The sequence below is a fragment of the Benincasa hispida genome, chromosome 11 (genome assembly GCF_027475165.1).
Source record: "Benincasa hispida cultivar pf3 chromosome 11, pf3_genome.v1.1, whole genome shotgun sequence".
Classification (NCBI taxonomy): domain Eukaryota; kingdom Viridiplantae; phylum Streptophyta; class Magnoliopsida; order Cucurbitales; family Cucurbitaceae; genus Benincasa; species Benincasa hispida.
In genome coordinates, this window is record NC_143488.1 from 76,067,039 (window position 1) to 76,139,127 (window position 72,089).

The 72,089-nt window shown below is 35.8% G+C and overlaps 4 protein-coding genes and 1 long non-coding RNA gene across 5 annotated transcripts; 1 reads left to right on the top strand and 4 right to left on the bottom strand.

Moving 5' to 3' along the window:
• Positions 1–25,398: 25,398 nt before the first annotated feature.
• On the bottom strand, positions 25,399–27,997 carry LOC120089681 (uncharacterized). The gene is made up of 3 exons (XR_005485304.2): positions 27,522–27,997; positions 25,943–26,044; positions 25,399–25,842 (listed from the first exon to the last, which is right to left on the bottom strand). It is a non-coding gene; the product is annotated as an uncharacterized LOC120089681 (long non-coding RNA).
• Positions 27,998–31,577: 3,580 nt separating this feature from the next.
• On the bottom strand, positions 31,578–32,521 carry LOC120090019 (transmembrane/coiled-coil protein (Protein of unknown function DUF106, transmembrane)). The gene has a single exon (XM_039047498.2). It carries the CDS (start codon positions 32,403–32,405, stop codon positions 31,830–31,832), a length of 576 nt encoding a protein of 191 aa, XP_038903426.1. The 5' UTR covers positions 32,406–32,521; the 3' UTR covers positions 31,578–31,829.
• Positions 32,522–56,156: 23,635 nt separating this feature from the next.
• Positions 56,157–58,741, top strand: LOC120091662 (DNA-directed RNA polymerase subunit beta). Its single transcript, XM_039049763.2, has 3 exons — positions 56,157–56,357; positions 57,138–57,910; positions 58,377–58,741. Exons 2-3 carry the CDS (start codon positions 57,292–57,294, stop codon positions 58,580–58,582), a joined length of 825 nt encoding a protein of 274 aa, XP_038905691.1. The 5' UTR covers positions 56,157–56,357; positions 57,138–57,291; the 3' UTR covers positions 58,583–58,741.
• Positions 58,643–62,866, bottom strand: LOC120091661 (Protein kinase superfamily protein). The gene is made up of 8 exons (XM_039049762.2): positions 62,605–62,866; positions 62,274–62,394; positions 61,790–62,046; positions 61,570–61,696; positions 61,220–61,493; positions 60,579–60,711; positions 60,411–60,497; positions 58,643–59,064 (listed from the first exon to the last, which is right to left on the bottom strand). Exons 2-8 carry the CDS (start codon positions 62,359–62,361, stop codon positions 58,930–58,932), a joined length of 1,101 nt encoding a protein of 366 aa, XP_038905690.1. The 5' UTR covers positions 62,362–62,394; positions 62,605–62,866; the 3' UTR covers positions 58,643–58,929.
• A 2,084-nt stretch (positions 62,867–64,950) lies between these two features.
• On the bottom strand, positions 64,951–68,442 carry LOC120089902 (DNA-3-methyladenine glycosylase (MAG)). Its single transcript, XM_039047337.2, has 6 exons — positions 68,007–68,442; positions 67,594–67,665; positions 66,858–66,981; positions 65,642–65,712; positions 65,332–65,389; positions 64,951–65,256 (listed from the first exon to the last, which is right to left on the bottom strand). Exons 1-6 carry the CDS (start codon positions 68,373–68,375, stop codon positions 65,093–65,095), a joined length of 858 nt encoding a protein of 285 aa, XP_038903265.1. The 5' UTR covers positions 68,376–68,442; the 3' UTR covers positions 64,951–65,092.
• Positions 68,443–72,089: the final 3,647 nt, after the last annotated feature.

A 72,089-nucleotide genomic window follows, 5' to 3' on the forward strand; every position in this document is an offset into this window, starting at 1 on the left:
TATTATATTTGAGCAACAATTTGTTGATGATGGTATTAACAAAGTGGGAGCCTTCGTCACATATTATGGCACGTGAGGTGCCAAAATGAGTGAAAATATTTTTCCGCAAGAATTTGGAGACTGTCGCCGTATTGCTTGCAACACACGATACCACTTCAACCCATCTGGAAACATAATTGATGGCCAACAGGATGTATTTATGACCATTTGATGGTGGAAATGGCCCCATAAAGTCTATGCCTTATACATCGAATAGCTCCAATTCTAAGATAATATTCATTGGCATCGCATTCTTCCATGAAATGTTGCCTGTGCGTTGGCACCTATCACATTTCATCACATAGTCTCTCGCGTCCTTGAATAAAGTTGGCCAAAAATATCCACTTTGTAACACCTTTGCTGCTGTGCGTTGGCCTCCAAAATGTCCACCATACGGTAAGTCATGGCATTGGGATAGTATGCGCTGGTGAGCAGTCTCTGGTATACATAGGCGCACAATCTGGTCTGACCTCCTCTTGTAAAGATTTGGCTCGTCCGAATAATAGGATTTACATTCGTGTATAAGCCACCTCTTTTGGTGGGCTGAGTAATTCTCCGAAAATTGTTCACAGACCAGATAATTGACCACGTCTGCATACCATGGTAACTTATCTGGGAAGGTTGCGTTCACCTTCGACTGGTTGCGGTCGACTTCCGGATTTTTTAATCTTGATAGGTGGTCTGCAACCTGGTTCTCTGTCCTCTTGCGATCAATGATTTCCATGTTGAATTCTTGTAGAAGGAGAACCCATCAAATTAACCTCAGCTTTGCATCTTTCTTTGTCATTAAATATTTGATAGCCGAGTGGTCGGTGTGAAGATCAATTTGGATCCCAGCAAATAAGCTCTAAATTTCTCCAGCACAAAGATCACCGCAAGAAGTTCTTTTTCAGTGGTAGTGTAATTTGTTTGGGCAGGGTTCAAGGTTCTACTTGCATATGCGATGAGGTATAACACTATTTTCTTTTGCGCTAATGTCGCCCCCATTGCATAACTGCTAGCGTCGCGCATTAACTTAAATGGCTTTGTCCAGTTCGGTGCGATCACCACTGTGTAGTTATCAATGCGTTCTTTAGTATCTTGAATGCTTTGAGGCATTGTTCATCAAAGTCAAATGTTTTCTCGGCCTTCAGCAACGCACTCAATGGTCGAACAATCTTTAAAAAGTCCTTTATAAAATGTCGATAAAATCCTAATCCTGCATGCCCCAGGAAGCTCCTGATAGCCTTCACATTTGCTAGAGGTGGGAGCTTTTCAATGGCCTCAATCTTCACCTTATCCACCTCCAGCCCTTCCTTGGAGACTTTGTGCCTGAGCACAATACCTTCATTCACTATGAAGTGGCACTTCTCCCAGTTCAGCACAAGATTTGTCTCTTCACATCTTCTCAGTATATTTTCTAAATTGTTTAGACAGACTTCATATGTTTGCCCGTACACCGAGAAGTCGTCCATAAAGATTTCCACTAAATCTTCAAGATATTCAGAGAAGATGGCCATTATACACCTCTGGAACGTGCTCGGCGCATTGCATAATCCGAATAGCATGCGGTGAAAAGCAAACGTTTCGTAGGGGCAGGTGAATGTGGTTTTCTCTTGGTCTTTAGGAGCAATCATGATTTGGTTGTAGCTCGCATACCGTCCAAAAAGCAAAAGTAATCATTTCTTGTTAGGCGGTCTAGCATCTGGTCAATAAAAGGCAAGGGGAAATGATCCTTCTTTGTCGTTGCATTAAGTTTGCGGTAGTCTTTGTAGATCCGCCAGCCAATGATGGTCCTCATTGGTATCATTCATTATTTGCATTTGGGACTACCGTCATCCCTCCCTTCTTGAGTACACATTACACGGGGTTGACCCACGTGCTGTCGGCGATTGGATAAATATTGCCTGCGTCCAACCATTTGATTATCTCCTTTTTCACAACCTATTTCATCGCAGGGTTTAGTCTGCGTTGAGGTTCAATCGACCCTTTTTTGTTTTCCTCGAGATGTATCCTGTGCATGCAATATGCAGGGCTGATTCATCTTATGTCTGCAGTGTCCATCCTCTTGCTTTTATATACTTCTTCAGGATGCTTAGCAGCGCATGCTCTTATTCTTCTTGAAGCACAGAGGAAATTATTACTGGTATAGTTTCATTTTGCCCCAAGAAAACATACTTCAGGTGGCTTGGCAAGGTTTTTAATTCCACAGTGGGTGGTTGTTCTAAGGAGGGTTGTTGTGCTTTTCTCTCTTCATTCATCGTCAATTTTTCTTTTTTGGTTGTCGTTTCCCTAATCGCATTGCAGGTTGTTATGGATGTGGTCACATCCTCTCTTTCATTTTCATCTTCGGACTCTTCTTCTTCGTTATAACTGGGTTCATTATCGGAATCTGTTAGGTCTTCTTCTTCCGGGTATTTCATGGCTTTAATAATGTCAAACCTGAGCTTCTTTCCGTTCACATTCAGCGTGATCTCTCCCTTGTACACATCAATCTGAGTGCGACCAGTGGATAAAAATGGTCGTCCCAAAATGATGGGTACATCCTTGTCCGCTTTATAATTGAGGATGATGAAGTTTGCCGGTAAGATAAATTTGTCAATCGAGACTAGGACATCCTTCACCTTCCCTTCTAGATGAACAAGGGACCTATCCGCCAGCTGGAGAGTCACCATCGTAGGTGCTAGCTGCCCCACATTCAACTGTTTAAAAATTGAAAGAGGCATTAAGTTGATATTGGCCTCGAGATCGCAAAGCGCTTGACCTATATATATCCCTCCAATTGAGCAGGGTATTGTGAAACTTCTGAGGTTGCGCATTTTCGGTGGAATAATGGTGTTTGACTTTTGTGTTAACGCCACCGTTGTGACTTCCCTGTGCTCCTCTTCTTTGTCACCATGTCCTTCAGAAACTTCGCATATTTTGGCATTTGTTCAATCGCTTTAGTGAAAGGGATGTTGATATATAACTGTTTCAGCATGTCCATAAAGCGATGATACTACACTTCATCATTTTTCTTATTCTTAAGTCTCTGAGAAAAGGGTGGCAGCTGTACTTTCACGTTCCCTATTCTATAGGCTTAAAAGTGGACGCAACTTTCGGTTCCATCATCTCATTATGTTCTCTTCTTCTGTCTGTGGAGATATGCGAGCAGGGGTGTCCTATACAAAGAGTTTGTATAAGACCAGACCACGAGATGTTCTCTTTATATAACAACATTGATAATTGAGACTTACATCTCACTAAAACATTCATAGGTGAATTAACCTTAATCCTGAGTGTTTTAGGAACTCCTACCTTTTAGAGCGGTCCTTTGATTAGTATGGGTGAGAGTAGCCAGATTGCTAACTCAAAAAGCCTACCTTTTTGGGGATTTTTCTAATTGAGGAGCTAGGAACTCAGTTACACAAGACAGAATTCACTCCTTCCCAGAAGTAAGGGTAAGTAGATAGATTACTCCCTTAAGGGTTGATTCCGGGTCTTAAACGTAGTGGCCATATCCTATCTTTGGAAGAGAGGACCTAGTCATAGTAGGACTATGACTTATTGTTCATTAGAGGAATTAGTGGTACTTAAGGCGTTAGATGTAACTATAGGGGCAAAATGGTAAATTGGCCCAACTGTACTTACAAGCGATCTGTGAAGGGTTATCGCATTGTTGATTGGTTGATATGGACGCAAAAATATATCTATAGTGAGAATAGTGCAGCTTTTGGTCTTTAGTGGAGTGCTCGCAGTTAACGATGCAGGAACTCTTATCAAAGAGTACCTATGAGCGAAAGCAAGATCGTTCGAAATTTATTGTGACAAAAATACAAGCATTCACAAACGTACACAGTAGTTATCTCTTTCAGAACAAATTACGACATGCTTTTAACAATGAAATACAAAGCAACGAGAGACATACATTTGAAGAACTCTTCTTCTGTCTTTCTCTCACTCTTACTTGGAATAACACCTCTCGTTGTCACTGTGATCGCCAAGTCAATCGTCTACCCAAATCTCTCATTGTTGCTCAACACCGAACGATATTTTACACGAACAAGCAGCAACTTGGACACCACCACTCAGTGACCTTGGTATTCTCGGAGTGAGAATCCAAGAGGTGTGGGCTCTGTTGGATTTGGTAGACGGAAGAAGGAAAGAACGATCGTATTCAACGACCAAGAAAGTGGGAGAGGTTTGTGTCTATCATATAGACTGGTGCTTGATCGTTTAGAAAAGGTGCATGATTGTTTAGACGATTTTTTAATGAATCTTGCTCAGGCGCATGATCGCGTAGTAAAAGTTATACGATCGTTTAGGTAGATGCGCGTGTACACGACCGTTTAGGAAATACTTTGAGCTGTTATGTAAGCTCTTATTAGCTAAATGATAGGTAATGTACAATTATGAAGCGATATTCGATTCCTTTCCAAAATGAAAACATTTTCATTTTATCCTTCAGTTATGAAAACTGAATGCAACCTCCCACTTTCATGCACGGTTATGGAGAAAACCACCAACAATTATCTCATAATTGTTTTAATTAAAAATAAATATAATAACTAACTTATCATATTATATTTATAACCTATAGTTTTAATATCACATCATATGAAACATTTAAACCATAGTCATTTTCTCATCTACTAGATAAAATCATATTTATATCCTTTTCCTCCAATTAATGTATCTCATACATCATGTTAATTATATCATATATAATTGACCAGTTTAATCATATCATATACAGTCAAACACCCTCTTCTCAATTTGAACACTTTAAACTGACCCAAAAATTGATTCTCAACTTTAATCCATTGAGCAACCAAGGGGACCTTATGGACTCGTAGCTTGAAGCTCCAACGGTACATGAATAGCTGACTAAACTTTTTAGTCACGAGATCCATCATCCGTTAACTATCGAGCACTCCACTAAAGATCGACAACTACACTCTTCTCACCGGAGATATATTTCTGTGTCCATCGGATATAACCAATCAACAGTACGATAACCCTTCACAGATGCTCGTAAGTACAGCTGGGCCAATTTACCCTTTTTCCCTTGTAGTTACATCTAATTCCTTAAGTACCATTGATCCCTCTAATGAACAATACATCATAGTCCTACTATGAGTGGACATCTCTCGATCCATGAGAAGGTGTGTGGCACCACATCATTCAAGCCCTGGAATCAGCTCTTAAGGGAGCAATCTATCTACTTACCCCTACTTCGGGGAAGAAGTGAATTCCATCTTGTGTAGTTGAGTTCTTAGCTTCCCAATCAGACGAATCCCCTAAGTGGTAGGTTTGAGTCAGCGATCTGGCCACTCGCACCCGTGCAAATCAAAAGACCGCCCTCAAAGGCAAGAGTTCCCAACTCACTCAGGATTGAGGTCATGTTACCTATGGTCATCATAGTGAAGTGAAGTCTCTGTCATGAACTGCGTTATATAACGAGACTATAACACTTCGTGGTCTGGTCTTATGAAAAATCCTTTGTATAGGACACCCCCACTCGCATGTCTCCACATGAATAATCAGGATCAGACCATCTGTAACAAGGCACAACACTTGTAACTATTCTACAAAGCAGGTCGAATCCGCATCGTTACCAGTATAAGGCTTTCCTCTTATATTCATATACTATAGACCATTTTGGTTATCACTTAAGACATGATCCACCTTTATATCTCCACATACATGTTTAAGTTACAATGAAAACCAGGGATCTGAGTTTATTGGTTTGTGGTGAAGCAAATAAAACATCTCATGTTTCATAGACAACAGATGTTTACAAACTACAGGACCCAACGAAAGTTTAGGGCATCAACCCCAACAATCTTTCACTTGTCCTAAGGCGAGTGGGTGTACATTACAACAAGTACAAAACAATAAACTAGGGCACTAAGAACCAGTATAAAAATCTCCCACTTGCCCTAGTCCAGCCGCAGGAGGTCCCGTAGACCCATGCTCTAAAGGTGACTCTAAGAAGCTGTAGCCATGAGAGCCTTCATAAACGGGTCAGCAATGTTGTGCTCCAAAGCGAGCCTTCATAGTCCAGCCGTGGGCGGTCTCGATGCACTATCTCGCGGATGATATGATACTTCCGCTCTATATGTTTGTCGCGCTTGTGACTTTTGAGCTCTGAAAACTGATAGAAATACAAGTTATTATAAGCCTTTTATTTAGAATTATGAGGGCTAACAAGTAGAATATGCGGTGATTATCTAAGAATTCATGTAAAAAGTGAGCTTGTGTCGATCAGCATCGAAAATCTCGACTAACCCAATATTATGCATTATTCTGCATCAAAATGTCTATCTTTGTAGCTATCGCAAGAATTGATCGCATGCGGTGAATCCCACCATCGCAAAAGGCGATCACATACGTTCATCACATAGATGTTGCGGCTATAGAGTAATAACCATAATAGAGTGATGAACGCAAGGGTGGTGGAATGCGATGGAACTTCGGAAACCAAGCATGAACACATACCTTGGGAGTATCAAAAGATAATGTTCACATTTCACCTACCATGCCGTTAGTAGCAGAGAATCAGAGCAGGTCCATCACACCGTTAGTAGAAGAAATTCAGAGCAGGACCATTAACGCTGTCGGCGATTGAGCTCTGTAAATAGAGCCTTAGAACCCAACTTCAAATCATCCGAGCTTCTGCCTTAAGGAAGATCCTTGTGATCACAGATGGGAGCGTGAAAAGACATTCTTTGAGAGTTCTTCATTCCTTCAACCATTCCAAGTGACGACCGGAGCTTTGTCGGAGATAGATCTCGAGAGAGACTACTCCATCGCCCTTCCATGGCACTACCGGCAGCCTTGACACACATCTGATGGAAGCAAGATATTGTCTACATCTGGCCCTCCATCTCTTTTCTACCTCTGTATTGTATTACATTTTGGCTTAAGACATTAATACATTTTGTAATTAATGCATCTCTGTATTTCCTTCGATTTCATCTTCATCTACCTCTTCTTTATCATCCTTTACTTTCATTGCAACGACTAAGTAAGATTGCTAGAGTATCGCATACTTAATCATGTGGCATAGACATATGAAGCATGTAGCAAACCACCGAGAGGTGTGTGTTGCATGAGTATTGTGAGAAAATCCTCTTTGCTTATTGTGAGGCTGTAGCAACGCTTGTCTACGAGCGGTCGCAATGCTTGTCTATGAGCTGATCAGTGGCGACTAACTGCCTGAGAGGGTAAGTAATGGAACTCACTAAGCAAAGTAAGCAGTGTTCCTAGAGATAGGAATATTCTTATGTCAACCATGCTTTATGTGACTATCTTGTCTTATGAGTGCATCATTAATCATTTGGACATACTTGAGAGAGTAGTCTAAAGACCAAATCTAGGCTTGAGAGAGTTAGATTGGATCACATAAGCAAGAGTAGAGACTTAGACATAAGTTCTATTGCTATTAACACATCGCATGTACCCTATAGATAGGATATGATAGTATGCGGTCACATCGCATGCGTCTAGAAGTAGGATACGATGGTATGCAGTCACCTTGTTTATGTGTTAGATCGTATGAGTAAGAATAGAGACTTAGACATAAGTTCTATCGACACTATCGACACTATCGCATATGCATCGCATGCGTCTACAATTGTGTATAGCATGATCGCATAACTTGCGTTGGCTGGGGTTACCCTTGCGATCAAGCTTAATGTTACGGTGAAGTCATCCCCTCCACCATTTTATCTATTCTTCCATGCATCTTATTACACGTTAACAGTTTTCGTGTCTCTACCAACTCTCATAGTCATACTTCCATTGGTCAATTTGTTTAGTTAGGAGTAGGAGTAGTGCATAGTACTTAAACTTCATTATTCTTTTATTCTTCACCGCAAACGCATTACTTCATAACATTTAGCTATAACTCCCTGAGTTCGACCTCGGATCACCCCGAGAAACTTGCGATCTCGTTATACTTGGCGAGAGAGCAAGAAAACTTGTGGCAGGAATACATGGTCATTGCCTAAATTCTTAGACGCGTATTGCATATCCCTTAGTCCAACGCATGACCAACGACGCATGGAGAACGAACGCATATCATAAGATGAAAACATATTTATTCACTCCATTTTCCACCCATCAAGTTTTTGGTGTCGTTGCCAAGGACTTGGCAGCTAATAGTTTGTTGAGTTTTGCGTTTTCGCTGGCACCCTTTTTACCTTTGGAGTATTGTAGCTTGTGCGACCAAGTTGCAAACAATATTTGAAGTGTAGGCAATGCATCAAAAGCTAGTATTGAGCCTGAGATAGAAAGCTATCTGTCGCATGAGCTGAAAGCAGTTATAAGCGGGTATCGACCAACATGCGCCCAACAATTGCCAAAAGTTCCAATGGTCAGGACGAGTCACTTGACCCAAGCAGTTGAGATTAATCTCTGCATAGAAGACTCCTTGCGGTGGCTTCACTCCAATTTCTCCAGGGACGTCTTCTACTCTATCTTTACCTTGCTTTCCTAGTTTAGTTTATTTATTTAATTATTGTTGTTTTGGATATGCAGCTGCTTTCTTGGATGTGGTGTGCATTTTCTCCTTGTAGGTGCGACAATAATTCTCCTCAGTGCGACGTTACAACAGAAGAATCCTTTCCATCATTCAACGCATGGCTTTGACCACAGGAATTTTAAGGCATGGCCGCAAGTGTTATTCTACTCGAAGGTTCTTTTCTTGTTATCTTTTACGCATTATCCTTTTGAAATTCTCTTTTGTCCGTTTGCCTACCTTTACGTTGATAAATTAGCATCCATGATGGTACTTATAATTCACTACATCCATTAACTAAACATTGCAAGGGTCACCTCAATTTTAATAGCTTTTTCAAGGTTTGACAGTCTAAGTTTTGTTATGTGTAAACCTCTGCTCAAACATTTGTGACCACATTCTTGATGAGTTTGTCTTTAGCTTTTTGGCAAGAGCGCTGCTTCTCTCTAAGTTTGGGGGTGGTAGTGGTCCTGGAAAATGCATCTATCATATTGTGATGCTATTCGAAAAAAAATGGTAATAATAACTCTACTGTCAGCGCAAAGGGGAAACTCAGGCTGATAAGAGTTAAAGTTGTGAAAGGCACTCACCCGTAGTTGGATACTTCGCATGACACCCGTGGAGGTAAGCCAAAACGAAAGTAAGTGGCCAAGATCAATGTATAAGAGCAACTCCTCTGTCTGGCGTAAGCCGAAATTAAGCCTAGTCAAGAGTTGAGTTGAATATGGCACGCAACCGAAGTTGGCTGTCCGCATGATACCCGTGGGGGCAAGCCAAAATGAAGAACGTAACCAGGTTCAACGCCGCATTCTAATAATAAATCACAGAGCTTTGAATTTTTTTTAAACGAACGTATTGTTAAAAGCTAAAAAAAAAGTTGCTGGAAATGAGTAGAAAATTTTTTAGTAGAGGCTTGCCTGATTTAAGCTTAGAAAAGATCTCTTTGAAAAAGTAGCCAAAGTTGAGAAAAGCATTGCTGCCAAGGTTAGAGGTAGGAGTAAATTATATTCTGAGAGGCTGGTCATCGCAAAGGAAAGTCAGAGGGTGAATTATGAATTTCCTAAGTATAAGGCATGCTTGAGGACAAGCATGATTCTAAGTTTGTGGGTATGATAACTGGTAGAAATGCAAGTTATTATAAGTCTTTTATTTAGAATTATGAAGGCTAACAAGTAGAATATGCGGTGATTATACTAAGAATTCATGTGAAAAGTGAGCTTGCATCGATCGGCATCGAAAATCTCGACTAACCCAATATTATGCGTTATTCTGCGTCAAAATGTCTATCTTTTGTAGCTATCGTAGGAATATTGCATGCGATGAATCCCACCATCGCAAAGGCGATCACATACGTTCGTCGCATGGATGTTGCGGCCATTAACCGCATACGTCAAAATGTCTATCTTTTGTAGCTATCGCAGGAATTGATCGCATGCGATGAATCCCACCATCGCAAAGGTGATCACATACGTTCGTCGCATGGATGTTGCGGCCATTAACCGCATACGTCCATTGCATAGAGGTTGCGGCTACAGAGTAATAACCATAATAGAGGGATCAACGCAAGGGTGGTGGAATGCGATGGTACTTCGGAAACCAAGCATGAACGCATACCTTGGGGGTATCCAAAGATGATGTTGACATTTCACCTACAACGCCATTAGTAGCAGAGATTCAGAGCAGTTCCATCACGTTGTTAGTAGCAGAAATTCAGAGCAGGACCATTAATGTTGTCGGCGATTGAGCTCTATAAATAGAGCCTTAGAGCCCAACTTCAAATCATCCGAGCTTCTTGATAACGGGCAGAAATACACGTTATTATAATGCAAAGATATAAAACAATGTAGGATTGCGACAATAAAAATATGTAAAATCGTGTACAAAAGCATTAAGTTGAGAACATTGCGATTGCATGCGCCAATTACGTTAAAACAGCTAACTTACGTATTTTGTGTAGGAAAATGCGTTGCCGCAAGGCAGAATTGCAATCTAAGGAATTCAACGTCCGAGTGCATTAGAAGATTGCGACCGCAAAGCTATGCGATCGTATACGTTCGCGAAGATATGCTCAAGAAGGTGGCTGCATAGAGACGACGCATCAAGGTGAAAGCTTAATAAATCACGATGGGACAGAAAGCTGATGACGGTCGAATCCAAATTTAGTTGACAAGCCGTTAACGACACATTGTAGCAAGTACACTCAACTTTTCGATGATAATTAATCAGCGCATCAGACAGAGATTTAATTACATCCCATCAGTATAATCATTTGAGAGAAAAGCTTCTTAACCTTGATCACTATAAATACCGAAGGCCACCATTGATAAAGGAGCTTAGCCATATAGAGAGTTCGCCATATAGAAGATAGTTAGCCGTTGTTCATAGTTTTCTTACACTTAGAAGGCGGAGGCGAGTGAAGAGAAGAGAACGCTGAGAGATCACTTCTGGGAAGCTTGGAAGACTGCTGGGAGGCGCTACAACGGAGAGAGGACCGACTCTTGCGGAAGCAAGAACATTCTTTTGGGCAAAGTACAGAAAAACACAGTGTAAAAGCCTTAGGAAGCAAGACATTGCTACCAAGCTCACTATCCCTACTTTCCATTGTCATTATGTATTCTGATTCTATTTATAAAATGGAATTTGCATCTCTACATCTGTTCACTCTCTTTACATTATGCATGAGTAACTAAACTTCCGAATGGGTTGAGAAGCACTTAGCTATCGTGACCTGAGATCTTCACTCTATGCGATCATCTTGTATTATGTATGCGTCAATCGTCCTTTAGAAATGCTCGGGAGGGTGATCTAAGGATAGAGTTTAGGCTTGGGAAAGTCAGATTAGAATCTAGGCTCGGGAGAGTCAGATTAGAACGACATAAGCAAGAGATAGAAACTTAGGAATAAGTTCTATTTTATATTAACGCATCGCATGCACCCTAGAGATAGGATATGATAGTATGTGGTCATCTTATGTATGTGTGCATCATTCATCATCGCATAGACAAGAATAGAGACTTAGGAATAAGTCCTATCGACATCATCGTATACATCACATGCATCATAGAAACAGGAACTATGGCATTTGCATTGGAAGATGATTTGCAGTTGTGTGTGTGTAGCATGATCGCATAGCTTGAATGCAATCTTAGGAAGTGCTAGCTAAATCTCTTCTCAGCCTATTCTCTGCATACTCATTGTAATTTTCGCTGTTATCAACTCTTTTCTCAATTCTGCCGCATAGGATTTATATTTTAAACAAACATACCAACCAACTTATTGCGTTGATTGTTACCACAAGGGAATCAGAATTTACCGTCGCATACTGTCTCCATAGTCCCTGTGTTCGACCTTGGGCTTACCAGGCAACCTAGTAGGATTTATACTTGGATTTTACTAGGAAAACTTGCATGTGCAACGCATACACCACCATCGCAATATACATCATTATTTCATCGCATTCACAACGCATCGAGTTTTTTGCACCATTTTCGGGGACTATGGCAGTACATATTGTGCTAATGGCAAGTTTTTTATTTTCTTTGCAACTTTTCATCTCTGTGCACTGCCTCTCCTTTGGTAAGGGAAGAAACAGGCGTTGTATGATTCCTGAGCCCGATTACGACCCAAAGATTGAGAGAACTTTTCGAAGAAGAAGAAGAGATAACCGCCTACATAAAAAAATAAGAGAGAAATCCCAACATGGCAGAGCAACCGGAAGACAGAGCAGGAAATGCAAATAATATCATGGCAAACCCCACCCTCTTGGCAAACGGCTGCAATAGGCCCATCCGAGACTATGTGCCACCCAACTTTTACGATTTCTCACCAGGAATCATGAGGCCAGCCTTGGACGGATCGAGGTTCGAGATGAAGTCGGTGATGCTGCAGAGGATTCAAACTACTGGACAGTTTAGCGGTAGGCATGGCGAGGATCCGCACACCGACCTTCGAAGTTTCATTGAAATCTGCAATTAGTTTGTGTTCCCAAACATCTCCGCTGAGGAGGTTCGACTAATGCTGTTTCCATTTTCTTTGTGTGACCAAGCACGAAAATGGGCTTATTCTCTCAAACCAGGGGAGATTACATCGTGGGAATAGGTAGTTGAAAAGTTCATGAAGATGTACTTCCCCCAGACAAAGAACGCAAGACGGAGGAAGCTGATTACTAATTTTGAACAAGATATTGACGAATCGCTCATTGACGCCTGGGTGAGCTTTAAAAGACTGGTGCGAGATTTTCCGCACAATGGCTACCAGATTGTCTCCAAATGGAAATTTTCTACCATGGTTTGAACCCTGCATCGCAGACAGCTGCCAATGTGGTAGCAGTTGGAGGTCTGCTCGAAAAGACTTACGACGAGGCTAAGAATATACTTGATCGCATTTCAAAGAATCATGAAGACTGGAGAGAAAGCGATCAACAATTGAGAATTAAAGACAGTGACGCAAGCAATGGGACCATCGCATCCCTACAAAACCAAATGAATGCGATGATGAATTTAATACAAGGAATCGCAATCAGTAGCCCAGGAACGCATAGGGGGCAGGTCAACGCAATCGATTAAACGAGCGCAAGTTGTGCCACTTGCGGAGAAGGCCATCCAATGGAAGAGTGTCCGAGGAACCCATAGTCTGTTTATTTCGTGAAGAATAATCCTTTCTCCAATACTTACAACCCTGGGTGGAGAAACCACCCTAACTTCGCATGAAAAAATCAACAACAAAATTTTCAACCAATGGCGCAAAAAGAAGGGCCGCCAGGATATTTTCCGTGAACAAACTGTCAACCACAAAATCAAGCTAGTTGTTTGCAGGCGCCGCAATCTTCATCTCTCGAGAGCTTACTGAAGCAGTATATTGAGAAAAATGAAATAGTACTCTAGAATCAAGCAACGTCTATCCGCAATCTTCAAATTCAGATAGGACAGATTGCGGGCGAACTCAAAAGTAGACCGCAAGGGGCATTCCCGAGTTCAACAGAGCTTCTATGTAACCCAGGGAGTACGGGAAAGGAGAAATGTCAAGTTGTGACGTTGCAAAATGGAAAGACAGTGGCGGGAGAGAAAAAGGAGCCAAGCCGAACTATTCTAGTTGCGATGGAACCACAGACCTCGTTGATTCAAGAAGAACCAAAAGAACAGGAGACGATGGACCCGGATATTGTGTCCACTTTTAAGCCGATAGAGAAGGAAATCGTGAAAATACAGCTACCACCATTCCCCCAGAGATTAAGAAGAAGAAAAATGATGAAGTGCAATATCATCACTTCATGGGCATGCTGAAACAATTACATATCAACATCCCTTTCACTGAAGCGATCGAACAAATGCCAAAGTATGCGAAGTTTCTGAAAGACATGGTGACGAAGAAAAAGAGCACAGGTAAGCTCGCAACGGTGGCATTAAATGCAAAGGTTAAATATTATGATCTCACAAAAAATGTGCGACCCAGGAAGCTTCACGATACCCTGCTCAATTGAAGAGGTCTACATTGGTCAAGCACTATGCGATCTTAGGGTGAGTATAAATTTAATGCCGCTATCAATTTTCAAACGATTGAATATGGGAAAACTAACGCCCACGAAGGAGACTCTCATGCTTGCGGACAAATCCCGAGTACACCCCGAGGGAGAGTTGAAGGATGTCGCGGTCTCAATTGACAAATTCATTTAACCGACAGACTTCATCATTCTGGACCATAAAGCAGACGAAGATGCGTCCATCATATTGGGACGACCATTCCTATCTACTGGTCGCGCTCAAATTGATGTACATAAGGGAGAAATCGTGATGAACGTTAATGGTAAAAAGCTCCGGATTGAGGAAATCAAGATCCCAGAAGATCGAGAAAAGAAGAGAAAGTCGCCTTGGACGTAAAGAGCTTAGATTGAAAAGAATAAGCAGTCCCTACATTGTTATGCGACTTAAATTTATCAGGGATGCAATCTTTTTGAAGTATCCTTGAAATCTTCAGTTCATGTACTAGAATCTACCTTTTTACATATCCATTATCATTCCTATATCCTTTTTACTCTTTACGCTACATTAAAAAAATTATAAAAAAGAGAAAAATTTTGTTAACTCTGTCATTTATATTTTTTACCCTCTCAATATTTTTTTACAACGATCGTGGTGAACGATTACGGTGGAGCTACACGATAATTGAAAAATGTGGCTAAGTCGTTCCGCCATCGCAATCGAAGAAATTGGCTCGTCGTAAAGAAGGATGCGATCACAAATAATACGGGCAACAGAGCAAATTTGGGGGTTGTATCTTTCCTTGACTTGGTTTATTCCAAATTTTGCACTCTCGCATCTCGTCTTTAACTTTGATAATTTTATCATCACATCCTCTTTAGTTGGCGCAATCATTAAATATCGATTACTTTAGTAAGTCACCGCATTGTTTTTCTATGTCAATTATGATTTCAATGATGAAACCCATGCCTCTATTCCTCATCGCATGTACTAAAATCAACTTAATTTTAGGACAGTCAATTCATGAAATATCTCTAGAAGTTAGTGGTCCACCAGCTTTCTTTCAAATTTACTTTTACGAAACTTCCTAAGAGCATCGCATGCATTTTTTTCAGTCTATCAGCAATGAGGACATTGTTGCGTTTAAATGTGGGGGTGCCGGTGTTTATTTTCAACCTTGCTACCTTTAGACATCTTTAAAAAAAATATCATAATGTTGAGATCGAATCCTACTCGTAGTTGGATGTCCGCATGACACCCGTGGGGGCAAGCCAAAACAAAGGTAGGAATCGTTATCAACGCATAAATAGAATGATCGCAACTCCACCGCCAAATGGGCATGAGTTTAGACTGAGAAAGAGCGTCTTGCTCGTAATTGGTTGCTCACATGCCACCCGTGGGGGCAAGGCAAAACGAAGGCTAGGCACTCGGATCAGCACAAGGTCATAGAAAGAATATTTAAACTACGCAAGGATAAAAATCATTTGAAAACACCCTAGTTGAAATTTTTTTTTTGAAATAAATCATGTGATGCCTTGGAAACAAGTAAAGTCGTTTTTAAGGTTAAACTTGCGGTCCCTAAATTTTAGAAATATTTTAAGAAAAGACCAAGATAGGAATTAAGGAGATTTTGGTTCATAGGATTTGAATAAGGCACCTCGAGAAATATAGGAAAGGAAAAGGCGGCTGACTTTCTAGAGAAAATCTTTAAGTTTATGCTTGAGGACAAACATTGTTTTAAATTTGGGGGTGTGATAACGGGCAGAAATGCACATTATTACAACACAAAGATATAAAACAATGTAGGATTGCGACGATAAAAATATGTAAAATCGTGTCCAAAAGAATTAAGTTGAGAACATTGCGATCGTATGCGCCAATTCCGTTAAAGCAGCTAATTTATGTATTTTGTGCAGGAAAATGCGTTGGCACAAGACAAAATTGTGATCCAAGGAATTCAGTGTCCGAGAGCATTCGAAGATTGCGACTGCAAAGCTATGCGATTATATGCGTTCACGAAGATTTTCTCAAGAAGGTGGCAGCATAGAGACGACACATCAAGATGAAAGCTTAATAAATCACGATAGGACAGAAAGCTGATGATGGTCGAATCCGAATCTAGTTGACAATCCATTAACGACACACTGTAGCAAGTACACTCAACTTTTCGGTGACAATTAATCGGTGCATCAGACAGAGATTTAATGACATCCCATCAGTACAATCATTTGAGATATTGGACTCAACTCAAAGGTTCAGACTGTATGTACGACTTATCTTCTTCACCTTGATCTCTATAAATACTAAAGGCCACCATCGATAAAAAAGCTTAGCCATATAGAGAGTTCACCATATAGAAGATAGTTAGTTGTTGTTCATAGTTTTCTTACACTTAGAAGGCGGAGGCGAGTGAAGAGAAGAGGACGCCGAGAGATCACTCCTGGGAAGCTTGGAAGACTGCTAGGAGGGGCTGCAATGGAGAGAGGGTCGACTCTTGCGGAAGCAAGAACATTCTTTTGGGTAGAGTATAGAAAAACACAGTGTAAAAGCCTTGGGAAGCAAGACATTGCTACCAGGCTCACTATCCCTACTTTCCATTGTCATTATGTATTCTGATTCTATTTATAAAATGGAATTTGCATCTCTACATCTGTTCACTCTCTTTACATTATGCATGAGTAACTAAACTTCCGAATGGGTTGAGAAGCACTTAGCTATCATGACTTGAGATCTTCACTCTATGCGATCATCTTGTATTATGTATGCGTCAATCGTCCTTTAGAGATGCTCGGGAGGGTGGTCTAAGGATAGAGTCTAGGCTTGGGAAAGTCAGATTAGAATCTAGGCTCGGGAGAGTCAGATTAGAACCACATAAGCAAGAGATAGAAACTTAGGAATAAGTTCTATTTTATATTAACGCATCGCATGCACCCTAGAGATAAGATATGATAGTATGCGGTCATCTTATGTATGTGTGCATCATTCATCATCGCATAGACAAGAATAGAGACTTAGGAATAAGTCCTATCGACATCATCGTATACATCACATGCATCATAGAAACAGGAACTATGGCATTTGCATTGGAAGATGATTTGCAGTTGTGTGTGTGTAGCATGATCGCATAGCTTGAACGCAATCTTAGGAAGTGCTAGCTGAATCCCTTCTCAGCCCATTCCCCACATATTCATTGCAACTTTCGCTGTTATCAACTCTTTCCTCAATTCTGCCACATAGGATTTATATTTTAAACAAACATACCAACCAACTTATTGCTTTGATTGTTACCGCAAGGGAATCAGAATTTACCGTCACATACTGTCTCCATAGTCCTTGTGTTCGACCTTGGGCTTACTAGGCAACCTAGTAGGATTTATACTTGGATTTTACTAGAAAAACTTGCATGTGAAATGCATACACTACCATCGCAATATACATCATTATTTCATCGCATTCACAACTCATCACTTCTACCTTAAGGCAGATCCTTGTGATCACAGATGAGAGCATGAAAATACATTCTTTGAGAGTTTTTCATTCCTTCAACCATTCTGAGTGACGACCGGAGCTTTGCCGGAGATAGATCTCGAGAGAGACTAATTCACCGCTCTTCCATGGCACCACCGGAAGCCTTGACACACATCTGATGGAAGTAAGATATTGCCTACATCTGACCCTCCATCTCTCTTCTGCCTCTTTATTGTATTACATTTTGGCTTAAGACATTAATACATTTTGTAATCAATGCATCTCTATATTTCCTTCGATTTCATCTTCATCTACCTCTTCTTTATCATCCTTTACTTTTATTGCAACGACTAAGTAAGATTGCTAGAGTATCGCATACTTAATTATGTGGCATAGACATATGAAGCATGTAGCAAACCACCGAGAGGTGTGTGTTGCGCGAGTATTGTGAGAAAATCCTCTTTGCTTAGTGTAAGGTTGTAGCAACGCTTGTCTACGAGCGATCGCAATGCTTGTCTATGAGCTGATCAGCGGCGACTAACTGCCTGAGAGGGTAAGTAATAGAACTCACTAAGCAAAGTAAGCAGTGTTCCTAGAGATAGGAATATTCTTATGTCAACCATGCTTTATGTGATTATCTTGTCTTATGAGTGCATCATTCATCATTTGGACATACTTGAGAGAGTAGTCTAAAGACCAAATCTAGGCTTGAGAGAGTTAGATTGGATCACATAAGCAAGAGTAGAGACTTAGACATAAGTTCTATTGCTATTAACACATCGCATGCACCCTATAAATAGGATATGATAGTATGCGGTCACATCGCATGCGTCCAAAAGTAGGATACAATGGTATGCAGTCACCTTGTTTATATGTTAGATCGCATGAGCAAGAATAGAGACTTAGACATAAGTCCTATCGACACTATCGCATATGCATCGTATGTGTCTACAATTGTGTATAGCATGATCGTATAACTTGTGTTGGCTGGGGTTACCTTTGCGATCAAGCTTAATGTTATGGTGAAGTCATCCCCTCCACCATTTTATCTATTCTTCCATGCATCTTATTACACATTAACAATTTTCGTGTCTCTACCAACTCTCATAGTCATACTTCCATTGGTCAATTTGTTTAGTTAGGAGTAGGAGTAATGCATAGTACTTAAACTTCATTATTCTTTTATTCTTCGCCGCAAACACATTACTTCATAACATTTAGCTACAACTCCCTGAGTTCGACCTCGGATCACCCCAAGAAACTTACGATCTCGTTATACTTGGCGAGAGAGCAAGAAATCTTGTGGCAGGAACGCATGATCAACGCCTAGGTTCTTAGACGCATATTGCATTACCCTTAGTCCAACGCATGACCAGCGACGCATGGAGAACGAACGCATATCATAAGATGAACACATATTTATTCACTCCATTGTTTACGCATCAGGCTCCCTGGAGTTCGCTACAGCACCACTATTGTCACAATAGAGGGTGATGGGCCTAGACATGTCTGGAACAACTTCCAGATCAGTCGGGAACTTCCTGAGCCAAACGGCCTCCTTAGCAGCTTCAAAAGCCGCTACATACTCGGCCTTCATTGTGGAGTCGGCAATGCACCCCTGCTTAGTACTTCGCCACACTACAGCTCCTCCGTTAAGAGTGAACACTGACCCTAAAGTGGATTTTCGAGAATCCTTATCAATCTGAAAGTCAGAGTCCGTGTATCCAGTAAGGATCAAATCCTTAGATCCATACAAACGGATGGTGGATCCCGTGACTAAAGAGTTTAGTCAGTTATTCACGTACTGTTGGAGCTTCAAGCTAGAGGTCCATAAGGTTTCCTTAGTAGCTCAATGAGTTTAAGTTGAGAATCAGTTCTGGGATAGTTTGAAGTGTTCAAATTAAAAAGAGGAAATTCAATTATATATGATATAATTGGTGTTGTGTATGAGATACATCAAGCGGAGGAATTGATGTAAATATGATTTATATTAAGTACCATAAAATAGAAAAAGAACTATGGTTTGTATGTTTCATGAGATGAAATATTAACACTATAGGTTATAAATATAATATGATAAGTTAGTTATCATATTTATTTATTATATATTAATTATATGATAATTAATTTTTTTTCTCTATAACCAATTGAGTGGGAGGTTATTGATGGTTTTATGGTAACCGTGAGATAAAAAAAATGGTTTTCCTAAGCCACTTTCCGAAAGAACTCATGTTGATAAGCAAATTTCATAATTTATTTTTATTGGAAGTGAATAAATTTGAAGAGTTCAACATGCTGAAATTATAAACAAATTCTAATTAGTAAATTGCTTTTAAACCCAATTTAATTTTCACAAAAAAGTAATAATGTACCTAAAATTTCATTATTTATTTGCATCGATACTATAATGAGTCAAAATAAGTGCTATCGAGGGGCAATCAAACATTCCTTCACTAAAGCAAGACATTCTTGACTAAATACTATATCCAGGATAACTCTTATTCCTATAGTTGTTTAGTCACCATTTTTGGTCAAAAACTTACTAACACTTAATAACTCTTGTAAGTGTAACCCTCCATTTTTATATTTTAGAGGTAGGCCACAATGATGCTACCGAATTGGAGAGTCAAGGTTGAGAATCGACCTAAGAATCTCTATCTATTTCTAGAGTTTGGTTTGTTCCGAATCCTATGTTACAACCCTCCGAGGGGATAGTCACCGTAAAATGACTAGTGTAGATCGCATAAAGTCGACAAATAGGCGCAACATAGAAATCTCATGGTCCAAACTAATGGAAGAGACTGCAAGACACGCTGGCATATATCCTTCACCCACTTACTATGAACTACTTCCCCTGTTCACCTTGCTATTGACCCATGAAAAAACTTTTTGAATGGAGGTTACTCCTAGAGTGACACGAGCCGAGCATGAATCTCACGGTGTGAACTCTTAGGGACGCGAGAGGTAAGAATAACATATCATATATGTTATTAATCTCCCACTGAAGTGTTCTATTTGTTTTGGATAAACATTTACTTAGATATATTTCGGCTAATAAAATAACCTAAGTTTAGATGATTTGTCCAAGTATAATATTTATATTTGGATTTTAACCTACGATGTTTAGGTGAGAAACCAGTTTTAAAACCTCACACCACTCACACATGCTCATAAAACCAGGTTAATAACACTCAATTATTCACTTATAATCTAAAGGTAGAAGATGTTCCGTAAACCGTCAACTTAAATACTTCTAGCCTTAGACAGGATTATAGACCAGCTGAGTTTGTAACCAAAGTTTTAGAAGATAACGACCTATTTTAACTATTAAAACAAGTGGTTAATTGTTAGCCTACGTGAACATGCAACTTATCTTTGTTATGGATTTTAAATGTCTAATTCAAGTTTATAAAAACTTATAAAACTTTAGATATGCTTTCACCATAACATTCATCAAGTTAGGATTTAATATAATACTTATAATAAACATTTGAAACCCTAAACATGCATACTATATATTATAATTTTTTGTAACATATTTTCAATGCATGCAACATGCTTCATATGGTGGGATTTTAAATCTACATGACATACTATATGCACATACAAAATTAATTTAATTATAATATACATCACATGCATGAATAATTAAACACATACACTGATATAGACCGATTTTAGCATTTTAAACAAGCAAAAAATAGCAAAACCAACTTAAAAACACTTCTGAACTGCACAACCTGATCCAAACCATACATAACCACCCAAACCGATCCTCCAAAGTTTCAAAAGGTGTTGAATCACACCAAAAAGGTTGAACCAAACCTCCCAGACCTGAACCGACTAAACAGGTTCACTTGGACCGTCGATTTGGGTCTCGTGCACGCTTTCTAGGCTGGGATGAGCAACATTGTAACACTCCATCCCAGCATTGCGACGCCACAGGTTTGCTCATTCAAATCTGGGCTGAATGATGAGCAGCATTGCAATGCTTTAAGGGCAGCGTTGCAACGCTGCCTAGCTGTGGCTTCAGAAACAATTTTCTGTTGTTGACCTTCTTTGCTTCTATCTTCAATTACAACCTAATCGCAACTCTATTGACTCTAACAAATGTACAGACACTTCAACCCACGTTGAGGCCTATCAACCAAGAGCTAATTACAACAATTATAATATAATTGAAGAGAAATTAATGTCAAAACTGTAAAAAATCATATTAGTACACCATTTTCATGTATCTTACGAAACACATGAATCTAAAATTAACACGAATTGAGTGATTAAATCATGATACCAATTATTGAATTAAGCAAGCAATCAGCAGAATAATTTAGGATCATTAAACACTCTAATTCATTAATTTTAACATCAAATCAAGCATGTTCATAGAATATCAAGAGGGTTTTAGAAATACCTTTGAAGAACTCCTTTGATCCACGAATTTAGCTCCAATTTCCAGTCCAAATGTGTAGTAGACCACCAACAAATCTTTCCTACTATTCTCTTAGACTTTAGATTGAGTTGTGTGACTCAAAATGAACTAAATTGAGGGAATAAAAAAGATGAGAAGACTGAGGTTTTCTGGTTTTTAAAGAAGAACACTTCTTCAAGAACTTCAGTCTAAACTAATTGCATGGCCATTAATTCTCAGCATTAAAGCTGTCTTTTATTCCACTTCTTCATTCAGTCAAAATGCACAAGAAATATTTAGCACCTCCTTCCAATTTGTGAGTGGAATTTGACTCAATTTTTTTAAAAAATGGATAAACCCACTATAGTGGACTTTTTCCAAAAAAAAAAAAAAAAATCTTAATTTTGAAACTCTTTTCAAAAATAAAATAAAAAATCAGTTTTTACTTCTTTAATTAAACTGAAATCTTATTAATTTTACAAAAATTAATTCAATAATTAATTCTTTAAATAAAATAAATAATTAATTAAACAATTTAATTAATTATATTAATTTAATATCAAATATTAAATTAATTAAACACAATTTCACTATCATGAATCCCTATTCATGAAATTAATATTTAAATCATATTTAAATATTAACCAATTCTCCAATTTCGTTTAATTCCATAATTAAACCTGTAATTATATCGCATATAATTACTAATTCCTTTAATTTAAATTTGAACGTTTCAAATTTCACTCATCAAGCTATTTTAAGTTATTCCGTTCGTGAGCTAATAGGGGGACCTAATGGACCTACAGATCATGAGCTCCAATGATCCGAGATTAACCGGCTAAACTCTTTAAATCGAATTAACCACCATTTGTTAACTATCGGGTCACTCCATTAAAGCTCAGAAGTTGCACTCCCTCACTGTAGATATATTGTGTCCACTCGATATAACCATAATTAGTAAGTTAACCTTTCATAGGTTGTTCGTAATAACGGTTGGGTCAATAGTTGTTTTACCCCCGAGATTACCTCTTGTTCCTTAAGTCCCACTAATCATCTAATGAACAATTGGTTTATAATCCAATCATCAAACTGAATCCCTCTCGGGACAATGAGAGGGTAGGGCCCCTTGTTCACGACCCGAAGTTAGCACTTAAGGGAACAACCTCTCTATTATGCCTAAAAAGTGGGTAGATGTGAATTCCATCTTGCACCCTATGTCTCTAGCTATCTACCTGGTCTTACCCCTTAAATGGGAGGCTTATTGAGCTGACTTGTTGAGTCAACCCTCACTTATGAAAATTTAAGGATAATCCCGAATAAATAGGAGTTCATAGTTAGTTCAGGACTAAGGTTAAGGTACCTAGGTTATCGCTTTGAAATAGTCAGTCTTAAACAGTAAACAACGTTATAAAGTAAGAGTGACTTATTTCTTGGTCTAGTCTTATGCAAACTCATTGCATAGGACGCCTCACTTGCATATCACCACATGAACGATTTAGGATCACATCATTTGTACTAAATACAAAGTGGGCCGCATCCAGTAGTGTTACCAGAATAAGGTACCCAACCTTATTCATATACTATAGACCGTTTTGGTTATTCACTTGAACTTGATCCATCTTTATGTCTCCACGTAAAGTCTGACTATTCATATAATAGCCATGAATCTTGGTTTATTGGATTTAGTCTTTACAAGTGCAATTTATATATTCAACAATAACTATATTGAATAAACTTCAACAACATCTTTATTACATATAAAATATGTTTAATAGTTAAAACTGCAAGTTTTAGGACATAAAACCCGACATATTTGTCATTACCCATTACTTAATAATCCAATCAATATAGGAAAAACATATGTAACCATAAAACCCTAATTAAACTATTGATGTTCATTTTTGCAACAATACTTCAACAGTTTAGAGCAACAACCACCAAAGGGTGATCAGCTACTCCTCCCCTGAATTGAGGCAATCTCAGCCAATCACTAACACTAGAATAACCCATATTCCCATAGTTTTTAGCTACCGCTGTATTGGTTAAGGATTCATTAACTCTTAATTCATCACGTAATTGTGACCCTCCTATTTTTGGATCTCGGAGGTACACTTCAATAGGTTACCGAAGGGAAATATAACTATTGAAGATTAACTTAAAAAACTCTATTCATTGCTAGTTTGTGTTGTTCCAACCCCTATGATCAGACTCTCTGAAGGAATGGTTGCTCCAGGATGACACACAGGCGGACCATTGGAATCTCACAGTGCAACCTAATGGAGGGGATTGTAGGATATGTTGACATGCGCCCCTCTCCCACTTACTATGAACACTTTCCCTATTCACCTTGTTATTGACCCATGTAAATATTTTACGAAGGGAAACCGCGCACAGGGCAATACGAAGCCAAACATGAATCTCATGATGTGAACTCATAAGGACGTGAGAGCTTAATTTTGATATACCACATATACCAATATCCTCCCACTAAATTATTCTAATATTTTTAGGATTTTATTATACTTGGTTAAACTCGACTAATAAATTTATCTAAGTTCTTTTAAATTTGCTCAATATAACATTTATATTGAATAATTAACAATACTTGATTTCATTTATTAAAATATTTTAATAAAATCAATCATTTATTGTAAATTTATAAAATATTTGCCCAATTCATCTTTCAGGTCGGTTCCCAAGTGGAGGTTTTTCGTTTCTGTCAGCTTAAATACCCCTCCTAGACATAACCTTCGATAAAGGTCCCTTATGAGCAATTATTTTGTAAATTTAATCTTTTAATTAAATTCATTTTAATCCTATTAAAACAAATTAAAAAGATTAGCCTATTCTTAATCCCATTAAAAAACATAAGTCTAGCTTGATTAATTTTAAACTATTTAAAATTAATTTGGACATACGTTTGCATGCAATTCTTGATTGTAGATTTTAAACTATCTCATTACAACTATAACACTTATATTTTAATGCTTTATTAAAACCTATAGATTTGCATCTAAAGACATCGATTAAATACAAAAATTATCTAAATAATGTCATGCTCAACGCAAATTCCATTTTCATTTGATAAATATAATATTTATATAAATCATACATGAAAAACAAGCATTCACATACATTATTCCACTATTTATTATAACAATTTTAATATATAGTATGATGCATGGGCATGCTTAGGTTACTCATACATCATTAACATAACACTTATATCATTATGCATGAGCATGATAATTTAATCATGCATCTATAAAATATAACCCTTTATATTTATTTATGTGCATGTACATGTGTTATCCTAAGGTGGATATTTTTGAATCTATATGTCATACAATATATAATATAAATTCAAATATTAATTTAAACATCCATCCAATGCGTAATTAAATAAAACAGCAAAAATTGGACCAATTTTGGCATCCTAATACAAAAAATAATTGATTAAATTAATATAACTATTATATTTATTTATTTAATTAAAAACAATTAAAAAATACATAGGAAACTAGGGTAAACAACTTCAGTCGAAGGGTCTCCCACGCGCTGCCTGCTTTCCGTCAACGCTCATAACATTGCAATGCTACGACTATGATGCTCTGCGTCTGCCTCTCTTTGCAATGTTGCGAATACCTCCATTTCTTCCCAATTTCTTCAGAAACCATTGTTCTTTCAATCGACATGGACTTACAGACTCAAAGAAAGAATTAAAATACCCAAAAAATACAACGAGCCCTTACAATTTAATCAAATTAAAAATAATCTACAAGCTCAAATCGAAAATATCAAATCTTGCAAACCAACATTCAAACATTCCAAATGAAGAATATTAAACTCACATCTAAACTGATTTTGTTTCAAAAAATATGAAGAACGTGGATGCAAGAAATTGGCTCTGATACTAATTGAAGGGATCGAATCCCGTAGCAGAAGCGTTGTGAACGTCTCGCTTCCTGCAATTCGATTTTTACATAAACAAATTTAGAATACTAAAATAGAATATAAGCATGTAATATAACATGCTTTAGGAAAAAAGATTAGAACTGTTCTTACCTTTGTAGATTCTCAAGTTTCACGAAGAATCCTCTTTAATTTTCAATGAATGGTTCTTCCAACGATCTTGATCACGAACAATTTCTTGAACAATCTCGAACACTACCACAAAGTAACCTTGTTATTCTCTAGGATTCCAATAGAGGGAAAGATGGTATCTAACTATTGGGAGAGGGAGAAGAGAAAAGGGTTTTGGAGAGTAGGGAGGATTGTTATTGTGGCTTAGGGAAAATTTTATACAATAACACTGTGTGTTGTGCATTGTCAGTCTCAGTTTTAGTGTCTTCCAAATGGGCCATAGGAAAGTCATTTTCCTAATCATTTTTCTATTTCCCTTTTCTATAATTAATTAATTAAATAATATTTACTTAATTAATTAGCACAATTAAATAACATTTATTTAATTTAATTTACACGTTAATTCAATAATTATTTATACATTAAATCCAATTTAATATATATATATATATATATATATATATATATATATATATACATATATAATTATCATAAGCATCGTATGTATATGTGCAATATCTCTCTATTAATTAATTCTGTGTGGATCTAATTTTCTTGAATTAATTCATTGAATCTTATTCAAATATTACTTTCCAATTTAATTTGACTTATAGATCATATCCACAATTAATTATATATTAATCACAGTAATATATGGTTTCCTCAAATTAATTTGAACAATTTAAATCATTCCTGTTAAATATCCTCTAGTTAGCTGTAAATCAGAAACTCCAACGATATGAGATTAATTGGCTAAACTCATTACACTCCACTAAAGACCCGCAACTACACTCTTCTCACTACATATATTTCTCTGTCCACGGATATAGACCAATAATAGCAACATAGTCCTTCATGAGTGTTCGTAACTCCATGGTCAAATTATCGTTTTACCCTTGGGTTACTCTGACTTGAAAAACTTGTTTATGGTCTAACTAATAAACAGAAACCTCTCTCGGGCCAGATGGAAATGAGTGAATTTCATCTTATTATTATGTTCCCATTTCTCACTCGGTCTTGTCCCCAAAATGCTAGATATATTGAGTCAGTGAACTAGCTACCCTTACCCATACAAATCAAAGGACAATCTCTCGTAAACAAGAGTTTATAATATACTCAGATTAAGACTAAGTTGACTAGGTGATCATCCTATTGAAATAGGAACCAAACTAGTTAACGGTGTTACATCTAGTAGTTACTATTTTGCGGTCCAATCTTGCAAACCCATTGCATAAGATATTCCCACTCGCATGTCAACTACACGAACGCGTTGAATCATTGCATTTGTATCACATACAAAGTAGGTCATACCCATAGTATTACGTACCTAACCTTATCCCTATACCATAGATTCTTTTAAGTTTATTTTGAACATGGATCCCTGAGACTCATAAGACAGTCTATGAGTTTTAGGACATAAAACCTAACAAACTCCCACTTGAACTAAAACTTGGTAGATTATACATAATATTATAATCCAACACGTAGAATAAAACTAAATAAATACGATATCAGTGGCTATCGCTAATATGTTATGTAATGATAGTAATAAACCCTATACCTGAAAGTTCGAGAACATCGAATCACCAAAAATCTCAATGATTACAATACACAGTTACCAAAACTTGAAGGAAAAGCTTGAAGAAAGAACTCCCATCGATCAAACCTTGAAGAAATCGTTACTGTAGCTTGAAGATCAAAATCAAAATCTCGAAAGTTAAGATCAAAATCTCCAATCGATCAAACCTTGAAGAAAACGTTCTCAAACCCTGGTAATCATGAAGATCATTAATGTGGCTTCTCAAATTAGCTTGTGTAGCAATCGTGAATGTAGCTTCTCAAACCCAAAGATTCATGAATGTAGAACAATAATCTTGAAGAAAACGAAAAAAAAAAGAGACAAGAAGCAACGAAGAATGCAAGAATGAAGAAATCGGAAAAGGGGGAGAAGGGGAAGAAGGGCAAGAAATTGACCTACGAAAATCGGAAAAGGAAAAAAAAAAAAAGAAAGAAAGAAAAGAAAAGAAAGGAAAGATAACGAAGTAAAAGCCGCGCACACGCCCAGAAGGGCAAATTTGGAAATTTTAAAAATTTAAAAGGAAACCGGTGAATAATTGTCATATCTACAATTACTTTTAAATAGCAACACATCAATAGATATTTTTACTGATTGTGCTTCCTATTATAATTTCCCTAATCATAATTGGGAATTATGATTTATGAGATTTTTTACGATAGGACTAAATAGTTACTTGTTAAAATTCAAGGATAAAAAATTATAAAGAAAAAGTTTAAGGCTAAGTTATTTTAGATTTGTTCCTAAAAAAAATCATAGATTTGAAATACATAAAGTATATTTTTACAAATAAAATTTCAGAGATTAAATCGTTAATTATCTGAAGTTTATGGACCTCTCGGGATTTTTAACTTTTTTTTTTCCTTTCATTTAATTCACAATTTTTCTAAATTAACATTAAGTTGAATTCCCATTAATTTTGGTAAATCTCATTTTGTTTTCTTTGTTTAGTTTCAACCTCAACCCATGGAAGAAGAAAAAAACAATATTATATACTCTATTTATTCTTCCAATAAACTTGTCTTCATAGATATTAGGGTACTCTATATTATTAATAAAAAACATGCTAACGTGACAAACTATAAATAAATTGACTCCACATTGTTTCATGAGCATAGATATTAAATACTTAGAATTTGAGTATCTTTATTTGAACATGATGATAATTAAAGAACATTTGTTTTTTATTTACTAATTTTGTTTATGAAAACCAAAATTGAATCATTACTTAATTAAATGCAAGAGACCAATGAATGAAGCCATCCTTATTATATATTATTATATTAATTAACTATTTAATCAATAAAAAAATATATTTTTATATCAAACATAATTAAATTATTTAGATTAATTGATAAAAATAATTGAGTTAATATAAATTAATTAGAATATTAATAGTAATAATAATTTATATTAAATAGTTATGATAACATAAAATATTAACTGTAAATATATTAAAATTTATTAAGTATAAATAATATATTTAAATTTAATAATTAATTAAAATTAATAGTAATAATTAATATTAATTTATTAATTTCCAAAAAACATTAATTTATTAATTGATTATGCTATATTTTTCTTATTCATCTCCCACACATAAAAATTCCATTGTTAAATCTTGGGATTTAAAAAATGAAATCCTGTAAAACAAAGAAGGATATTCAATGACAGTTTGAAATCTCATGTAAAAAGCTGTGAAATAAATGGGGCCTTAGTTGAATATATGCTTCTTAAACCCGTGAAATAGCTAAACAAAGTTAGGTAAATAAGATAATTTCATATATTATCTTGTTCTTTTAGATAAAATACTTTTAGATATGTAATCAATAATAAGTTTCTATTAAGTCCCTAAATTTCAAAAACTAACATTTTGAACCCACCATTGTACTAAAAACCATTGAAAAGATGTACATGCATACTATATATAAAAGAAGCTTTGAGTTCTTGGAAAAATTCTTTATATATCCTTTTTGTCCTTACATTTTTAGTAAATTCATATGTTGCTCTTTGTTGGGTAGATGTGACTTTTCGAGAGTAGATGTGACTTTTCGAGCGTAGATATTCATTTGAAAGATGGTTTTTTTAACTAAAGCAAAACGCAAAACAAGAACTATATTAAACTTTTGCCAACCTCTGTAAAAAAGAGAGTTTCGTACATCATGCTTATAACTAGAGATCAACCATTCAAAATAGTTAGAATGCCAAGAAAGCAAGAAAAAAAAACCCTCCGACAAACCAACTCATGGGCAATCCTATGTCATTTTCGATGCACAAAGCGAAATTGAATGGAAAGAAAAGAGGACATTAGTGCATACCAACCTAAACATAACTCAACTGATTAAGACATTATACCTTCAACTATATAGTCAGAAGTTCGGATCTTCAATTTACATGATATTAAACTAATTTTTTTTTTTAAAAAAATATTTCCTTCTTGAAATCATAGTATATGAATGAATGAACAAACAGATAATTGAATCACCTTTGACCTTGAATAATAGAGTTGATCGACTTCAATCACTAGTTCATATATCATGTATCATTCGTTTTCTCATAAAATTTTAAAATGAAAAGTTGAACTCAATAACTTATTGTTACACTTCTATAACTATAAGAACTAGTTGGACTAGTAATATAATTTTATCCCTAAATTATCAGAAATGGTCACTTCAACTTTGAATACTACTAGAAATGACATTAGAAACAACAGATGAAAGAACCTGGTCTAGATGCAAATAGGAAACTTCTATTAATATGGTAGAACAGTTGCAAGTTTTCCTTTCAATGTTCATCCTTTCCCTCACTTCCATAAAAGCTTTCTAACAGGCTATAGAATAACGTGGTGGAGAACTGTTACAAGATAAAGGTGACTAATAAATGCAAAATAAATCAAATATGAAGCAAGTAAGGATGTTTGGGAGTTATCTTGAAATTATTAAAATCACTTTTTGTCATGTTTAAAATCACTCCAAAACACACCTTTAATCACTCAAAATCATTTTAATGTTTAATTTTACACTTTTAAATGCAATTTTCATACTATTAAAATGGGTGAATGATTAAAAGCAATTTTGATGATTTAAAAAATAACAAAAGTGATTTGGATGATTTTAAAATCCCTACCAAACATGCTATCAGTTTGAGAACCCACTACACTATATCGGGTGGGCACGGCTGCCCCGGGTATAGGAGAGTCAAGCTCCGATTCCCAGGGAAAAAAAAAAAAAAACTACCCTACTTCTTCTGCTTCTTTTACATCAAAAGGTAACTTCCTATATTCTGTTAAGAAAGAAATCAGAAAAATAGCATATACTACAGGTTCATGCCACAAATTCCACCTCTAAACACCACATTTTGATCAAGCCTCAACCATATCTACTGTACTAAGTTACTTGTTCAACATCGCATATATCTTAACTAGTTACCTAAGTTCAAGTTGGTCTATTGTACTCAAACTGTTAAGCCAATCAAAGTCACCAATACCATCCACATATGCCACAAAGAAAACCATATTTTGATTAAGCCGCCTCAACTAAATCAAGTGCATTTAGAACAGTTATAGTCATAATAAGCAATAATACAATCACATTTCTCATTTCTTTTTTCTAAGATAAGAAGATTTGACCTCTAACTTCTTAGTCTAGGGCATGTGACTCATCTGTCGTTAAGTCAGAATAGTAACTGCCATAGTTGGCACTGCATAACACATTGAAACTCTTACACTTCTGATGAGAATAATGAATAATGTAAGAGTAATGTTCTATGGGTGTTCATGAGGAGGAATTACATGCTAAATTAAGAAACTTTAAGCCAATCCAGTTTATGGAATGGCAAAATGTTTGGTAAGATAAAAATCTCAAGCAGAAAAGTAATTGACATACCAAACAAGCAGTGAAGGTTTGACTTGGAGAAAAGGGTAGTCTGGCTCAAAATATTTTGATAAGTAGCCAGCAGAACTCACAGTTCAGTCTCACAATCATAACCATGGCAACAGAATCATTGAACGTAATCAAAGTTTCCAAAGATCAAAAGCTTATATTGATCCCAAAAAAGATGGTATTATTTCCAAATCTAATCAAGAATACAAGTGGAGATTAGAACCAGAATGACACTCTCAAATTTGTGGAACCCATAGCTATACTAAGTCCGATGAACTCATTATAAAATGAACATTTAGAACCCTATAAAAGTAAGCCTAATCAGCCCAAACCAAGTTTTTCATCAGTACGAAAAATTGATAATCAAATTGGGGGGAAAGGGAGTATTAATTTGATCCAAGCCTGACCTAAATTAGTTCGTCTTAGGATCTGGCATCGGGAACAATCCAGCGCCGGCGCCTCTCGGCGGAGAGAATCCCAAGAACTTCTGCAGGTTGGTTCTAATGCTAATAGAACAGAGGAAGTACAAAAACGCCATAGCGCAATCGGTAGGATCGTCACCCTGTAACCCTCGGTGACTCATCTTCATCACAAGCCCAAAAGGCTTAAACGGCAATTTGGCAACAACCTTGCCCTCGAAAAGCGAATTGAGCAATCCAAAGACGACGAACAGAACAAGGGCAACAACGGCGCCGGATTTGAACTTGAAGAGCGAGAGGTCACGGCTGGATTCCTTGAGACTGGTCTCGACACGATCGATCTTCTTGGTTTTGGATTTCTTGACGGTGATTTTGGAGCTGTCGGTCTTCATGGTCTCGAGCTTTTTGGCGGCCTTGTCGATGGAGGATCGAAGGGTTTTGTAGGAGTTCGTGCGGTAGATGAGAACCCATGAGATGGCCTCGCAGACGACGGCGGTGCAGACGGAGATTCCGACAACAGTGAGGCTGTCGGAGTATCGGAAGGAGGAGAAGAAAGGGATTGTGGCCATCGCCGGAGTCGGAGGTGAAAATGGAGGATTAATCCGAGGGAAGGTGCGAGAATTTTTGTGGAGTTGGAGCTGGGGTTGGATCTAAAGAGGAAATTGGTATGAATCTGACTGATGAGCTTTCAAATAAAAAATTGGGAAAAATACCACTTGGTGGTTAGTCTAGTTTTATCTGGTCTCTAAATTTCAAAATGTCACACATTTAATATTTAAATTTTGAATTTGATTTTAATTTACTTTCTAAATTTCAAAATAGTATAATTTTATATTTGAATTTTACTTCAATTTGATTCTTATATCTCAAAATTTACATTTTTAATCTCATTTTTTTATTAAATACTCACTTCATCTTTTGGAGTAATTTATATTAATAAATTAGAAATCGTTAAAAGAATTATAATTAATTAAGTTTTACTATCTTTTATCGCTTTTAAAATTAAATTTGAAATTTCAATTCTAATTATTTTAATTAATTAATAGAAATTGATGTCAATAATTGAAAGTAAGTATTTAATGAAAATTTTGACCAAATTGAAACAAAATTTAGATCTCAAATGTAAAATTATAACATTTTGAAATTTAGAGACTAAATTGAAACCAAACTCAAAACTTAAAGATTAAATGTGTAATATTTTAAAACCTAGTAATCAAATAGAAATTAAAGCTAAAATCTAGAGACCAAAAAGGTATTATTTCCTTCAAAAATATAAAGTTTCATCTGTTGTTATCAACCCGTTGTAAAAAGAAAAAAAAAATAAAGTAGGATCAAATTTGATCTTCTTCCTTGTCGAAATTGGGAAAAATGTCGTTCCCATTTCCTAATTTCAAAACAAGATATCTTTAATGGTTTTTAGTTTTTGACTTTTAGCTTTTAAAAAATTAGGTAGGTTTGATTTTGTCCCGTTTGGTAACCATTTCGACTTTTGTTTTCTTCTTTTTGAAAGTTAAGTCTATAGACATTAAATTTCTTCTTTTGTTATCTACCTTTTACCGAAAATTTAAAAAACTAAATCAAAATTTGAAAACTAAAAAAATAGCTTTTAAGAATTTATTTTTGTTTTTAAAATTTGGCTAGGAAAGATACAATTCATGGTAAAAAAAAAAAAAAAAGGAGGAAATGGGCTTAGTTTTCAAAAACAAAAACGAAAAAATGAAATGGTTTCCAAATGGGGCCAATTCACTTTTCTGTTTTTATTTTAAAATGTTTAAAAAACCGTTTTCAAAAACTTGTTTCAAAGTGGTCTAGTGATTACGATGTATACCTAAAATCTAGGGTACTTGGTTTGAATCATAAACTTAATTTTTATGATATGAAAATGACATTAGAATTTAGAAGTGTAAAATAAAATATTTAATTGATTTTGAATTATAAAAAACAATTTCAATGTGATTTTAAATATGATAACAATCATTTTTATATGGACTATTGTTTTATGTTTTTTAAGTTTATAGATTCAACTATTAATTGTTTGCATCTTTCTCAATTATATGATATAGAACGTGAAAATTTCGAAAACAACATATGAAGTTTTGAATGTATTACAAGGTAAAATGTAATATCAAAATTTCCAAATATTTACAAATTAGTCCAAGAAAATGTTGAAATAGTCGGAATATTTGCAAAAATGACTAATGAGATAGAAGAAAAGAAGAGCAAAAATTTCTTTTTATTTGTACCCTAGTATGTCTAGGGTTGGCAACAGGGTCGGGACGGGGTGAGGGAGGGTCCCCTGTCCCCCATCTCCATCATTTCAAAGCGGGAACAGGGACGGGGACGAGGATTCCCTGTCGGAAAAACAGGTCCCCACAGGGACCCATTCCCCGTTTTCCCTTTTATTTCCGTATGGAGACTTTTAAAAAAAAAATTTGTAAAATTATCTTTGGTTTGGGCTTGGACACTTTAGTTGGGCTTAGATTGGGCTAAATTAAAAATCAAGCTAAATGTAAAAAGTTCAATACACAATATATACAGAGAGAAAATATTTAAAAATCTAATTATATATAGAAAAAATATTTAAAAATCTAATCGATGCAGGGACGGGGCGCGGACACCCTCCCATCCCTACCCCATCCCTGGTCAAACTGGAGATTTCCCACGAAAAATTTTACCAACCCTAAGTATGTCTCTATAATTTAGATTTGTTGACAAACCATCTCAATTGTTGTTTTAGCCCTTACAATCTATTAGCCATTTTCTTAGTAGAAAATTTGTTTGGTAATTTCCCAAATTTGAGTTTGTTATTTCTATCATTCATTCTAATTTCGCTAAAGGGTGTTTGACCAAAGAGTAAAGTTATGTTTGCTGTGAGAAAACCAATTTGATTTAGAATTTCAAAAATTAAATGTTCATGTATAAAAACTATGAGAAATGGGAAGAAAGCATGCAATGTCACACACACACACGCACACACACGCACATGCATACGCACATAACCCCTAGGCCCTATAACCTTCACTCGTTCTTCAACCCTTCTATTCCTCTAATTCGATATCATCTACCATTACAGGAAAAAGACGATATCTCTGTTGGATTTTATATCCTAAAACTCGTGGTTTGTAAACAATAAACTCATTATGTATTTCAATAAAGTTGTTATTGAATATATGAATTGCTTATTTCGTTTTAGAAATATATCCAATAAACTAAAAAGATCCATGACTATTATATGAGTACTTGAACTTTATGTGGAGACATAAAAGTGGATCGGGTTTAAGTAAATAGTCAAAATGATCTACAGTATATGAATAAGATTGGGTGTCTTATTCTGATAATACTATCGGATACGGCCCACTTTGTAGTTGTTATAAGGGGTTGTAAAGTGCTACAGACGAAGTGATTCTAATTCGTACATGTCATGACATGAGGAATGGGGGCATCCTGTGCAATGAGTTTGCACAAGATTTGACTACAAAATAAGTCACTCTTACTTTATAACATTGTTTACTGTTTCAGACTGACTATTTCAAATCGATGACCTAGGTAACTTGGCTTTAATCCTGAGCTAACTATTAACTCCTGTTTATTCGAGATTATCTTTAGATTTGCATAGGTGAGGGTTGACTCAACAACGTCGGCTCAATAAGCCTCCCATTTCAGGAGTAAGACCGGGTAGATAGCTGGGGACATAGGGTGCAAGATGACATTCACTCCTACACATTTTCAGAGGTGGTAGAGAGGTTGTTCCCTTAAGTGCTGACTTCGGGTCTTGAACAAGGGGCCCCACCCTCTCATTGGCCCGAGAGGGACTCGGTTTGATGATCGAATCACAAACCAATTGTTCATTAGAGGATTGGGACTTATGGAACAAGAGGTACTCTTGGAGGTAAAAAGCCTTTTTACCCAAACCGTTATTACGAATAACCTATGAAGGGTTAACTTACTAATCATGGCTATATCAAGTGGACACAATATATCTACAGTGAGAGAAGTGCAACTACGGGCTTTAGTGGAGTGACCCAGTAGTTAACGAATGAGGGTTAATTTAGTGTAAAGAGTTTAGCCAATTAATCTCGGATCATTGGAGTCCATGATCTGTAGGTCCACTAGGTCCCACTACTAGCTTAGAAACGGATTAGCCTTAGAGTATCGTGATAAGTTGATTTGAAACGTTCAAATTAGAACTAAAGGAATCAATAATTATATGTGATATAATTACACGTTTAATTTTGGAATTAAATGAAATTGGAGAATCGATTAATATTTAAATATAATTTAAATATTAAATTCATGAATAAAGATTCATGGTAATGGAATTGGTGACAAATTAATTTAATATTTGATATTAAATTAATAAAATTATTTAATTAATTTATTAATTTTATTAGAAAATTAATTATTGAATTAATTTTGTAAAATTAATAAAATTTCATTTTTTGGATTAAAATGGATTTTTGATTTTGGAAATCAAAATAAAATAAGAAATTTGGAAAATTAGAAAAGTGGGATTTTTCCATTTTCTTCCTAGCAACTCACACATAATTCCATTTCTCTTTAGCTCAATAATTCAAGCATGAGCTACGATTCATGCAAGGTTGTTAGTTGCATGAAAGTTATGCAATATAAAGTTGGAATTTTGAGTGGAATAGAAAGAGCAATCGTTGTTGAAGCTGAGCATTTATGCTGAAAAAGTGTTCTTCACACTGTGTAAAACCAGTAACCTCCTCTCCAATTCCCCTTGATTCAAACTTATTTTGAGTCCCACAACTCAATCTAAGGCTCCAAGAGAATATTAGGGAAAACCTTGTGGTGGTTCACATCCAAAGAAGAAGGAGATTGCAGCTGAAGATCGTGAATCAAATGTACTTCAAAGGTTAGTGTTGAAACTTTGTTTTTAATTTATGAGCATGCTTAGTTTGAAGCCAAAATTAATGATTTAGAATGCTTAATGATCCTGTTTTGCTTCTGCTGCTTGCTTCCTGAATCCAACAATCTCGACGTTAAACACAATCGTCAGCAGTTCAATCATTAGAAGATATATTATTGACGTCGTACAACAACCGTGGGGAGTTACTTATAACCCTTGACGTTGGTCACATTTTTTCGGGAGTTATAACCTAACTCCCGATGGTTTAATTAACCCGTCGGGAGTTATGATCTAACTCCCGACGCCATTTCCACCTCGTCGGGCGATACGCGTGGGTTTGACTTTACATATGGCCTAACTCCTAACGGGTATTTTATCTCGATGGGAGTTTGGGTACTAATTTCTAACGATATATAGTATGCATCGGGAGTTAGTAACCCTAATAAGGGATCTAAAATATTCGATTCTGCCTTTCCTCCCTCCACTTCGCTCTTCATCTCTTATGTCTTTCCCTCTGCTGTTAGGTTATATGTCCGAAAACTCGCAATTTGTAAACATTAAACATATTCTATTTTCAATAAAGATGTTATTGAGGTATATTCAGTAAAGTTGTTATTGAATATGTAAATTGCACTTGTTAAAGCCTAAATCCAATAAACTAATGAACCCTTGGCTATAGCATGAATACTTGAACTTTATGTGGAGACATAAAAGTAGATCAAGTTTGAGTATATAGCCAAAACGGTTTATAAGTATAGGGATAGGATTGGGTACCTTATCCTGGAAAGACTATGGATGTGGTCTACTTTGTACTTAAGACAAACGATGTGATCCTGAATCATTCATCTAGAGACACATGAATGAGGGCATCCTATGCAAAAGATGCTTGCATGAGACTGGACCATGAAATAGTCACTATTTATAGCATTGTTTACTATTAAAACTGACTATTTCATTTCGATGACCTAAGGTAACTTGATCTTACTCCTAAGCTAACTATAAACTCTTGTTTATTTGAGATTATCTTTTAATCTTCATGGATGAGAGTGGCTTAACATCGCCACTCAATAAACCTCCCATTTTAGGGGTAAGACCAAGTAGATAGTTGAGAACATAGTCCTGCAAGATGGAATTCACTTATACTCGATTTCAGGGTTAGCAGTTAGGTTATTCCCTTAAGTACTGACTCCTAGTCTTGAACAAGGAGCCCTGCCCTCTCTATGACTGAGAGAAACTTGGTTTATTGGTTTATTGGTAGGACCATAAATCAATAATTCATTAGTGGATCGGTACAAGATTAAGGAACAAGATGTATTACAATGGTAAAACGATAATTTTGACTCAGTTGTACATACAAAAAACCTGTGAAGGATCGACTTACTAATCATGGTTAAATCAAGTAGACAGAAATATATCTACAGTGAGGAGAGTGCAACTACTGGGCTTTAGTGGAGTGTCCTCGTAGTTAACGTATAACGACCCAACCCCCTAGGACTTATGTAAGGCTGTTACTAAAATAAATGCATGCATAGAATTTAAAACTACGCTCAGTTATTTGAAATAAATGCTAATTAAACAAGAGAAGTTCGAAAGACATTTATTAAATGAAATTGTTAAAACAAATAATAGGGTACCCAAAATTCTTAAAGACTAACAAAAGTATATAAAAAGAAATAATCCTTAGTAATAAATTTTTAAACAGTAAAACTAAATATTAAGAGGAAAATAAAGACTCAAATTTCAAAGTGCGAAAGCGAAAAATCTAGTCCCAGTGACACGATAACGAATTCCGCTGCGCCATCGCCGGTGCATCTTTACCTTTTCCTGAAACATCAACATAAGAAAGGATGAGTATGAAATACTCAATAAGTAACCCCACCACTGGGGTCAGGCTAGGCATCTATGTCCTCTAAATACCCACCTATGACACATAAACACATGAAACAGACAAGAGATTGAGTCCTATCCTATTGTAGTTAAGTATGCCCACAAAACTGGAGAATCCCGAAGGAAACACAAACTGGTGAATCCCGGAGGAAACACAAAATTGGTGAATCCCGAAGGAAACACAAAACTGGTGAATCCCGGAGGAAACACAAAATTGGTGAATCTCGAAGGAAACACAAAACTGGTGAATCCCGAAGGAAACATGAAACTGGTGAATTCCGAAGGAAACACGAAACTGGTGAATCCCGAAGGAAATACAAAACTGGTGAATCCCAAAGGAAACACAAACTGATGAGCATCTAACTAATCAATGAGGATATTCACACATTTTCAACGTTTAAAGAATCAACACTATACAATTCTAAAACATACATGAAATCATTGGTACTATGACTCCATCACATATACATAATCCTCAACAACATATTATACAACACTCATGTAAACCTTACATCATAATTCTACAACATACAAGTATGCCTCAACACCAGCAAATCAGATGTCGACATATGAAAACACATACCATCACATACTAACGATCAAGTGCTTAGGTGTGTATTTAAACAATTCAGAACTCGTGCCAGAACATACTTTGATTCAGGTCATACTATCAGTTGACATGCTAACAATTTACCATAACATACACTCACCATGCTAGCATACTACTAAAGCTTGGCCCGTGGGCAGTTCCAGTCGTAAGATTACTTAACTTGAAATCAAAATTATGTCTAAGCGACAAGAAAATTAATCTTCCTCCTAGCTTAGATGGATCTTGAATTAGGCCTAAACATAATCCAAACTGTAATTAATAAAAGAGCTTAGTTCCAATAACCAAATTAACAAAATAATTCCCAATAATCTTACCCAAAAGCTTGTCGAAACCACAACCAAATCCTTTTGACAGCACACTTTTAACTTCAAAGCTTCTCCAAAACTTGATTTTTAAAGCCCAAACAAATATGTGTCAATAGATTGAAGCAGAACACCATTAGCCAATAAATCCAATTAAAAAAATGGGACAATCTTACCCAAATCCACAAGTTCCGACGACCCTTATTGTTGGCAGCACAAACGACGAGATACGACGGATTCGAAGCACCCTTGCGTGACTGACGGCGAGCGACTTGGTCGTCGAGTTGTGAATCTTCAGATCTGGGCATGAGTGACTGTGGAATCTCGAGACTCTGAGCAACAACTTACAATCCACGGAGACCAGCACGGGTTGGCGAGCGATACCGCCTGGGTTCGACGTGGCTGATCTCATGAATCGAGTGGCGGCAACTACTTCGTGGCCCAGACGACTGAAGGGAGTTGAGTCGACTTAGGAGGCACGCTGTTAAACAGATGCTCGCGGTCAGAAGAGGGGGCACAACGTTCGTGGGTTTGGATGAAGGTGGCGCGGTTGGGAGGAAAGAAGAAAGAAAAAAATTGGGGATGGTGGTGTTGCCGTGCGGTGCAAGGAAGAAGAAGAAGAAGGGTTGGTGAGGGGTTTTAAAAAAAAAATAAAAATAATAAATGTAATACCTAAAAAGGAAGGTATAATTATAATAAATTCTTTCCGTTTCGAAAGGAAAATTAATTTCTACCATAACTTTCACATTGAAATTCAAAATTGAATAATTTTCTGCCAAACTTAAATTTCCGCATTTATACTTGAGATCCAAAATGAATTACCAAATAATAACGTTAATGAAATTACATTATTATAAAAAAATGTGCGGGGTGTTACATTCTTTCCTCCTCAAAGAACTTTCGTCCTCGAAAGTTAAAACACTACGGGGTGTTACATTCTTCCCTCCTCAAGGAACTTTTGCCCTCGAAAGTTCATTCTTGAAAAAGCTCTGGGTACTGAGCTTTCATCTCATCCTCTCGCTCCCAGGTGGCCTCCCTGAACTGGTGGTTCTACCACAAGACTTTCACAAAAGAAATTTCCCGACGGCGTAATGTCTTTACTTCTCTGGCAAGGATCTCTATGGGCTTCTCCTCATAGCTCAAGTTATCATTCAATCGTAAGGGCTCGAAGTTAACTACTTGGGACGGATCTGTCACATACCTTCCTTAAAACAGAAATGTGGAAGACATTATGAACTGATGGCAGTACTGCAGGTAATGCCAATCAGTAAGCTACAGGGCCAATTTGCTCTAAGACCTCGAAAGGCCCAATGAACCTCGAACTCAGCTTCCCTTTCCTGCCAAACCTCATAATACATGCCACCCTTAAGAACACTTTATCACCAATCTCAAATTCTCGGTCCTTACGTCTCACATCGGCATAGCTTTTCTGTCTGCTCTGAGCTGGTTGCATATGAGCTCTGATCTTCTGTATTGCCTCATTCGTGGTCTACACTAGCTCAGGACCTAGCAACTTCCTCTCACCAACTTCACCCCGACATATTGGAGACTTGTAACTATTTCTATATAGAGCCTCAAATGGTAAAGTTCTAGTGGCAGTCTGATAGCTATTATTATATGCGAATTCCATTAAATGCAAGTGAGAGTCCCAACTCCCTGAAAACTCTAGTGCACAAGCGCACAACATATCTTCTAATATCTGGTTCAGATGTTCTATTTGACCATCAATCTATGGGTGAAAATTGTACCAAAATCCAATCGAGTACCCAATGCTAACTGGAGACTCTTAAAAAAAACTAGATGCAAAATGAGGGTCATCGTTTGACATAACTAAAACTAGTACCAAAAAAGATATAACAACCCCTTCCATAAATAACTATGAAACTTAAGATGTTGAAAATCAGAAACAATTCTACACGTCCGAGCCGAGAACTGTGAAAACGGTCATGAAGTTAAGAAAGTCTTATATACTAAAAACATATATCTGAGCCTACCATGTCACAGGGAAAACTTCATATGTGCAATGAAGAAACTGGTCATACTATATAATGCATCATCTGAAGATACGTACCAGAACAAATCTAGTCAACTGAAAACTACTTCTACTCTAGAAGCGCCAACTGTGATGCCTTTCCTAGGGTCTACATGTCTGAGAATAACTCTGTCTAATTAAGTATCACATTCATGTGAAACTCATCATGAGGCTCTATGCTGTCATGAGCTATAAAACTTTCTTGAGCAATCCTCATATTATTCTTTAGGTTTGAAACAATCACATATCATTATTTAGACCCCGCTGCGAACGAGTCCAGAATTTCTCCCGACAATGAGGTTTTGAAGTCCCTGGATGCTAAAGCATAAGTCAATTGATAACACATTTTCATAACCTCGTAATAACCGTAATTGATCCTTGAAGTCATTTTTTTTAACGATAAAACCTTCTTGATTTATAAGTCCTAGCTTGGATTATTCATACTCCCTAAAGCTAGTTAACTCAATGCCCATGCAAAAGAATACATACTATCTTGTAATTCTCCAAACCCACTTTTAGTAACTTTTTACTATCAACTCAACTTTATTGCCAAGTCTATCCCTTATACTAATGGTTATATTGGAAGATCCAACTTACTTACTTTTATGCATATACCATTATTGTCTACCTATAGTTGGATTATTTTCTTTTCTCAATCAAATTGATGGTCTTGCTAGTTCATGTTTTCAACACTTGAACACAAAGTCAAAATTCCTTAAATCTTACTAATGCCCTCAATGTTTTATGTCTTAACTAATGAAGCCTCAATATACCATATCAATAGTTCTCGAACATTTACCGTTACTAGTAACTCCATTTTAACTTATCCCTTCTCAACCTTCTATTTCGGTAACAGATTCTTGTGTTAAAACAAAGTTCCATACCAATCACCTACATAAGCTATCTTTCCATTTAACACATATTGTCCTAAAGTTTCACATGATAATGAGGTATTCTTCTTTTACACCAAAACAAATACCTTGTAACCCCTCTTATCAAGCCTTCAAACCATACTTAATTAGGAGTTTCGAACATATTAAATTTCTTTCTCTTTCCAAAAGAGTAAACTTTCTTGGATACTTTTCACTCATTCACACTTATCTCTGATAAAACCACTAAACTCAAGACACCTCTTTTTTTTTTCCACTTTCCATGTGGAACATAATCTCTTTACTAAATTATATTTTACTTAACTCCTCCATAAATCTTATCTCTCTCACTAAGAATTTCCATCTTGTAGAATTCCTCTTTGCCAATTTGCATACGTTTAAACTCCAAAAGACTTTTGTTTCTTCAAATCTGTCTAACTTGGATCTCCTTAACACAATAAGGCTCTGGGTTTAGTCTAGGTATACTAAAATAATCCTTCAACCTAAACAAATAACACCTTGCTTTAACCCCTTTAAGTCCAAGATCATGTCCAACTATTTTAGCTTCCTTTAATGACATCTACCTAGCTAGATATTCCAAAAGAATTCTTTATATCATTACACATACTTTACCTAGTTTATCAAGTCATAGTATTACCCAAATGATTATGACTTATGAATCCTTTCTAAAATTCCTCTCAAAATGTTAGGTTTTTAATATCTCAAAACCTTTAATAAATCTATAGACTCTTCTTCTTTTCCTCTTTATTCATAAAACAACTTTTAACCTTATACTTGATCACTGACCTGTGTATTTATACTACCACTGATTGCACTATCCAACACAAAACATAACACTAGTCCTTGATCAATTCTTGTCTCGAAAATTTTATTCTTTGGCTTAAACATTTAAATACCTTCATTCCTAAATTATCATAACTCTAATAGTTTCAACAACCTTTAACATTGCTGAACTGAGGTATATATTTGTTTGTTTCTAACATAATTTCCATGAGATTAAATAGTGTCAAGTGACCTCATAATTTACTCTATTTTATTTTTCTCCTTTTGTAGTGTCGTACCTGATAATCCTCTTATAATAACTTCTAATGAGTCACTGACCTAGCATTAGAACATAACTGGTGCATTTAAACTAAACAAATATTTTAATGCACAACTAACATAAAACTTGTAATTGATAAGACGTACCTAGCGATGACAAGGATTCCGTTCATGGGCCACAGGGACAATCTAGACTTACATAGTAAGTCAGTCTACAGAATCCAAAACATTGGCTCTAATACCAACTGTAACGACCCGACCCCCTAGGACATAGGTAAGGTCGTTACTAAAATAAATGCATGCACAAAATTTAAAACGACACTCAGTTATTTGAAATAAATACTAATTAAACAAGAGAAGTTCAAAAGACATTTATTAAATGCAATTGTTAAAAAAATAATAGATTATCCAAAATTCTTAAAGACTAACAAAAGTATATAAAAGAAATAATCCTTAGTAATAAATTTTTAAACAGTAAAACTAAATATTAAGAGGAAAATAAGGACTCAAATTTCAAGGTGCGGAAGCGAAAAATCTAGTCCCAATGACACGATCACGAATTTCGTTGCGCCATCACCGGTGCATCTTTACCTTTTCCTGAAACATCAACATAAGAAATGATGAGTATGAAATACTCAGTAAGTAACCCCACCACTGGGGTCAAGCTAGGCATCTATGTCCTCTAGATACCCATCTATGACACATAAACACATGAAACAGACAAGAGATTGAGTCCTATCGTATTATAGTTAAGTATGCCCACAAAACTGGTGAATCCCGAAGGAAACACAAATTGGTGAATCCTGGAGGAAACATAAAACTGGTGAGTCCCGAAGGAAACACAAAACTACTGGTGAATCTCGAAGGAAACACAAAATTGGTGAATCCCGAAGGAAACATAAACTGGTGAATCCCGAAGGAAACACAAACTGGTGAGGATCTAACTAATCAATGAGGATATTCACACAGTCTCAACGTTCAAAGAATCAACATCATACAATTCTAAAACATACATGAAATCCTTGGTACTATGGCTCCATCACATATACATAATCCTCAACAACTTATTATACAACATTCATGTAAACCTTACATCATAATTCTATAACATACAAGTATGCCTCAACACCAGCAGATCAGACGTTGACATATGAAAACACTTACCATCACATACTAACGATCAAGTGCTTAGGTGTGTATTTAAACAATTCAGAACTCGTGCCAGAACATACTTTGATTCAGGTCATACTATTAATCGACATACTAGCAATTTACCATAACATATACTCACCATGCTAGCATACAACTAAAGTTTGGCCCGTGGGCAATTCCAGTGGTAAGATTACTTACCTCGAAGTCAAAATTATGTCTAAGCGACAAGCATCTGGAATTCTATGAGTATTTGTCCCTATTTTGACTACTATATTGGGAATCACAATAGGCCTACTAGTAATTGTATGGTTAGAAAGAGAAATATCCGCAGGGATACAATAACGGATTGGACCTGAATATGCTGGTCCTTTGGGAGTTCTTCAAGCTTTAGCAGATGGTACAAAACTACTTTTTAAAGAAAATCTGTTTCCATCTGGAGGTGATACTCGTTTATTCAGTGTCGAACCATAGCAGTCATATCAATTTTACTAAGCTATTCAGTAATTCCTTTTGGTTATCGCCTTGTTTTAGCCGATCTCCATATCGGTGTTTTTTTATGGATTTCCATTTCAAGTGTTGCTCCCATCGGACTTCTTATGTCAGGATATGGATCCAATAATATTCCTTTTTAGGTGGTCTACGAGCTGTTGCTCAATCAATTAGTTATGAAATACCATTAACTCTATGTGTATTATCAATATCTCTACGTGTGATTCGTTGAGACATAAACTTCTCCCATTTTTTTTTCGAGAAAAGGGGTGGGTGAAATGAATTGAATAGATATCTTCATTTTTCTATAAATTATTCAGATTAATGAAACTGAATCAGATAGTTATATGAGTGAAAGAAAACAGCTTATATAAATAAAAATTTCTCAAGTTCTAAATATCCTTGAAATTCCTCCATTTAAAATTTGATTTGAACTGGAGATACTATAATGGATTTATTGGGTTATCAAATGATACATAGTGTGATACAGTCAAAACAAGGTATTACAGTAAAAAAAAAATAATAATAGATACCTCGTAAATAGGTAAGACTTATCAACGGGCTCTCTATCCTTTCTTTTGTCATCTAATCGATTTATATTTTAGGATAAAAAAAAATGGTTAGAAATCCTTTATTTTTTCAACCCAACAGCTCTTTTGATTTTGGAAAAAAACTCTTTATCAATATACTGCTTCTTCTACACATTCTCCTCTACCCAGAGTAACTAATAGTTAGGACTTAGAAAAAAATGGATAACTTAACTCACTCATAAGAAAAGTCCTTCTCGCATTAAGCACTAATATAGTTTTAACGTCTATTAATCTTCCTCCTAGCTTAGATGGATCTTGAATTAGGTCTAAACATAATCCAAATTACAATTAATAAAAGAGCTTAGTTCCAATAATCAAATTAACCAAATAATTCCCAATAATCTTACCCAAAAGCTTGTCGAAACCACAACCAAATCCTTTTGACAGCACACTTTTAACTTCAAAGCTTCTCCAAAACTTGATTTTTAAAGCCCAAACAAATATGTGTCAATAGATTGAAGAAGAACACCATTAGCCAATAAATCCAATTAAAAAAATGGTACAATCTTACCCAAATCCACAAGTTTCGATGACCCTTACTGTTGGCAACACAAACAACGAGATACGACGAATTCGAAGCACCCTTGCGTGACTGACGGCGAGCGATTTGGCCATCGGGTTGTGAATCTTCAGATCTGGGCACGAGTGACTGTGGAATCTCAAGACTCTGGGTGACGACTTGCAATCCACAGAGACCAGCGCGGGTTGACAAGCGATACCGTCGAGGTTCGACGATCAGAGACGTGGTTGATCTTATGAATCGAGTGGCGGCGACTACTTCGTGGCCCAGACGACTGAAGAAAGTCGAGTCGACTTAGGAGGCATGCCGCTGAACAGATCTCGCGGTCGGAAAAGGGGGCGCGGCGTTTGTGGGTTTGGAGGAGGCAGCACGATTGGGAGGAAAGAAGAAAGAAAAAAATTGGAGATGGTGGTGTTGCCGTGCAGTGCGAGGAAGAAGAAGGAGAAGGGTTGGTGGGGGGTTTTAAGAAAAATAAAAATAATAAATGTAATAACTAAAAAGGAAGGTATAATTATAATAAATTCTTTCCGTTTCGAAAGGAAAATTAATTTTTGCCATAACTTTCACATTGAAATTCAAAATTGAATAATTTTTCGCCAAACTTAAATTCCCGCATTTATACTTGAGATCCAAAATGAATTACCAAATAATAACATTACTGAAATTACATTATTATAAAAAAAAATGTGCGGGGTCTTACATAACGAATGTTGGTTGATTCAGTTAAAAAAGTTTAGCCAATTAATATCGGATTGTTGGAGCTCATGATCTGTAGGTCCATTAAGTCTCTTTACTAGCTCATATCGGACTAAACCTTAGAACAGTGTGACAATTGAGTTTGAAGTGTTCATATTCAAATTAGGGAATAAGCATTAAATATATGCGATATATTTAAGAGCGTATCTTCAATGGGAATTAAATGATAAAGAGAGAGTTGGAGATATTTAAATAAGATTTAAATATAAAAACCATGAATAAGGATTCATCGAGATCAGTGTTGGATTCAATGATTGAATATTAAATTAAATTATTTAGATTATTTAATGAAATATTTAATATCAATTTGATTTAAAATTAATTATTTGAATTAAATGGAATTAATCAACGTTGGTCAAAGTCAAATGTTGACTTCACCAAGTTTTGAAGGTCAAAGGTCAAAAGTTGACTTCACTGAGTGGAAAATTCCAAAATTAGTTCTGAATTATTTTTTAATTAAAATTTGACTAAAGTCAAATGTTGACTTAAAAATAGTCAAAAGTCAAAAAGTGACTTCACTTAGTGGAAACAAAGAACGATTTTTAGTGGAAAAATCCAACTTTTAATGAGTTAGTGAGTTCTTCATCTGCAAAGTGTTGATTCCACAAAATGTCACTTATCCCACTAAATTGAGTGCATTTTAAAGTATCAAAATTTGGTTAACTCAATTTTGCATGAATTGCATGTAATTGCTCTATAAATAGGATGCTTTGATAAAGATTAAATTTTTTTGGCCATTTTGGTGATTTTCAAGTCGTTGAAAAATAAATTCTTCTTAGCAACTTAATTCTAAAAGAGTTTTAGAATTTAAGTCTTCAATTCTCTCTCAATTTCTATTCTAAATTTATCCATAATTTAGTCATTCACTGGATCCCACCATCTTGTTCTAAAGTTGGAGAATAGTCGAGAAGACCCGTGGTGGTTCACAGCCGATTCGTGAGAAAATTAGAGCGAAATTGGTGGTCAATTTGGAGCTACAAAAGTTATAACTCAAACCGTAATTTCAAAGTTATTTGCATGCATGTTTATCTATAAAATTAATGAAATTTAGAGTGCTTAAGATTCAAATTGTTTTTGCGTGCACGTTGTTTATTCTTATATCCGCTCCGTCGATGAGAAATCGATTTATGTCAAACGCCGTCGTGGAATGCCTTCTTCTACTGTCGAACACCGTCTTTGGAGCAAGTTGAACACCTTCTTCCGCCATTGAAAAAGATTGTTTTTTGCTGTCAAACACCTCCCCTCCATCCTCTGCCGTTGAATGCCTCCTTCAAGTAATCTCTCTCTATTTGAATCGATTTTCTGAGCTGTATAAATTATTTTTGAGGTAATATTGTTATAGATTAAAAAAACATGTGATTTGGGTTTTGAGTTGAGGGGACCTTAGGGCTAATTGTGATAATGAATCCATTTGAGCTTGAATTTGAGCCTGAGCTTGAGCTTAGAGAAGGAAATTATTGGCATTTAGAATAACTTTGTTTTTCTAATTGAGCAATTCTTAAATATCTCTGTTGGTTTGTAAGAAGCTATAGTTGAGTTGTGGATTGTGATTATGCATGATCCAATTTTGGCTTCTTTTTGTGGGAGTCTATTGTAGGTTTGAAAGATGAGTTTGATGAGTCTATGTGAAATGTACAATGCTAAGCACGATTTGACTTATCGGTAAATTGTCTGAAAATTAAACTTTTGTAGTTGAGAAACACATCCATAAGTTACTTATAATTCTATCTTTATTTCTATGAGCATATATAAGCCTCTAAAAGTTAACCACCATTCATTATCTACACAACGCAGGTTGTAATTTATTATGAATTACAAGTTGGGTCAGGAAATGTTTGTTTTTAAGGATGAATAAAGATGGATAAAACTTAGAAATAAGTTGTCTGTCGAGTATTGAGAAAGAGTATACCAATTTTTAGAAGTGGTGAAGTTTCATGTTAATGATTCCAGACGAACAAAATGTCCATGCAAGAATTGTATGAATTAGAGTCATTAGAGGGTGTGGAGTGACATATATTAACATATGGAATATCCCCATCATATTGTAACCGAGTATATCATGGAGAGCCAATCAACTTATCTAGAGGTTTTGAATGTCATACAACTTATTCGTTACATAATTATGAAGAAACTAACATAGAGTGTAGTGTTGTGGAATAAAATGAAATGTTGAATCTTATAAATTATCAACAAGTTCCAATTGAAAAATAAGATGCAAATGAAGAAAGGATCGAGAATGAAATGTTCTCTAATGGCCGAGAAAGATATACCACAAATTTATTTGAGGATTTAATGATTGAAGCATGTAATAAACTATACCCTAGTTGTTCACAATTTTCGTCCTTGAACTTTTTAGTGAAGTTGATGCATATCAAAGTTCTAAACGGTTGGAGTAACAAATCGCTTGACACGTTGTTAGAATTGTTAAAAGTAGCGTTTTCAGCCGACACCGTTATACCTACTTCCTTTTATGAAGCTAAGTGAAAATTGCGTGACTTAGGCCTAGGTTACGAGTTTATTCATGCATGCAAATATGATTGTGCATTATATTGGAAAGAATTTTAAGATTTACAGCAAGCCCATTTTGTGGTGAGTCTCGATACAAAGTTAATGATGAGAAGGGTAAAAAAAAATCTCACATAAAGTATTACGTCATTTCTCATTGATACCGTGATTAAATTAGTTTGCATCGATAGAAGGTGCTTCTGACATAGATGGCATAAAGATAAGAGAGTTGAAACAGAGGATGTGTTACAACATCCAGCTGATGCAGAGAGGTGGAAACATTTTGATCGTGAATTTCTTCATTTCACTTTAGATCCCCGAAATGTTCGTTTAGGATTAGCTTCAAATGGATTTAATTCACATGGAAATATGAGTACTTCGTATAGTATGTGGCCCGTGATGACAATCTTTTATAATTTGTTATCTTAGAAATGCATGAAAGAGATAAACTTCTTCATGTCTTTGCTCATACCTCGTCCAAAATCTCCTAGAAAAGAAATTGATGTTTACTTGCAGCTGTTGATTGAAAATTTGAAAGAATTATGGACTATTGGTATGTGTTGTGTTACCGATGAGTTTCTTCAACTATATGCGACCTTATTGTGGACTATTAATGACTTTCTTGCGTACGATGACTTATTTAGGTGGAGTACTAAAGGTTATCAAGCTTGTCTCATATGTAAATAAGATAAATCGTCTTTTGGGATAAAAGGAAAGATATCATGGGACATCGATGTTATCTTCCAGAGAATCATAGTTGGCGTAGAAGTAGGCAACATGATGGAAAAGTTGAATGTAGACCTCTTCTAATCATAATGAATGGAGAAAAGATCTTACAACAAATAAATATGTTGAACTTTCCTGTGCTTAGTAAATATCCATCGAAGCAAGATAATAAAAAAAAAACGAATTATAAACTAGACTAAGAAAAGTATTTTTTTCCAACTTCCATATTGGTTCAGACTATTGTTATGAAATAAATTGGATGTAATGCATATTGAAAAAAAATATATGTGACAACTTGATAGGCACATTGTTAAATATTGAAGGAAAAATGAAGGATACAACAAACTTCTTACACACTAAATTAATAGTGCATAAACTGAAGGAACTCTTAACGAAGAGCATCCATGAGCGCATTCGGATCTTTTCGATTTCATCGTGACCAAAATACAACATATAAATTCTAATAGATAGTTATGCAAATAAACACTAATTAACGGAATGCTTCGAACAATAAAACACAAGGGAAAGAGTTCTCATACCAGTTGAAGACTCTCTTCAAACGTTGAACTCAAAGCAGCGGAAGAACCTCTGCACGAACTCTATCGCCCAGCAAATCAGTCGGTTGCGGCAACACGATCGTTTACATGAATGGCAACAACTCAACAGTCACGAATAAGTAAGAAGCGGGAACGACACCATCAGTTGGAGCCCTTGGTACTTTCGGAGTGAGAATCCAAAGTGTGGTCTTTGGTGTATTTGGTAGAGGTAGAAGGAAAGAAAGATCATGTAGACGATAAGCAAATGGGAGAGAAAGAGCTATCGTATAGCAGGGATGCTTATCGTTTAGATGAAGCTACACGATCATATAGGTTTTACTAAGTGACCGTTTAATAAAAGGTATATGATCGTTTAGAAAAACTTGGCACGCTATGCGATCGTTTAGGAAAGTTAAGCGATCATTTAGGAAAAGTCATGAGATCGTTTAAACGTTGGTGTGCGATCGTTTAGACGATGAGCTACCATCGTATAGGCTCTCAAGCTAACCGATCGTTTACGTTTTCACATCAATTGCGAATTTTTGAACCCCTTTGCCAAATGAAAACAATTTTCATTTTATTCATCGGTTACCATAACCGAATGCGGCTACTCCCACTAATGCATGATTGAGAAGAATAATACGGTCAATTATCTCATAATTAACTAATTAAATAATTGATGAATATAATCATATTATATTCTTACCCTATAGTTTGATATCACATATCTACTATAGTATTTTCTCCTCTACTTGATATAAATCATATTCATATCTAATTTTCTCCAAAATAATGTATCTTATACATTTAACCAATTATACTATATATAATTAACCAATTCAATTATATCATATATAATCGAACTCCCTCTTGTCAATTTGAACATTTCAAACTGACTCAAACACTGATTCTTGACTTTATCCAAGTTACCCAAGGGACCTAATGGACCTGTGGCTCGAAGCTCTAACGATACGTGAATAGCTGACTAAACTCTTTAGCCACAAGATTCACCATCCATTAACTGTCGACATTCCACTAAAGACCAATAACCGAACTCTTCTTACCACAGATATATTTTTGTGTCCATCGGATATAACCAATCATGAGTACAATGACCCTTCACAGATGCTCGTAAGTACAGCTGGGCCAATTTATCATTTTGTCCCTATGGTTACATCTCACTACCACTGATTCCTCTAATGAACAATACAACATAGTCCAACTATGTGTGAACACCTCTCGGGCCAAGAGAAAGTGTGTGGTGCCATATCATTCAAGCCCTGAAATAAGCCCTTAAGGGAGCTATCTATCTACTTACCCCTGCTTCGGGGAAAGAGTGAATTTCATCTTGTGTAGCTGAGTTCCCAGCTCCTAAATCAAACGAATCTCCAAAATGGTAGATTTGAATTGGCAACCTGGCCACTCGCACCCATACAAATCAAAGGACCACTCTCAATGGCAGGAGTTCTCAACTCACTTAGGATTGAGGTCATGTTACCTATGGTCATTCTAGTGAAGTGAAGTCTATGTCATGAACGGTGTTATATAACGAGACGTTAACACTTCGTGGTCAGGTCTTATACAAACTCTTTGTATAGGACGCCCTCGCTCGCATATCCCCTACACGAATGATCAGGATCAGACCATTTGTGACAAGTCACAACACTTGTGACCATTCCACAATGCGAGCCACATCCGTAGCGTTATCAGGATAAGGTTTCCCTCCTATATCCATATACTACAGACCATTTTGGTTATCACTCAAGACATGATTCACTTGTATGTCACCACATACATGCTTTAAGTTACATATAGATAACTAGCGATTTTATTTTTGTTGGTTTTGGTAAAGCACATAAAACATACAACTGAGCAAAATCAAGATGTAAAGTAAATATCATATATTATACAACACAAGCATTCGTATAAACTGTTTACAAACTACATGACAGGAGACTTTAGGGCATCAACCCCAACATAAACAAATGTTAGAATTACAATCCAACCCCACTCCAAAAAATTCCCAACCACTAATAGAGGATGAAATTTGTGAGAAGTTTTTGGGTAGATTACCTGGTCATGTAAAAGGCCTAGGTTAGGACCCTAAACCTAAGTCAAGAAGGGGTAGTAGCTCATCGAGTTCGACATTTACTCAAGGAATGGAAAGTAGAAAGGTGAGGGAATTGAAAGCTAGTGTCGAACAGTCTCAATCGAAGATTAAGGAACTTGAAGACGTTCAAAAAATAAATGAGAGAGGATCATACAAGACAAATGGAAGAAATGAAAAAAAAAAATAATTGGAAATATGATACGATCACAGAGAGAAGGGTCATCGAATTAGGTATAAATACTTTATTATCTAGTTGGCTAATATGTTGCTATTCTACAGTTATGGAAGCAAAGTAGTTATTTCTTACTAGTAGCTTTATGATAATGAATTGTTGGTTATCCTGCAGTTATGGTAACTAAACAATTGAGTTTTGATGTGTTTTTTGGAGTTTTTGTGTGTTTGTAGATGTTTATAAAATTTGAATGTTGTTTGAGGTGGGTTGAGATTAGTTATACTTGTTTTGGAGTTCAACTTTGAATTTTTTGTTTGTTTGTGGAAGTTTATGAATTTTGAATGTTTTGTGGGATGAGTTGAGATTAATTATCTTTTTTTTTTTAGTTCAATTTGTGGTTTTTGTGTATTTGTGGAGGTTTACGGTTGAAAAAAATGTAGTCTTGGAAGTACTTTGATTTTCTTTCTTTTGTAGGATTGTGGGATTCATCTTATGACTTTTGTTTATTTGTGAAAGTTAATGAATTTTGAATGTTGTGTGGGATGAGTTGAGATTAGTTATCTTTCGTTTGGAGTTCAACTTGTGATTTTTGTGTGTTTGTGGAGGTTTAAGGTTGAGAACATGTAGTCTTGGAAATGTGTTGATTTTCTTTGTTTTGTAGGATTGTAGCATTCATCTTATGACTTTTGTTTGTTTATGGAAGTTTATGAGTTTCGAATGTTGTGTGGGTTGGGTTGAGATTGGTTTTCAAATGAGAGATTGAAAGTTCTTCTTACATTTAATCTTCATATATATAATAATGTTCTCTAATTAATGTAATTGTAGGCAAACTATTGTTTTGGAGATGTTGTTTGGAGATATTGTTGGAGATGTCGTTTGGAGATGTCATTACACTTTCTTCTATGTATTCGTCAAGACATATTTTTTTGTACATCATCTTTGCCAACTTTTATCTCTTTTGTGTAATAAAGAGTACTATCGACTTTGTTTTTATTTTTGTTTGTTTTTATGTGAATACGCTTTGTTCTTAAACTGAGTTTATGAATCAAACTCTTAAATTCTTGATGACGGTAACATCGTCGAGAGTTTAGATGTATACATTCGTCAGGAGTAAATAAATTCCCGACATTGTACATGAGGCGTCGGGAGTTGTCTTAACTCTCGACGATGTGTATACGCGTGTCGGAAGATGGTCTCCTAACAGGTATATCCCGACCAAACTCTCGACTCCTATTTAGTCGTCGGAAGTTGATCTTTCGATGCATTTTTTACCTTTTTTTACTATTCGGAGCGTCAGGAAAGGGGCGATTTCGTTGTAGTGTACATTAGCCATAGATTTCTTTTTTCCCTTTCACTCCTAGACAACCACAAATCGCCACTCCCATCTTTTGTTTCTTTTTCCTTACCTATTTTAGTTGGAAATTTTAAATCATTTTATTTTTAAATCCTATATTTTTAATCACTCCAAACACCAAATCATTTTGACTCTATTCTGATTTGAAATTCGTGATTCTTCATTCTAAAGATTAGAGTTAACTCCCTTTTTTGTTTGACTGGTCCAATAAATTTAAGGCCTATTCGGTAGGCAATCTAAAAACAAAATTTTGAAAATAAAAAAGTAAAAGAAAATAAATTTGTATTTCATGTTTTCAAATATATATGTGGTAGAAGATTCAGAAATTAAATTCTAATTTAAATATTTTTCAAAATGTATTTGAAGCTATATTTATAAATGGTAAAACTAATTATAGTTAGCTACTAAATACTAGGTTGAATATAAACTATTACTAATTAATTTATAAGCTTGTTCTATGTTAAAAGTTTTATATAATTATTTGTTGAAATACTTTAAATCTGTTTGTTGGTGCTTCGAACAACCAAGTACTATTCAAATTTTGTATTCAACATATTTATTTATTTGTAGTTATTTACTATTATGACTCAAGGGTTTAGAGTAGTGCACTATATAAACTCTTTTAACCCTAGAGGCGCCGTTTTGATGTTATTTCTGAAAATATTCTCTTTAATAATATTGTTCTCACTCTACCCGTGGACGTAGCTAACACACTGTTAGTGAACTACGTATATATGTGTGTCGATCTTCTCTATCTCTACGTTCCATTTTGTGTTCTTTAATTGTCGATTTCGTAACATTATTATTATGTAAATCATATAATATATAATATACTATATATTACATATTGAGTTTATAACATCAAATAATATATTTGTCCTTGTTTCATCCTTTTTAATATAATTCTGCATTTTTAAACTTCAAATTCAAAATTTGATACTTTGAAAACATAAAAAGTTGTTTGAAAATTTGTACTTTTTGGATCACGAGATCCGAAAATAGTTTTTGAAAGTAAAATTCAGACTATCAACTAAAAACATATTAGTTGAACTAAATAAATATGAGAACATAAAAAGAATCTGCCTACCAAATAGCCTTTTATTTGTGGCACACCACTAACAAATATTAATTTCATATCTCACTAACGTTAACTGTAGCTCAAAACTAAACAACTCCGAACTTTTAACTCTCCTCTAAATTCTAAAGGATCTAGCTAATGGATGACCCAAAAATTAGGTTAAAAAATATGAAATGTCTCGATTTTTGGAAAAAAAATGCTGAATTACCCTTTGTTGACATCAAATTGGGATGAAATTACCAAAATATACTCGAATGCGAAAAAGCGATTTCGCTCTCGCTTTCGCTTGCACACAGAAAAGACCCATTTTTCTTTCCCTTTTCGTCGGTCTTGCTCTTACGCGCATGCGAAAAAGACCCATTTTTCCTTCTCTTCTTGTCAGCCTCGCTCTTGCTAGTCTTGCTCTCGTCGATCTCGCTCTTCCTGTTCTCACATCGGTTTCGCTCTTCCTTCCCTCATATAGTCTTGTCAGGCGTCCGACATCAACAATCACTCTCCTCGAAATTGGTGGTGTAAACTCAGCATGCTGGAGAAGAATAAGACGCAATAGAGAAGAAATCGTAGAAGAAGATGCAAGGGAATAAGTTGGGAGAAAGGAAAAGGAAAAAGAAAAAGAAAGAAGAAAGAAGAAAAAAATATGAAAAAGAAAATAAGAAAGCAAAGGTAATATTGTAATTTCAAATGATCGTGACACCCCGATGATTTCACATTTTTCTCAAAATTTGTTTCAAATGACATTTTAGGCCTTTAATGGATGGTTTGGGCAATTATCACGTTCCGAAGCGCAAACATTCTCTTATCCGTAAGTTGCGAGACGACAGCTCACTTGCTTAATCAATAATCGGAGTCGGGAAGGTTGGCCGAACTCTGCTGTTCGTCGGCTCCTCGTTGGAAACCTCAGGTTCGTTTCATCATCATTTATCAATTCGACAAATTGTTTAGCTGGGCTCTGTATTTGGTTGTTGTTCGAAGCTCTGGAAATGTTTCTGTTCCTTTGAGTTTCGGTCAATCGAGGAGTTTTTGTTGTTTCTTTCTCGTGTTTATGTAATGCTTTTCTTCTCCACAACTGGATGATTTTTCCTTTTTGACGTTTATCAAGTTTAGATTCTCTGGAGTGTTAATTTAACACCAGGACGGGATGTTGCTGAAGAAGAAATGGAGAATTTAAAGTGCTTTGAACTTTTTCTGTGTAGTAAAGTGGTGCTAGTTTTGTCCTGTTTTTTACTAATGGTGAATCTGAAGTTCCTTTGAGTTACAAGAACAGTTTCTTCAAAATGTTATAGGCCCCTTTGGTGACTGCTTGTTTCCTCTTCATTTTTCAATTAAGATTTCCATCTTTGTTAAAGAAATAGTTGAATTCATAGTCATGTTCTAAAAACAAACACTACTTTTTTTTTTAGTTTTCAAAACTTTGGTTTGGTTATCTTAATAGATTTTCGAAGTTTCAAAGCTAATTATTTGTTATATGATCAAAGATTAAAAGAGATCTAAACATTTAAAGTATCTTCAGAAGAATAAAGTGCAATTTCCAAACATTGTGTGTGTGTGTGTGTGTGTGTATTCCGTGTTTAGAGAAAGGGAAATACTCTTTGATATTAGATGGAATGGTTTAGTAGTTGATACCTGAAGAGTTATGAGAATTACCAAAACTGGATTGAGCTTGCTAACTGTGCTTTTACAGGTAAATGAGGGAATTTAAGGAGCAACATTGAAATGGATGTACTAAAAGAGGCATAGAGTACAGCACGTGATTCCATTTCCACCTGTAACTCCAAACAAGCCCGAGACAACTCCCTTTTGCCTTCCAGGTTATAAAGAGAAACCATATTTCTTCCATGAATTCTCTGTTTTTACATTCGTCTCTTGGTCCATCATTTACTTGCAAACCTCAGCCATGTTCTCTTAAGAGGAATATACATATATGTACACTACGTGGTTCTCATCATAATACTCGGATATTTGCTCCAGTATTATTTCCTTTCAAATTGTATCCAGCCATACATATTAACAAATCAATCACCTGCTTTTCAACTCCTCCTAGTGAAGGTGTAGTATCTGTAATCAATTTTGAAGATTTAGTTGAGAAGGACTTTTCATTTCTCGATTCAGACGAGTTTAGTTCCACAGAAGAACATGATCAAAAGATTAGGCGGATTATTTCTGCTGGAGAGATTACAGAAAGTTCTCAGGTTATGGTTTCCATTTCTTCAGAAGGATTTGTTGATCAGTTGTTTGACTTAGCTCCTTGCCGAAGTTTGCTTGTTGTCCATGATTCTATTCTAACATTAGCTTGTATTAAAGAAAAATATGACAAAGTTAAGTGTTGGCAAGGAGAAGTTATATATGTACCAGAAAAATGGGGACCTTTCGACGTTGTATTTCTCTATTATCTTCCAGCCATGCCTTTTGAACTTGACGCGATTTTTGAAGCACTTTCAAAACGTTGTGTTGCAGGTAAATTTTTTGTTTTGTTCTATAAATTTCAAACTTCAGGGGATTACATTGGCTACCCAAATTGCTGAACATATGGCTAATTTATTCTAAGTTCGCAAATGATCTGTTTGTTTCTATAGTCTGTCTTTGTAGAGATTAGGGAAAAATCACCTTGCAAGTTTCAATCACCTTCTACTTCAATTTTCCTTGGTGTATTGAACTTTATTAGCTTTAATGTAGTTCAATATACACTGAGATATATGGGCTCGTGTGCATGCATAATAATATAAACAATTCTTATTTGTAGCATATGTTAAGTTTACACTTTTTTGGCAAATAACCACACTTAATTGTTTTGTGTACATTACTTCTTACCATCTTTATTTGAAATCGGTATCATATGTTATGGCTTTTAGCAAATAAAATCAACAGAAATGAAATTCTTGCTTGTTTTATATAGTCATCTATTTCCTTTGTTGCTCGATAGGTGCAAGACTAGTTATTAGCCATCCCAACGGAAGGAAAGGATTAGAACAAGAACAACAACAGTTCCCAGATGTCGTAGTTTCGGATTTACCTGAAAGGATGAATTTAGAGAATGCTGCTGCAGATCATTCTTTTAACTTGACTGAATTTATAGATGAGTATAACTTTTATCTTGCAGTTTTGAAATTCCACAAGGATAGAAGTTAAGTCTTAATATTTCATCAAAGGCTAGGTCAGCGGTTCCTCATCTAATTCCAGCTGCAAAACTTTTGTGATTTGGATAAACAAAATTTTGTTGTTTTATCATTTATCATTGGTACAGTACCTTACTATTATATGAAATCCTGAATCAGATCAAGTTCCTAAGTTGGGTTGAGGTGAAAATGATAATTAACTAAATGAGCAAGATTTGGGCATCTTGACAATTTTCTTTCAGCGATGCTCTTAACTGAAGATTAATGGAATAAGATTTTAAATTACAGGAGAGATTACTGTGCTTGCGCTGTGCCCACGCCTGCACGTGCACCTGTATGTTAACCAAAATGTGAATAATCTTATGGATGTGGTTGAGATTCAGGTCCCGGTGGTTTTGAAGAATTGAGAAGTGGCTGGAGAGCCTTAACCACAATTGTCATGTTTGGCCTGAAGTCAGCCTCGTACTGAACACACAGGGCTGCTACTGCTGCCAACTGAGAGAGATTCACATGAAATAATACTGGAATAAGAATCCAATCTGAAACAACTATACAAAGATGAAAACTAATATGCATTTAAACTTTGTCGATGTCTATCGTTGTAACATAATAAATTTGCACAAGAGTTCAGTTCAGGTTTGTCAGTTTTGTGTGATTAGAGGATAACTAGATTAATTCCTTGTTGAAATTTTGATTACTAAAGGCAATGTATGGGAGTGTTTATGACCTTCCTACCCCAGAGTAATATATGATTATCATGGTTTCTTAGACTAATTTAGTAATTACTAATGTTCTCATATCAGTAACACAACCACTTGGTCTCTCCAAAAAAAAAAAAAAAAAAAAACCACTAATGGGACGTTTGGAACAAGGAGTTGGTTATTATAGTTGGATTATAATAGTTTATGTTTGGGGTATAGTTTATTTTAGTTTGAGCTAGAATAGTATGTGTTTGAAGTGCAAACTATTTTAGTTTGAGAAGGTAATAGTAAATACTATAGCAAAGAATAAAAAAATGATGGATGTAAAATAGTAAAAATTGTAGCAAATAGTAGTTTTGAAATTGTGTTGAATGTAGCTAATTGAAGAATACAAAATAGTATTTACTATAGTAAGAGATGGTTATTATAATCTAAGGATAGTTCTTGGCCCAAACATACACTAAGAGTACAAATATATGCAGCATACTTTTGGCTAGGTATGATTGGAAAGCACTAGTGATTTTTATGAGTATGGAATCAAATAACAAAAACACTTGTACTAAGCAATAATCGAAGTTCTTGATTACGAAAGTACTTAGCATTATCAAAAACACCTTTTACGAACAAGGTTGAAACATCTCAGTCCAACTTTGAAGACTGCAGTTCCAACCTTAAACCATGAGAAATGAAAGCATCATTTGATTGGTCTAACTAGGGGACAGGCTCCACATCATGGTTAAGGTTTTCTATTATTTCCTATTAAATTGTATATTTCTACTCCAATGAAATTGGAAATTCATCCTTGTCGCAGAATATATTCACCCATTTACCTAGTTCTCTAGCCATCTAACTTCTGTTTTAGTCAAGAATACCGATCCCAAAAGAAAACAAACAACTCTTTGAAATTTTTTACCTATATAGTTTGTTAAATGACAAAAAGTACCCCCACAACATTTTTTTTAATACAATAGAGGGTGAGGAATTCAAATCACAAATCTTTTGATTATTAACACACTATATATGCTAGTTGAGTTATACTCACTTTGACATCACACCTCTTTTTGTAAAGCATGCCCTTACTATTTGGTTTGGTTATAAACACTCTATAATTTCAATATGAATGTGATTACATAATAGTACCTTTGCTATCGCTTTTGGTGGATAATCGTTGTTTAGCTTTGGATCTACACACTGTTTCACCTTGTCTTCACTTAATCTTGGTGTTGCCTGCAGAATAATATGAATGGCTAATTAAGTTTGAGGAAAATACTGCAGGCACTTAGAAAAATGCAGTAAGGGAAAATTTACCCAAGTAACAAGACTCTGTTGTCCCTTAGGCATCGTGTGGTCTACTGGCTTCCGTCCCGTCAAAAGTTCGAGAAGAACTACACCGAAACTATACACGTCACTCTTCTGAGTAATCTGTCCTGTCATAGCATACCTAAAAAGAGAAACCATGAACAAGGAAACAAAAATTCAAAACCAGAAAGGAAGTAGAATCAAGTGTTTACTTTCAATTCAATCAGGCGCAATGATAAGAACTAGAAGTTTTAAGTTAAAATCTTGTTTTAGTCCTTTAACTTTAGAATCAATCCATTTTAAGTAAAAACTCATCTCATTTTAGTCTCCTATTTCAAAATGTCAATGGTAGTCGCCAAACTTTAACAAAATAATCATTTTAGTTTTTGTCGCAGTTTCATAATTAGTTGTTTGACATATAGATAAACTCACTTTGAATAGGTGTTTAACTTGCTGACATAGATATTTTAGCTATATAAGTTACTTGCAAGACCAAAATATGACTCCTTTTGGAAGTTTAAAAGTCAAAATGAGATGTACTTAAACGTTCGGAACCAAAATGGAATTTAAACCTAAGTTTGTAGCCACTTTTGGCTCAAATTCATTTCCATGAGCAAGAAATACACAAGTAGACACACAAAAGGGCTTACTCTGGAGCATGGTATCCAAATGTTCCTAAGACCCTAGTTGAATGAAGTCGTGCTGCTGTGTCGGATGACTGATTAGTCAAGTTGAAATCAGCTATCTTCGCAAGGAAGTCGTCGAAGAGAAGGACATTGCTCGACCGGATATCACGATGGACTATTGAAGGCTGAACCTTCTCATGTAAATATTCAAGGCCTTTTGCTGCACCATAGGCAATTTTAACTCTCTGATTCCAAGTAAGAACTGGACCAGGCTCAGCCCCTTGTACTCCTTTTCTTCCTGCACTAGAAAATGATCAGAACAACCAAAAATTACCAACAAAAAACAAGAAACTCTCTAACTTAGCTTGACATACCATGTAATATATCGTGCAAAGAACCCATTTTGGCAAACTGATATACCAAAATTCGATTATTTGCCTCCAAACAATACCCAATTAACTCCAAAAAATTCTCTTGCTTAAGTCTAGAAACAGTTGATAGCTGCAACACCATGACAACACATAAATACAATTACATTAGAATGAAGATACTGACATGTTTACCATTAACACTCATACTCGTTCAATATCATACCTGAGCGGCAAAATCAGTGTCAGGCTCTGGTGAAGAACTAGTGTCTAGTTTCTTTATTGCAGCAGCCTGACCGCTCTTTAACGTCGCGTAGTAAACCCGGCCATAAGAACCTTCACCAATAAAAGATTTCGTACCAAAATTACCCGTCAACCTATTTAACTCATCCAGTGGAATGACTGGTGTTTCAATAGGCAACACTTGCTGGGGAGCTCCACTTCTGACAACATTGGAACTCCTGGGCTCTCCTCTCTCGCTGCCTACAACACACAAATCAACTTTCATAATCCCGATCTCTACAAACCACATCACATCATCCATAGCCACAATAAAACAAATCCCACAAAGCCAATCAATATGTCTAAAAACAGAAACTAAAAAACAACAAAATCCAACAAAATTCATCACTTCCCAACAAACAAGGCGTCTAAGAACAGAACAATGCAATAACCAACAAATTTAGAAGAAGTCGAGCAAAACCATTTACCACCATATGTATTTCCCCTGGGTGGGGCTGTATATTGACTCGAAGGCGCGCCAAAATTTTCCTCCTCCACACCTCCGCAGCAGAACATCGCTTCTCGTCAACTCGTAGTAGCCTAAAAAACCTACAGAAAGAAGAAAATTCATCAAATGCATCAAACAAATCAAACGACCCCCATCAAATAGGAAAACAGGGGAATCGAAATCTCAAATGGGCATCATCAAAATTGAACATATAGGCATAGATTTGAAAACCCATCTGAAAATTGTGCAGAGAATGAAGACCCATTTGGGGATCAGGAAGAAAAATGCAAAAGAAGACGAAAGAAATTGACCTGGGATGTGATTAAAAAAATGGAAGGTAGGGACAGCGGAAAGAGATTGAAAGCGAAGGGAGAAAGGGGAGGAGGAGGAGGGAGGAGGGAGGAGGAGGAGGAGGAGACTCCCTGCAAGCAATGGGTTCCTGAAATGGCGATGGGAGGAAGGTACATTTCGTTCTATTTAGCGGGAAACTCGGTTGCGATTTGTGTAACCACTCAAACCAAACCTCTCAAGACTGCCTCCCACGTCGCACGTTCATTCTACTTATATCCCCTCTCTTCTCTTTCCTTCGGTTTATATATTCTTATTTCTTCTCTTACCTTTTTATTTTGGTTTATTCTCATCTTTGTATCCTTAAATTTTTTATTTTGGTCCCTCTCTATATCTTCTTCATTTTTATCTTTGTATTTTTAATTTTAGTTTGTTTTTATTTTTTATTTTAAAAAATAATCATTTTGACGTCTAAAAATGAAGACGAAATAATCAAAATAGTTACTTCAGACAAATATAAGGATCAACATAAATATTTTGAAAGTAAATAAATCAAAATAAACCAAAGTTAAAGTATGATGATCAAATGAATATTTTGAGAATATAGGGATCAAGATGTAACAAAATTAAAAATATAAGTATAAGAGTTTTTTATTTTTATTTTTTTGTAAGAATAACCTTTTAGAAGAGTCTTTATGATTGATTATCTACCCCACAAATATATGAAATTTAACCTTCTGCTTATGTCATAATGTTTATCTCAGATCATGTTTATCATAACCCTAACGCAATAGGTTATAAAATGCGATAATATCCTCGAACACAAACTGAAGGTTAAATTTCATTGAAGGCGTCATCAATCTTAAAGAGTATATGAGTGGATCATTTGAAAAAAGAATTTAAGTATCGATATTTAAACCTTTTTTTTCTCCCCCACATCCTCCAAACTTCATGTGGAAATATATTCCAACTCTGACCATCTTTTTTTAAAAAAAAAAATTATATAAGGGAAAGGTAGAAGGGGTAAATTTATTTAAGGTTTGAATTTCATTTTTTTTCCTTTTAGTTTCTCAAAAGTTTATTCTATTTTAGTTTTTGTCAACTTCTAAATGGTTCATTTTAGTCCTATATTAAAAAAAAAAAAAAAAAGAGAGAGAGAATCATTCTAGTTTCTTTTTGTTATTTGTCACATAATATTTTATATATTCGTCTATCTAATAATATTCCTTCAACAAACCTACATCATTTTAATACATGTCCATGTTATACACATTTATTGCAAATTTGAAGCTCATGGTATTCATTTGTCGGAAACAAATGAATGGTGATGACCCGAATAATTATTATTTAAAGTTCAAAATGTAAAAAGTCTAAAGTAGATTTGAAGTCGAAATAAAAGATTAAATTCAATTCAAATCCTGTTTTAAGAAAAACTGTATTATTTTAAAACCAACAAACAAAAAATTGAAACCATAGATGTCAAACAAATACTATAAATCTTTTTAGTTACAGTTTCATCCGTTTGTTTCCTATTTTTAAAAATTTGTTATTGAAATATTGTTAAGTTTTAAAAACAAAAACATACCTCTCATAGTTACATTTGTAGCATTTGAAAACAATGATCAAAGTTTCAATTAAGAAAAAAAAAAAAAAAAAAAAACAGAAACAGAGAAAACAAAGGTCACCTTTCTGAGAAATCAATGTCAACAATATTAAAGTAACTAATAGAAGATTAAGTTAGCATTTTAATCCCTAGACTTTAGGTTTTTAAGTTTTATTTCATTTTAGTCTATACACTTTCAATAAATTTTTAAAATAGTCTCCGTTGTTGGTTTGATGCAGAACTTTTTTTTTTCTTTCCTTTTAAAGTTAGTCTTTATAAGCATTTTATAAGCATTTCCTTCATAAATATCGAAAATATTTTCTTGTATGAAAATTATTATTTAAACAATTTTAACAAAAATTAACTTTGAAATATTAAATTTTAAATTTGTTTAAAATACAAGTAAAATTAGACAATTCAAGGTACTAGATGACATGGAGTTTCATCTCAAAATCAATTGGTAATGAAAGGAGAATCCCCTGGGTTCACCATTCTTGAATCAAATCCCGATTATCCATTTGGGATTTATGAGATTTAATACCATACTAGATAATATAAAATTTATCTTAAAACCAGTTGACAATGAAAGGAGTAGTTCGTCTATTTTATTAAGATTTTGAGGTTACTTGATTTTTCAAACGTGGAATCGTCAATCGAAAATATAACACAGCCCAAGTATAAGCACCGAAATGATATTTTAACCTGAATAGAATGATCATCAATGGAAACACCTTTTTTCCCTGAAACAAACCACTCAAGTTAGAGATTCAGACTGAAGATGAATCCATTCAAAAGATGAGGTTGTTCTGTTTACATTGAACTAAAATACAACATATACAACCTTCCCAAATCCAATTTCAGTGATACAAAATAATTCCAAGCACAAAAAATTGCTCCATCTCCTCCCATCAGGATGGCCTCAGAGTGTTCTTAGGAGCACTTATCCATGGAGTTCCTGCAATGGCAAATCTCCATAAAGCATTCACATGCTCTGGTAAGGCATACTCGATACCAACACGAGGCCCTACCAGGATGTTCTTTGGCTCCGGAGCGTCAAGGAGTTCTAAACCACCTGAAAGACATTCATACATAATCATACAACTGAGTTCTTCAATAGGCTTAAAGGTGGTAGTATAATGACGGTTACCGGGAGCGTAAAACGAGTGGTTAGACCACTCTGTTGATAATCCAAGCGCTTGGCCCACCTTCAAAAAAAGTAAGACATAAATTTGGTAAATAGTGATTTCAGGTGCAAAATAACTTTAACTTCATGAAGCCATCTTAACCATTTTCAACTCTGACAGTATCTTCTTTTACAATATTTCACTGCCAAAACGAAGAGGAACAAGCAAAATCTTATATGAATTCTACAATGATATGATACCCCTTGAAATTTTTAAGATTAACCAGAGTCAGCCTCCTAGAAGCAAGGTTTATAATAGAGATCATTTAATTACCTTCCCGGGTCCAGTAAGAAGAACAGGCTTGTCTGTGATCTGACCTCTCCGCTTCTGAATCGTCTCCAATCCTGTTAATTGTCTACATTAATCTAACAATGCAAATATGAAACCCTACAGTGAGGAGTTTCTTCCTTCAGAGAGTTGCAAGCATGACCTTCCAGTTGAGTCTCAATCAAGATCAATGCATTCACGAATAGAAAGAAATGGGTAAGCCATAAAAACAAGTCTTTGTCATTTGAGTAAGATTATTTGGTAACTAAGCATCAAGAAAGCTATGTGCTTCCAGGCCTCTGAACACTATGCATTAACACATACGAACTAGCCAACGTTAAGATTTCCAATTTGCCAAGTACAATGATCGGACCTGCAATTATAAAGCTAAAAAACTATCCTAATGAAGATCTTAGGCCATGTTCAATAACTATTTAGTCTTTGGTTTTAGTTTTTTAAATTTAAGCTTGTAAATACTACTTCCACCAATGGATTCCTTTGTTTTGTTATCAAATTTTTTGGGATGTTTTCAAAATTCAAGCCTTTTGAAAACTTAAAAAAAAAAGGTTATTAAAAATTTGTGTCTGTTTTTAGGGTTTGGCTATGAATTTAGAAGTTTCCATAAGAAAGATGAAAACCATTGTAATTCTAAGAAAACAAGCACAATTTTAAAAAACCAAGCAGCCTTGGCAATTCAAATATTCTCACACTATGATACACGAACTAACAATACATTTACTCTAAACGATCCTCATTTACAGCCAACTCTAAAAAGCATAAATGGACCTTTACAAAACTCAACTTTTCTAGCCAATGAAAGAAAACAGTTACATTTGAGTGCTGACTAAACAATGGCCTCCAGACAACAAGGGAAAACATCTAGAGGTGGTTGGCTCATGGGTTAGTTTGTGTAAGCTTGAATTAAAAAACTGACCTCTATTTGATAGGTGGGTTAGTTTATCCCAAGCTACCGGTTTTCTAATCTCACAGGTTACATAAGCCCATGTGATAGAAAATTACTTATTAAACTTACTTTTGTACTACTTTTACAAATGATAAAACCCGTAAACTAAGGATAAAAGATAAACTACACAAGCTCAGGTTTGTATAACCTATTTTTTAAATACAATCCAAACCACACATTACACAAATCTAGGCTTTTAAAAACTGTGTCAAAGATTAGCTCAGAAGAACTAAGGTCAAGCAAGGCAAGAAAGTTTACCACTGACAGGAGCACAAGATCGGATTAACACAGCAGCACCAACTCCAACCTCATCCGCAACAACATTCAGCATCATATGGAGACCATAGCAGAGATAAACATATGCATGCCCGCCGGGTCCAAACTACAAGTCCATACAACTTGGTTGTCAAAGCATCTACAAGAATTGGATATCTTTCATTCTTCAGTTTCCCATGTTGGATATTTTTAATATTTTATTTCTTTTATTATTATTTTTCTATCTTTTAACTAGTCGATTCACCCTCCTCATCAAAGAAGAAGTGGAATAGGTGCCGGGTAATTGACTTGGGTAACAAGGTCTTTTTATTATAAAGGAGAACTTCCAAAGCCCTAGAAGAGACCTTTTTTAGATCTTATTGACTCTCTCCCTCACTCTCCTGGAAACAGTAAGTTTTCTTTTATTCTTGAGTTTTGATTTGAGCATATAAGCAATTAGGGATTCTTAAGAGAACTTAGCTGCTATACAAAGTCTCTTGAAAGATTGTTGTATCTTTGGAGTAGAGTGTCATATGATTCATACAATGGGGGCACATTTTCTCGATAGACATCGCTTATTAGCATGCCTCAATCCATAAATTAAAAGATGCTCCAATCTCTTATTTTGTTGTTGTTTTAACTGCAGATGAATTTTGTTGGTTCATTTTAGAAATTTCTATTTCCCCGAGCTTTATTTCCAACATCCCATCAGCAATCAGTTCAGTTAAAAAGTACTTACTACTGGAGCCGTTCTTGCTGTGACACCAAACCGACCATGACAAGCAGAATCATTTGGTCTGTAAGCTTCTACCTATCAAAAATTCTTTTGTTCAATGGTTGGATCTCAATAAGCTATTAACTAATTTTCACAAATCTCAGATATCATCACAATATCACCATAAAAAAACCAAATCCATTAGTAAAATTGTGGAGAAATAGACTTCAGTGAGTTGGTATTCAAACAGAAACAAACAAACAGATGGTGGGCATTGCTCTCATTGACTTGGAATGCAAACAAACGAACAAACAAACATAATCCCATTCACATTAAGCTTGTTAGAACCAAAATCAAATCGCAATAAGAAAAATCAAACAAAAAAAAATCGATACGCCCAGAAGTTACAAATACAAGAAAGAACGGGCAACGAGTACCTCAGTAATCCGAAGAACGACATCGTCTCTCCTGAGGAGCTTTCCAAGCAAGCGTGGGGCGAGGTCTAAAGCGTCAGCAAGGAAGAACTCTTTGGGGAGGATGGTGAATCCCTCGGAAGAGGAAGAGGGAGAGAATTGAGCGATTTGGGTTAGTGGGTCGGTCGCGGGCTTCGATTTGGGGAGATGCCCTGTTTTTTTCTTCTTCCTCGTTCGAGGTTCACAGCGGAGCTCGGTTGAAGAACTGGGGGTTTTGGGGTTGGAGAGTTTCTTGAATCGGTGAGTTCTGATCATTCCGTAGGAGAAGGAGGAAGCGAAAATCTGAAATGGGGATTGAGGAATGAAGGGAAAGCTGGTCCGGACTGGAAGCATTCGCCAAAAGTCTGACCTTTCGCGCGGCTGTTTACTTTCTCGAACTGTCAACGGCTTGTCTGTGGGTCCAGCCGATGGATTAGAAGAAAATGAAATATATCATACTTTTTAAAATTATATTTTTTTTAATATTTTACTTGTGTCATATTTGAGTGAAGTTACCAAAAACAAAACTTTGCTCAAAGAGATTGGTCTCTCGCTATCTCGCTCTCCTCTCTCTAGTTATCTCGCTCTTACTTTGTTCTGTCACTCTCTTCTCTTTTGTTCTCTCGCTTGTCTGTTTACTTTCTCGAACTGTCACTCTCTTCTCTTTTGTTCTTCACTCTTCGCTAAGGACACCCAATCTTGATCTCCTTTTGTCTCTGCAAAGATCATAAATCAACTTTCTCTATTTTTCTCTCTCACTTTCTTGCTTTCCCTTAACATTCTGATCCCACTCTCGCGACCCACTACAACGATCTGATTGTTAGCAAATGGGCAACACGAATGGAGAAAGGAAAATTAAGAAGCATAAGAGGAAGGGGGAAACAAAAATATTAAGCGTAATTTTGTAAGTTTGGTTGATGATGATGTAAACAAAAAAACAAATTTCTTCAATTTTAAGAAGGAAAAATTTGTACGGATGACCCAAAAATTAGGCCCAAAATATCAAATGACCATTTTTAAAAAAATAATGTCAATTGACCCTCTATTGACATTATCGCCATACCAAATTACTTAATTTGCCCTTACACCGGTCTCATGAGGTAAATCTCGCTATTGTCTGATGACACGCACTCGCTCTCGCTTGAAATTCCTTGGTTGATGTGATTGCTTGTCAGTGTACTGTTGATTTGACAAAATGTCACGACGGAAGCCTCAAATCAAATCAATAATACCTAAACACAATAAAATGGTGATTTCTTTAAACTTTAAACTTCATTTCAAAGTTGATTACTTCTCTGGTTTTTTACGGTGTTTTGTTGAACGGAGATTTTTCGAACGGGGATTTCCAAGACGAGGCTTTCTCAACAAAGAACAGAACAACTTTTTCAAAAAGGTGAAACATTATTTTGAGTCTGTTTAATTTTTTTTATGTGTTATTCTGGAAGGGTAACATTACGAAATTCTGTATTGGGAAAGAGTAAGAAAGAGGAAGAGTAAGAGAGAGAGCGAGATTATGAGATGAGTGACCTGGTCGTCTCCTCATTCACCGTGGATCCCTTCAATTAGTAAAGTAAAATGGTGAGTTCACGAACACGTAAAAGCTAAACACATAAAGAAATAAAAGGATGCAAACCTTGTGCATAGACTGCAACAATGAAAGGATGGCCGACAATTTCCCTTTCATGTCAGTCATGTTTTCCTCCATACTGGAGACACGACTATCTAAACCCGATAAACGACCATCCAACCTCGATAGTGCACTGTCAATGGACCACAGGTATGAATAAGTAGATTCGTCTGCATTGGCTCCCTCCATGCGGCGGGCAGCACACTCAGGACACTCATCATCCACAGGACGCTCTGTACCAGAGTCTGCATGAAAGACATCAACTTGATTCAACTCGTCCTCCTCGCATACGTCCCTCATCATATCATCGAACATATCATCACTACATATATATGTCCCTCCTTCCATCCTTCCATATTCAACATCCCCGTGCTCAGAATGCTCGGGATCATCCCCTCCCTCCACCCTAACAACCTCATCATTGGCATCTCCACGATGGTCATCACCGTCAGTTTCACTCTCGGGACTACCCCTCACACTCGTCGACCTTGAGCCACTTTCAGAACTATCATCATCCGCACCTAGCTCAAATATAGGTCGTCGTTCCACTGGGGTATCCCGAAACTCCCTTTCAACATTTAACATCACAGTGCCCTCTTTAACCTTTATCTGCATTAATAACCCAGTAAACTGGTTAGTGTTAATTTAACAACCAAATAAACATGTTATGCATAGAGTAAACTTACATTGTTAGACTCGAATATCTCTTTCTCAAGTACTTTGAAGGACATTGAATGGGAGCATGACCATCGTAATATGCGGGGCAAAGCCACCTTGCTCCTTTGCTCCGCAATGTTCCCAGCTATCGATGAAGCTATCATACGTCCATACCTAAATAAAATTTAAAATATATTAAGAACAATAGTACTGTTAGATCAAACAACACGGTTATTATGTTAATCAAATTTACTTAGAACGCTTGCGGAAATCCACGTAAGGAGTACTTCACAACGTAGTTTTTATTTGATTTGACCCTCGTCTTGTATAGACTGATCTTATCATTCAAAGCAGTCTTTAGGGCATCCAATATCCTCTCCCAAATAATGGTACCCCAATCAAGACTATTGTAGTACTCCAAGCTTTGAACATCCTTGAAACGTTTGAGATCGACTGCATTTTTCTGCTTGTTTTTCCCTATCATTGCGACCTCAGTTTAGTAAACTAGGTTGATCTTCACAACATCATCATCGTTTTCAAACTCTAAGTCCTTGTATTTTTCTTCGAGTTCACGGAGGTGTAAAGTATCCTTCATCACTCGATTACCAAAATACTTGATGGCAAATTCATATGAGGACTACTGGTTCCGATCAACTCGTGATGGAGATTGCCACAAACCAGTCATCACCAAAAAGTCATCCTTCGAAAAGGTGACAACTTTCCCACATACAGAGAATGTCATTGAGTCTGATTTTGTCCTCTTCACTTCTCTGAGCAACATGTAATGGACAATTAGGCTGTTGAACACCATATCAACATCAACAAATCGCCCAAAAATTGTTCTCTTGAACATGGCCAACTGCGTTGGCGTGAGCTTCTCTTTGACAATCTTGTTTGCATTAGCAATGTGGGCTAAGCTGGTTACTTGACCAGGAAATCTGTCAGCTTCGGCTATTCTAAAATGTGTAGCCATCTAAAATCACTCCTGCATTTATTAAAAAATTCAATCAGTAAACTCCTTCAGAAAAAAAAAAATGTAAAACAACATTCTGTTTAAATCTCGCTAGAATGGCTCTCGCTGGCATTACTCTCGCTGGTGTCGCTCTCTCTGATGTCGCTCTCTCCGGTGTCGCTCTTCCTTATCTTCCTCACATTCTCTCTTTTTACTCGTCCTCAACCACATAACACATCGAAAACCAGAAAAACAAACAAAAAAACCATAGGTTCACTTATCTCTCCGGTGTCGCTCTCTCCGACATCGCTCTACCGATTTCACTCTCACTTATCTCGTTCACAAACTTTTTCTACTCGTCTTCAACCACAGAACACATCCAAAACAAAAAAAAAAAACAAAAAAACCATATTGAAAGAAAGATTTACCGATAAGATTCGATTGCAAGCCAGAAGTAGAATCATTTGCAAGCCGGAAATAGTTTTTTTTCGTTTATGAGCGATACAAAGCCGTTAGCCTTGGAAAATTTAAATGAAGAATAGTTTAGTTTTGGTGGGTTTTCTCAGTAAAAAGGTAAGAAGACGAAGTAAGAGCAAATTAAGTAATTTGGTATGGCGATGATATCAGTAGAGGGTCAATTGACATTATTTTTTAAAAAATGGTCATTTGACATTTTGGGCCCAATTTTTGGGTCATCCGTACAAATTTTCCTTTAAGAAGTGGGGCAAAAATCATTTTGGACTTATTTTTTGGGCTTTTATACAATTATCTCCTTGTTTGAGGGAAGTTTGGATTTTTTTTTTTTTTTTTTTGTGTGTAAGGATGACCAATT

Bases quoted from the DNA above. Each gene is read 5' to 3' on its own strand.
- LOC120090019 (XM_039047498.2), bottom strand. From the start codon at position 32,405: ATGGCCACAATCCCTTTCTTCTCCTCCTTCCGATACTCCGACAGCCTC.
- LOC120091662 (XM_039049763.2), top strand. From the start codon at position 57,292: ATGAATTCTCTGTTTTTACATTCGTCTCTTGGTCCATCATTTACTTGC. The intron at 57,911-58,376 runs GTAAATTTTTTG...GTTGCTCGATAG, and splicing joins TTCAAAACGTTGTGTTGCAG to GTGCAAGACTAGTTATTAGC.
- LOC120091661 (XM_039049762.2), bottom strand. From the start codon at position 62,361: ATGTTCTGCTGCGGAGGTGTGGAGGAGGAAAATTTTGGCGCGCCTTCG. The intron at 62,047-62,273 runs GTAAATGGTTTT...TGTGTGTTGTAG, and splicing joins CAGGGGAAATACATATGGTG to GCAGCGAGAGAGGAGAGCCC. The intron at 60,498-60,578 runs GTAAATTTTCCC...ATTATTCTGCAG, and splicing joins AACAGAGTCTTGTTACTTGG to GCAACACCAAGATTAAGTGA.
- LOC120089902 (XM_039047337.2), bottom strand. From the start codon at position 68,375: ATGCTTCCAGTCCGGACCAGCTTTCCCTTCATTCCTCAATCCCCATTT. The intron at 65,713-66,857 runs GTAAACTTTCTT...GACAATTAACAG, and splicing joins ATCTTGTGCTCCTGTCAGTG to GATTGGAGACGATTCAGAAG. The intron at 65,390-65,641 runs GTAATTAAATGA...CTTTTTTTGAAG, and splicing joins TTCTTACTGGACCCGGGAAG to GTGGGCCAAGCGCTTGGATT.